Genomic DNA, 72,089 nt, shown 5'->3' on the forward strand with positions numbered 1-72,089 from the left:
TTGTGCATGCCAATTCGTTAATAAATGTTTTGGGTAGTTATTAAGAATAAATTTGTGATCTAAAATGTTTAATTCATTTTGCATTCACTCTGTTTTGTCGTTCTTGTATATATTTTCTTTAAGTCCATCATATACGTATTCTTTTTTATAGTATTTGGGATACATGAATAATAACTAATCGTTTTATTTACGTTAGATGGTTTTTTATATGTTTTAAATGAGAAATTCTCTTTTTCTATTATTATAAGTAAAATTACTCTTCACTCCGACACCGGGGATGAAATACTAAATACCGAACCTGTTACCGGTGTAATTTGCGTGAAAAAATCTTCTTTCCACAAACGTTTTCGAGCTTTCCAAACAGCTCTTCTTCAGGTAGAGAAAAAAGGTTCCGACGAAATACTTCGAAAAAAGACGAAAAAAGAACGTAGACATTTAAATAAAAACGGAATCTAAAAATAGAATGCAGATGTTTAAACAAAAATTACGGAACTCGCATATCAAACGAACATTAAGGTGGACATGCGCATTCGTGCGCCGATGTTGCTATTTATAGATCGTTGTTTATGAGGGCCTGCCACGCTATAGAAAGATTAATCTCATCCTTCCGATTTATACATGTGGTCCGATGGTTAGCCTTACAGATGGATATAGCTTCCCGCCATTTTAGTTGGTCCAGGTGGGGCGTAGTGTCGATGATGTCAGCTTTGTCGAACTCCGGTTCTATATCGGGATCAGATGCAAAGGTGGTTAGGGCCGTGGTGTACCGTCCGTGCCGAAGGTCCGCCTGATGTTCTTGCACTCTGGTATTTAAAGATCGCTTGGTTGAGCCGATATATACGAGCCCCAAAATGGGCCAACAATTACGTCCAATAGTCGATAAAATCAGAGCTCCCACAAGAAAATTGGAGAAAGCCATTCATAACCTACTTTCTCCCCACCTCAAGGACTACCCATACACCATCGATAACCCAGTTGAGCTCATCCACCTCCTTCGGGTTGTGCCTTCGACGCCGCAGTATATTACCGTGCTAGACTTTAAATCTATGTACCCGTCGGTGGAGCTCCCTCCAGCTTTTTGCTCCCTTAGGGACATTTTGCTTAATTTGACTCAAGATCAAGCATTACACCACCAAGTCATTGACTTAGCCCATCTGATCTGTTATAATTCTATCTTTGCGTTCGACGGAGAGGTCTACAAACAACAAAGAGGAGTCCCCATGGGTAGCCCAGTATCTGGGGACCTATGCGAAATGGTCGTTAGGCAACTGGAACAAAAAATACTTCCGCTGTTCCTCCCGAACATCTTACTCTATAGGAGGTATGTGGACGACATCCTCATCATGTGCAGGACAATACCTGACATCTCTAACTTCGTACAAACCGTTAACGATAATCCCTACGGCCTAACGCTGGAAATGGAACAATCTAGCAATACTGAGGTCCATTTTTTGGATATAAACATTAAAGTAGAAGGATCCGCCATCGTCACGTCGGTATACCGTAAACCTTATGCCGACCCTATATACATACCGGTAGGTTCATCTGACCCATTCACCTACAAGGCTGCAGCATTTAATACTTTGATTAAAAGGGCCTTTTCCCACTCGTCCACCACGCAAGCCCTCAACACCGAATTGAATTATATCAAGAGGATAGCAGCCAAGCACGGTTACCATGGTCTGACACACCGTCTAATTGAGCGACTTCAACGCTCACAATACGCACCCACTACGCGTACGAGGACCAACACTGACCAGGATGAACGTACACGCCTCCCAGTCACCTTTAACCCATATGTTAAAGCGATATACGCTGAGATCGCTGGAAAACAACAACTACAAATAGCCTATAGAAGAGGCCCGACAATCTACGACATCCTCAGAAATGAAAAAGGCAGTCCAGTCCGTGGCAGGCTTCCTGGCGTGTACTCTATCCCGCTGAAAGATAACAGATGTAACGAGAGCCTTGTATATATCGGCTCAACCAAGCGATCTTTAAATACCAGAGTGCAAGAACATCAGGCGGACCTTCGGCACGGGCGGTACACCACGGCCCTAACCACCTTTGCATCTGATCCCGATATAGAACCGGAGTTCGACAAAGCTGACATCATCGACACTACGCCCCACCTGGAGCAACTAAAATGGCGGGAAGCTATATCCATCTGTAAGGCTAACCATCGGACCACATGTATAAATCGGAAGGATGAGATTAATCTTTCTATAGCGTGGCAGGCCCTCATAAACAACGATCTATAAATAGCAACATCGGCGCACGAATGCGCATGTCCACCTTAATGTTCGTTTGATATGCGAGTTCCGTAATTTTTGTTTAAACATCTGCATTCTATTTTTAGATTCCGTTTTTATTTAAATGTCTACGTTCTTTTTTCGTCTTTTTTCGAAGTATTTCGTCGGAACCTTTTTTCTCTACCTGAAGAAGAGCTGTTTGGAAAGCTCGAAAACGTTTGTGGAAAGAAGATTTTTTCACGCAAATTACACCGGTAACAGGTTCGGTATCTATTATTATAGTTATGTCCATAAAATTAATTTTATTATATTTTCCTAATTCTATATCAAATTTTTTATATTGGTTTATATTATTTATTGTATCGAAAATTGTTTTTCGTTTGTTATCTGGTTGTTAAAAATTAATAGATAATCATCCACATATCTCATTACTCTTTTTACGCCGGGAATATTTTGTATTTTATTATCTATTGATATATCTTTCATTACCAATTCAGCTAGTTTGGTTTGTCTGTAAAAATCATTATAAACTTCAAAATTATTTTTTCTATAAGCAAATTCTATAAGAGTTACTAATTCGTGATTAATGGTTGTATTAACAAGGCCGTTTTTAATTAATTCCCATTTTATGTTCGGGTACATGTTTTTTACATCTAGATTAATTAGAGTATCTGTTTTTTCTATTTTTATTTTTTGAATTATATTAATCACTTCATCTGTATTTTTATACTGTTTTTTGAATTGTCAATACTTTTTAATTGTTGTTTGATGTAATTCTCTAAATTATACAGAATTGAATATCGAAAATCTACTATTGGTCTATATTTTTCACCTTCTTTATGTGTTTTTAAACGTATATTTAATTTTGGGGTTCTATTATTTTTTAAAATTCAGTATATTATTCTTATCTATTTCCTTAATCTTATTGTTCAAATACATATTTTTTATCATTTTCGTTAAATCTATTTTAATTTTATCGTATGGATTCTTACCTAATTTTATATATTGTTCGTTATTAATTTGTTCTTTTGCTTTATCTTCTAAATTCTTATTGTCTATTATTATAAGTTGTTTCGTTTTATCAGCCTTGATAATAGATAAATGATTAGTTTTTAAGAAACTTTTAGTTTTACTTAAATTTATTTTATTACATATATAAATTTTGTTTTATAGCACTGAAGAGGGGTCAGAAAAAATAATACTGATCCGAAATGCATTTGTAAAAAACAATAAAGGAGTTTGAACCTGTTAAGCTGTGAGACAGTCTACCTTCAATATATTTTTCGGATTAAAGAGACTATTACTAGATCAAGAATCAATCAGTCAATCAGTCAGGTCAAGTAATTTTATATATTTAGATTATTACATACTTTATTTGTTTCACATGACCAAAAAGTTTGTAAAGCACTGTTATATACCGGTAGTAATTTCTTGTCTCTGTTGTTTTACTTTATACTATTTTATATTGTGTTGATTTATTTTTTGTCTTTAATGTTTTTTAATTGAATTTCTTTGTTAAATTTCTTTCATTTTAATAAAATTTTTTAACTTGCATTCCTCTTGATTTTAACTTATTATCTGTAGGTTGTCAGAAAAACAAATTGCTGATTACCATATTGGCCTACATTATTGCATTGTGTTGATTACTATATCTTATCGTGTTGTACCGATTGCTTTGTTTTATAATTAATTAATGTATTTAACAAATTTGTATTTTTCTTCGAATAATGTAATACTTTTAGTATTAAATAGTATATAATTATGTTATAATATTAGTTATTAAACATTTCAAATCAACTTACATTTATTATGATAGAGAAAATAATCCTTTTTGATTACTAAACTTTAGAACTATCGATTTCCAGGAAAAATTATTCTTCTATCAATTTCTCGTAACTTCAATAAAGATAATTAGAATATACTCATAATTATATTTTTGAATCACTTAATCTGCATTTTTATACTGTTTTTTGAAGGAACTATTTTAACCCGGCGGCCTAGCAGCCTCAAAGGAAAGGTCCGGTCGTCAAAGGGTGTTCTGGAACACAGTTAAGAAATAAATGGTGAACCCAAAAATTACTTTTTGAACAGACTACGTCTTCTTGGATCGATTAAAAAATTATCTAAAGACGAAATTTAATAATCAATATACTCATATTTAAATTTTTTTTTATTTACGAAAAAATTAGCCTTAATTTTATTTTAATAATTTTTAACGAAACTCATTAAATAGTGATATTTTTGGGATTATAAATGTGTTTTTAATATTGTAAAATATCAATATTTAGAAGACAAAATTTATACATTAATAATGAAAAAGTTTTTATTTTAATCATATATATATAAACCTTCTAAGGGAAATATGCAGTATTATGCAGGAAAATATTGATTATTATTGTAAAATATGTTATTGTAGTCTGCAGATTATTATCAGCAGAGCACAAAAACCTATTTTCTTAGAATTTATGAATTTTAAATAAACATCAAAATACATTTACTTTACTTCCAAGGATAAAGTTAAATTTTATTTATATACCAGGTTAACGTGCCTGACGCCACCATTCTCTTACGTTCATGCAGAAACTCTAGTATTATTAGTAATTTTCGAAGTTATTTGTACACGAATAAAACGAAGAATTTCGTCGAAAATGAAATTCATGTAATTAAGAAAAATTGTAATAACGAATTTATCTCTTTGTAATTTTTATATCGAATGTTTGTTTATTTTCCATTAGAATTACATCTTTAACTGAATACCTGTAAACATATTTGCTTAAATACTAAAATCGTAATAACGTCACATTACTTTAAAAAATATTAGAATTTAAATTGACAACGAAATACAAAATAAATTGCTTTTCACTCAAGTATGTGTATAAGGAAATTTTCATGTTCAATTAATATTCACAATTAGTTACATCACGTCATTATGTTTCCATTGTACATTTTAGATTCCAGTCGATATGTAGAAGACAAAAACATTTATTATATGTACAGTACAAGGTTCGAAGTTAATCAGACAAACAGGCTTCAAATCACATAAGTATTCGAAATTCGTCTGAACAGTTGTATGGAAAAATTGAAACATAATGGCGATGGGTCAAATGGAGTTGAACTCTGTAGACCTAGACACGTGATGAAAAGCCAGAAAATTCCTTGCAACCGATGACAGAATCTGCAATTTTCGCTGTCGGTGATCTTATGCACTCGGTGTCTAGTGAGTTGATGTATCTTTCATTACAGTTAAAATTTAGTAAAACACAGTTCGAAAATAGGTCGAAATGTAGTTAAAAACACGAAAGTACAAATTACGAAGGAATAAAATAAATTCGTACTACAGTAAATTTTTCATTTACATGAATTTTATAAAAGCAACTGTTAATTTTGATGATAATAATTTTAGATTTTTTATAATCATACAAGAGTGGTGTCAGATTTATTTTCCTTGTTTATATGTAAAACTAAAATTTATCCTTGAGAATGAAATAAATTTATTTTGATCACACAATATCTCCACATGTTTATCTGAAAGTCACGATTTCCGGGAAAATAGGTATGCTGTCTGCAAGTAATTAATACAAACAACTTCCTTCTTATTGCAAACTTTCTCTAGAGATTTTAAAACTGTAATTTATATTTTAGATTTATTTATTTAAATTGTAAAAATTGCTTCATTCAAATTACTTTCAGTGTTTATCAAAGTATAATTTATGTTTGATAACCATCAAATAAAATTCGATAGTATTTATACGTTAAAATCCAGCGAAAGATTACGTTTTGTATTTATGTGTGATTTATGAGTTTGTTAGTATTCACGTCCCTGCATAAATCAACGAAATTCTATAGGTGCATTCAACCTTTCCAATAAATTTCTCTTTTTTGTGTGCAGTAAGACAGTCTTTCATCAAGCCTAGATTGGAGAGGCAGACAATTGTAAAATGGACTTATGCAACTCGGTCTACTTCCTAAATACTTCTAGTATTTTCGATTAAGGGGATTCGATTCTGGTCAACCATAGCAGAGCTGAAATTCTGCCAAATTATTTTAAATTCTTTTATATTTATAACGATAATTTATATAATATAAAATGTTGTTTAAGTAAAACTATCTTGAATACCACGAATACTATATATCTCTGCTATGAGTGACCCAGATAGAACAATTCTAGCTCAGAAAATATGAGAAACTTTTAGGGAGGGAATCGCATTGGATAGGTCCGTTTTACAGTACTTCTATCATTATGGGCTTGACGAAACACCCTCATAGTGAACACAGAACAGAAAAATTTTGAGGAAAGTTTCGATGCAACTATAGAATTTCATTAATTTATGCAGGGACGTGAATGCAGACAAGCTCATGAATAATACATCAACACACAACGCAATCCTCGATTGCGCACACCACTTTTCTTAATTAAAAACGAATCACACTGCGACAATTGACGGAAAGTGAAGCTCGTCGTTGGATCGAACAGACTCTCCTTGTAAGTTATACTGTACTAAAATATATTAAACATTACACTCTTTCGTACATTACTTTTTTTATTTTCATGTTTGTGCTCGTCTAAAAATATGTTTTATTCATTTATTTTAAATAGACATAATTTCTACGTAAATAACGATAGAACGCTATATATTGCAGCTCGATAGGTTAGTGCTCCTTCATCGTTTATCTATATAAAGAAAAATAATTTAAGTAAATGAGTAAGTATGTTAAATAGTGTGATTATTATGCCTGCTTGCTTGGAGGAACGATTGTTTGCTTCGTGTAGCATTTATAAACGCCTCACTCGAGTCTGAAAGTCTTCACTCTAACAGGGTTATCGACTACATTACAATTTTAAATGCGTAGAAGTAATCACAAAAAGTGTGTCTTCTTTGAAATCTTAACGTCTTTTCACACTCGGTTATTTCCCGAGTGTGAAAAGGATGTTAAGATTTAAAAGAAGACACATTTTTTTGTGATTACTTCTATGCATTTAATATTGTAATGTATGAATTTTGACCTGGCATGTTTTAATTATATTTTTAAGAGTTATCGACGTTTACTCTCGTGCAGATGGAACAAAACAGCTCTATTCCACTGTTCTAGTCTTTGACAGTTCATTTGAATTAGCCGAAATCGAGGTCGGTTCGTTCATTGCTATTGGTACCATTACTTACTCTCTAAGTCTGGAGGAAGGGAAAATTTTCCGTTCCTCCGTGCCTTTATTCGACGAACTCGAATTTTTGCAAAATGGTACGGTAATTTCTACATGGCTACTTCCGGTTTGCAAAGGGTCATTAATCCGGTTCTGCGTTTTTGATAATCATGTGCTTCTAACAGTATTTAGGAACCGTCCATAAATTTCGTAAGGTATTTTGGAGTGGGTGGGGGTTAAGGATTTCTTGCGATTCTTTACTCAGGGTTACGGGGTAATAGATCTCGTCTTATGTAATACTTTTATTTTTATTTTTTGATCTCGTTTAGTTGTGCAGTTTTGAATTTGGCTTCAATTTGGCAGTTTCTATTAAGAACGTGTGGTGCTTTCTCTCTCTCTCTCTCTTTCTCTCTTTTTATTAGAATAAGTGCACCACTCCTATGAGTATATAATTCTAAGAATACATAAACCAAAATACACTATACAAAATAAACATAAAATTAGTATTTAGCTTTTAGTGAAAACTAAAGTGCAAAACTAGAAATTAGAAATTATAAATAGTCTTTTCTTCCATATTTTTTAAACATAATTGGAAAAAGCATTAAACAGTGGCTTCTGAACAAGCTTATCGAGTGGACCACCTAAAACCAAGCATAAAGATTTCTAACTTCAGAATAAGTCTATCTTAATCGTAAATTGGACAATGATAAATCATATGGTCGACTGGGTCAAGGTTTTCTGTACAGCAAAAGCAAGAGGCAGTTTCTGTCCGGTTATTCATCGGCTTATAAAATTATTATGCTCAGTAAATAGTTGAGCAGTAGCAAACGTTAAATCTTTAAGTGGTGATGAGAACCTGCATTTAACACTTGGAAAATAAAGTCTTGTTATTCTAACAGTTTTACTGCTCAAACATTGTTGATTTCACTTTTGCATAGCGTTTTCATGAATATAATTTTTAAGGCGTCTACGTGAGAGAGGGATGTGAAGTCAGTGTCTTTTGCAGCTGACTTAGACTCAAAGTCGGCTTTTTCATTTCCTAGTATGCCAGTATGGCCAGGAACAAATATAAAAGTTATTTACAAGATTTTTAATATAGTGCTGGATATATGTGATTTTATTGCTATTGCCATTGGGGTTTAATAGAGCTTTCAGGACAGACTGAAAATCGCTGTAAATGGTAATAAACAGAGTTTTGTTTGGTAGTGAAGTGGCTCACTAAGCAGCTTGATAGACAGCATCTTCTTCAGCTTGATAGATGAAGGTATGTGAGTGGTATCTGTACCTTCTAACATATCTTTGGCAAAATAAGTTTGTTTGGAGAATGATACAGATACTTGAGCAGACATGAAGGGGGCTTTTGGACCCATCTGTGTAGATATTAATGTCTGCATGGTATCCATGGAGGAAGCAGATGACACCAAATGTACCCGGGGATAACCTTGTTTACAGAGTGATGATCAGAGATAGGGTAATTACAAATGAACAGCCGTAGATAAGAGTAAAGACCGTTGTTGAACCTTGATGTTTGTAGTTCTGATGTAGTAGTTTAGAAACTTTTCTACAATACATAGTGGCAAAGGAAGGAGCTCTTCTAGAATCAGAGAGGCATTAGTAGAAACAGTTCTGCAGCACTTTGAAATTCTGATGGCAAACTGTCTTTGAAGAGAGAGTAATTTACTTGCTACTGAATTTTTACTAGTTACATTACCCCAGCTAGAAGCCACGTAAGTAGCATTGGTTGTATTGCTCATTATATAGAGTTTTACAGCTTTATGATTTAGTCTCCAGGTGCACCTAGCACATTTTAGCATCGTGTAGTTTATTTTCTTGGCGTTAGCCAAGATGTAATCAAAATGGCAACTGAATGTGGTTTCTCTCTGTTCTCTCTTGTTTTATTTTGTATGACGTTTCTGTTTACACGTGCACTAGCTAGTCTCTCTCAAAGTATTTTGCGTCCTTTTGTGAAAATTAAAATTGATATAAAAATGAATATTATGACGTTGATTAATGATGATGATAATAATAATATTGTTAATAATTAAAAAATAAAGTTCTTAAAATAAATTGTTCCTTCGAATACATTAAATTTTTCTATTTTTAAATTTGTTCACATAAAGTCTTTTATAAATAATAGTACATATTAATTAACTGTATAATAATTATATATTTTGGATCTAAGCTTTTTATAGTTTCATAAAAAGTTTCTTTTTGTTACAATCTTTCTATAAAGTCATGCCTAAATATTACGTAAGATAGAGAAGGTGAGGGGAGATCGAAGAAAATATTTCGGTTTCTTACACAGGGGTGAGTGGGGGTCTAGAATGGCCGAAATCGCCTTTACGTAATTTATGGACAGCCCCTTACGGTCTCTTACAAGTCGATGTAGGCCTACAGATATTCAAATTAGTAATATGCAAATGCTTTCGTCAGAGGAAAATAGGCAGGAAAGTCATTAATGTGGTTATCGTCATACTCCTTGAACTATATTTTTAAGGCTATTATCGGATGGTGGTCATAAAAATTTCCTTCGGGTAAAAATATAATTCCTCTCGTTAATAACGATATTATCGTATGGAATTCATTGATAATAGATAAAATTATTACAAAAGAATGAAGCAATACTGGGGTCATCTTTGTGATCTGCAAAAGAGAGTTTGCATTATTAATAATTCTGAATTTCTAGTTTATTAACATACATATAAATAAATATAGTAAGAAGGTATATATTTTTTATTTTTTGGAGTTTCCAGAACGAATCAATCAAATTCCCATAAAAACCTATGGTAAATCGATAATCGGTTAACGAACAATTCGGATAGCGAACAAAGTTATGGAACGGATTATGTTCGTTAACCGATCACGCACTGTATTTTACTACAGAGGGTACAAGTTATAATTATTTCCGTCTTGGAGGTACGCGATCAAAAGAGTTTGGATATCACTAGTGAAGGCAGTGGCAAGTGGTAATGACGCTCCTGACCCTGATCATGAGGTAGTCTATGATGGTTTGTCGTCTTGTTCGCATACTCGAGGGAAGAATGCAAGAATAATTGTTTACTGGTATCGAAATTAGAATAATCTCGCCCCAAGTGTCAATTATTTCGGATGTCTGTTATTTTGTATGCATCGACATTTCTTCTTTGTGTTTCTTTTTGGTTTCAGCGTTTGAATAAAAGGAAATGTTAAACTTCATTCGCGCAATTGCTGGCTTTAAATGATTTGCACGCACATGTCCTCTTTTGCCTATGTACAGGTGTTTAACTAGAAAATTTACTGTTGTATTTTAGGCGAAGAGTGCTAAGAGGCCCATTTCTTCCCAGGTTCGATGATCCTTGTCTACATAATGGACTAGAATATGAATCAACGTTTTATTCGACCACTCTATAATTCCATTACATTCAGGGTGATATGCAGTGGTGAGAAGTCTTTTTATATGTAAAAGTTGGCATACTTCATTCATCATTTTTGAAGTGAAATTTGAACCTCTATCTGTCAATAATTGTTTTGCGACCGAATGACATAAGATAATTTGCCTAACAACTTTGCTTTAGCAACTGTTCTTGGTGTAACATCTGGTATAAGAATTGCAAATTTGGAATAATGATCTATAAATACTAGCAAATATCTATGTCCGTTACGCGCTGTAGAAAATGGACCTTAAATGCCCAGTCATTCGTTCGAATACTCTCGATATCTTAGGAAATTTCTGTAAGGATGCATGGTGTCCGCGTAAGTAACATTGCTGCATCACTTCTGCAACACTTCATCTTGCTGCATTGCTGCATTCTTGAGAACTCTGACAATTATTAGTTATACAGTAGAGCATCTTTATCCGACCCCGATTAACCGACTTATCGGTTAAGCGATCGCGTTCTAGTCGGCAAATTCAAATGTCCGCTAGTGATGTGGCGCTACAATATTTGGTTATGTCTTGCTACTTTAATATTATTTTTGCTAAATTTTTGCATGTTTTAGCTGGCAGCAGACCATAAAAGAGCTTAGCTTACCATGAAAGAGAGGCTAGTATTTAAACCATTCCTAATACACTATACTAATAATGTATTTTTTCATACTTTTCGGTTATCCGACTTTTCAGTTATCCGACCAACCCCAGTCCCCAATTAAGTCGGATAATCGATGCTCTACTGTATTTTTATTCATATTGGTCCAATAAAATTGCATCTGTAACTTTTTCCGCTTCTTGATTTTCTCTGATGAAGCATCTGATCTGCATAGAGGTAGAATTTGAATTGTCAATGCTTAGACTCAGTTCCTGCTTGGACGCGTTTTCTGCTAGGCGACGTCTAATTTCATTAAAGAAAGGATCTTTATGTTGTTGTTCTCTAATTTGGCTTTACTTCATATTGAATGGACTTTGTTAACTGAAGAAATCTGTATGCGACTTAAATCAGTTGCGTTAGTGTGTGCTTTTCCAGGTTTGTGAGATATTTCGAATCGATATAATTGTAGTGCCAAATTTAAAGGACTTAGTCTCGATATTCTGTTTTAAACGATAAAGAGCCATCTAAGACTTACATAGCGAACATTTTTGAGAAGTGGTCAAATTTTGTTTATTTATTTTGTTTTTTAGTACTAGTTCGTGGGTCACTAAGTCAGTGGTATCATTTTGAAAGGGGAAGAGGAGGATGGTTAAAAACTACTTTTTTTTGGTTCTCACTTTCAAAATCCTCTGAAAAGTTTACGTTTTTCTTTTGTTTTACAACTTTTACTTTTGCAAGTGAAGAGCAAAAAATAAAGGTCGACGTCAAAAAATTGATATCAATGGGGTGATACCACGAATTACCGCACCAGATGACACCATGCCCAGTCGGCAGTCGCATCTGCACTGAGTGTTTGAATAAACAAGGAATAAAGAAAATCACATATTCATTATGAAATACTGTATTTATTAATAGATATGGTTACAGGTAAGTGTATGTATAATAAAGTTGAAATATATTTAATGAGAAAACTGTTGTTTATTTTCAGAAAGTTTCTTAATATGACGGCCGGATGGCCGAGCGATCAAGATAACAGCCTACCGCTCTGGGGGACCCGGGATCGAATCCGAACGGGTCGAATAATTCCCAGGAATTTTTCGGGGGGTGGTCCGTTCGGATATGTCGAGCCCCGTCCCTCACCACCCGGTCGCCCCATTGTGGGCCTGGCCGAACCCATAATGGCCCTTCTAAAAGAGGCCCTCTTAGTGCCCACAGGGCGGAAAGAGTTAAAAAAAAGTTTCTTAATATTAGGTTCATAATCTGTATACATTAGTTTAACGCATTTCGCAGTCAATTCATTCCCAAGTTTATTTCTATTGGTAGATTTTAGAAAATCCATTTAATAAAACAATTTTTCACCCAAATATGTGGACCCAAACATCGTTAAAAAGCATCAGCAAGTTTTTTCATTGATAAAAAAAATTATTCGGTAAAGAATCCCATACGTTTAACATAATATTTTAAAATTTTAGTGTGGGATCATTATTATCTGCACTATTTTCAGAGATTTTTCCACCTACAGTACTTCGGAAATGAAGTTTTCAATTTATTTTTCCACACTGTGCTGCTTCGAAATTCAACTAATTTCATTTCTAAATCACGGATACCTAGCCGCATAAATTCGATTAACTCCATTGTTTCGAATTCAGTTTTGTATGGATATAAAATAAAGTGAAATGTATTTTCCAAACTTTTAAATTGATTACGGGTAAATCTCTCCTAAAAGCCTTGTTTTATTTCCTGATAACATTTAATGATATACAAACCTTTAATTAACATTTAATAATATACAAACGTTGTTTGTATATCATTAAATATTTTTAATTGCATTCTCTTGAATGTCAAGCGTATTTTCAAAAATTATTGTGTTTTTAAAATGTTTTTGTAATTGAGGAAAATATTTCATTATTTTCATTTCCAAATTCTTAGTAAAGATGTCAGGTTTTGTCACAAATATTTTAATATTTTCAAACATCATTAAAACAATTTGTCCATTTCTTTGAAGATTTTTATTCAGTTCATTAAAATGCCGAGTGATGTCGCAAAAGAAAATTAAATCATTTAACCAACCTGTTTGAAAATTCGTCGAAACTACTGTTTTTTTCATTCAAAAAGAGCTTAATTTCTTCTAATAAACCGGTAGTAAAAACTTGACCCCAACTAAGCCATCGAACATTGTTGTATGTCAAAATCCCTGAATACTGGCACTCAGTTTTTTCTAATGATTGTGCAAATTGTCGTTTATTAAGAGCTCTTGCGTTTATAAAGTTGATGACTCTTATTACAACTGGCATTACATTGGGAAACGTTTTTAAACCTTGCTTCGCAGATAGAACTTACTGGTATATTATACAATGAAATTCAATCGAGAATGTGTAATATTTTGCTAAAGATACTGAATGAAACCAATCTTTTTCCCCGCCATATTGGGTGCACCGTCTGTTGTTACAGAAATAATTTTCTGTAGGTCAATATCCATTTCTTTAAATGCAAAATCAAATTCTTTAAAAATATCAAGATCGGTACACTTCCCTTTCAACGTTATTAGTTTCATTAGTACTTTTTTCATTATATTCCCTAATATATATCGTGCAACAACTTGCTAATTGTGCATAACCATTTACATCATTACTCATCTAAAGCAATTGAATACATTTCTGCATAATTTAAGTCGTTATGTATTTGCGAAAAAAATATTTTTTTTCTAATTCTATTACTCGATCTTTAATTGTATTGCGACTTATTGGTAACTCATTTACACGCTTTATAATCAAGTCTTTTTCTTTTAACTCTGCAAACAAAGTAGCACTGCATTCTAAAAACGCCTCTTTTACAAACTCTCCTGAAAGAAATTTTCTGTGGCAAGCAATGCAATGGACAACTTCAAAATTAGCAGCTGTAATGTTATTTTTTGGAATCAAAAAAGTTTTTAAAACACTGTTTTGTGAATGATTCTCTTTCTTCTTTTCTAAAAAAATACGTTCTTCTTTATTTATCAGTTGAAAGGCCAAGATTAGAATGCAACTTTTCAAAATTTCTTTTTACATTGTATGTACTGTAAGTGATGTGACTTTTTCGTTACAAATTACACACAAAGTTGATTTATTCTTTTCAATCACACCATATTTATCAAACCATTCTGTTTGATATGGTCTGGAACTTGTATCGTTTGTTTTTATTTTCTTAACCGCCGACATAGTACAGGGCTACAACGAAAAATATTTATATTTAGTATACAATAATTTGAGAAAAAATTTCTTATTACCATACCTGATATACCTACATATGTAGATAAGAAACTTTAATAATAAAGAAATAATAATAATTTTGAATTACTAAACACTTCTAGACGCGTACGGCAAGGCTGACCATTTAATTCAGCACTGGTACATCTCCCCTTTCTACGGTGCAACAAATAGGTATGCGCGTCAAGTTTATGACTAACTGTCATGAATCGTACACAGATGCAGTGACACAATAGGAAATCAGCTAGCCAATGTCCACATGGAAATGTCCACTATATGAGCAGTTCTGTGACAGTATGCCAAAAACGGCCACTATGGACACCCCCAGCTATTATTTAAATTAACAATATAAATTCTTTTATATTTATATTTTTTCAGTATAATTCAGTACATTATTATTTTTATTTTGTAATAGGAATTTATTAATTTATGAATTTATTATTTATACCACGGAATGACATCGCGCGCATGCCCCGATGGGCCTTTAAAACGGGCAGTCTCTACGGCGTATCGAGCGCCAGCAAAGCATAGCGGCAAAGCTAGGAATTCCCAGAGACCGTGAGCATGCTCCGATGCCTGCATCAAGTCTTTAAACTGGTTTTTTTTTATAAATTCAACATTAGATATATATACTTTATTTTTTAAAATATTTTTGATTGTCAGTTCTCTCTTTTATGATATAAAAAATAAGCTTATAAAAGTCAACGCGTGGGTCATTTAAAAAGCCTGCGTGGGTCAGTGTCTGACTCGCAAATCATAGGTTCGGCACCACTGATCTAAGTTGTGGGTAATTTCTTATAACTTTAAATATTCTACCATATAAATACAGTGAGAAATACATTTTATGAAAATTTAAATTTATTTAAGTTAGTACATTTTTTTAAAGTTAATTTAAGTTAAATAAATAAATAAATATATATATATATTGTTAACTTAAATTCGTCCTGGCTAATTTTTATAAAATGTAATGTAACTGCAGTTGTCGACACTGAGACTGTCACTGAGAAGCAAAAAATGTACACGGCTTTTTTCTGCTTGCAATGTTATAGATGTCATTAATTTTTTAAACTATATCCGTAATGTTTGAAATAACAAATTAAAATGTCATTTCAAATTTGGTATTCGCTACTTATTAGAGAGGTTGAGGTCGAAGTTTTAAACGCGAAAACGTGTACGTCGGACGTTCAGCGACGCTTTCCTGTAAGCCTAGAAGTTTGACAATGGCGTTTGGAAAGTCAGTGGAATCATGCTCGACGTTCTGACGTACACGTTTTCACATTTTAAACTTCGACCTCAACCTCGCTATTGTGTTTTGTTTTGAGGGGGTTTCTTGTCAAGCGCCATCTAGCAGGAGATTTTCAACTAAATTTTGCTTTTGCAAATACTTTTTGCATTCATTGTATAGTCCGTATACAAATTTTGGTTTCAATCTACTTATTGCTTACAGCTACGGACTGTTCTGAATAAAGAAATGTTAATTATGGTCACGCTATATAACGATTCGAGTATTCAGTTTGCATAGTGCCATAGCGGATATGTTTGACACAATATTATGTTTCTAATAGGTTACATTTATTATTATACGTCAAAATATATATTTACCATAATGCTTTTAAAATGATTTAAATTCATAGTAATAAGAGTTTTTCATATGCGATACTCTTTCTTGTATCATAAGAAGATGTGAATAATCCATCATGAGTAGAAGTAATTCTTGTAAAATATTGTTGTGAGTTTAAAGTCGTTTATTTTAAAAAAAACCATTGCTTATTTAAAAAAATTGAATATATGCCTTGTTTCCGCAAACATTTTACTTAAGTTTTAATAAATTCTACAATAAGATTAAATATGTATTTACAATACAGAATAATTTATAGACGTGAAAAAAATTTACAAATGTAATTAAGATAAATGACTTCTCCTGGTAAATTTTATAATAAGTGATACAGTAAAATAGTCACAGAACGTACAGTTTTACCTATTACGAATCGAACGACACTTCAAACACCACTCTTTACTTGTATATGAAAAATATGGGCTGAAGCAACATATGTGTCCTAATTGTGTCAAGTACTAAACGATTCACACTAAATTTACTTCCATTTATAAATAAATGTTTACCAAATGAATTTAAATTTAATTTCCTTTTATGTTGTTATAGAAAAGGTGATCGTTACGAAATCATACAATTTAATTGAAGATGGCTATTGGCTGTGCAAGAAAATTAATTTCGGCCATTTTCAGAAAATTAGGAAGATTAATCGGACTTCATCCTTTTTACTTCATTATTTTTCCTATTTTAATTACCGCATCATTCTCAGTTTTCGTTGTTAATTTAAAAACTATGAGTCATGTTGTCGATCTGACTGTAGCTGACAGAGGAAAAGTTTTCAATACTAGAAAAGTCATTGAGCAGACTTTTCCTTTTAACACTTCTACATTTCTTGATCCATTAAGGTTTACGACAATACCAAAATTTGCCTTTGCAATGTTTACTAAAAAAGATGGCGGAGATATGCTGGAGAAGAACGTTTTCTTGGAAATTAAATCTGTGGATCAATTAATTAAAAATATTGCTGTTAGAGATAACGGCAGAGAAATAAAATACAACGACATTTGTGGACGTGTACATCAAAAGTGCTTCGAAAATCCTATCATTGAAATATTACCTGAGGTAGACGACATCATATCGAAGAAAAAGGTGTTAAAATATCCAGTGGATATAGATCCTTTGACGTTCTCTTATCAAATTTATTCTCTTAACTTTGGAGGTGTAACGACAAAGGACAACGATGTAATAAAAACAGTAGAAGCTATGAAACTTGTATACTTTGTTGACGAAAGTGACCAAAAAAAGCAATTACAGATAGAGAAATGGAAAACGAAAGTTTACAATACTTTACTGAAATATAATTTCAAACATATCAGATGTTCGATTGACTTTTTGTGGTCGATGGACGACGGAATCTTGTTGTTACATCAAAATTTAGAACCGATGATAGGAGCGGTGTTTGTATTTGTTACTGTATTTTCTGTTGTTACTTGTATGAGTAACAGTTGGGCAAAGAGCAAGCCACTTCTAGGTTTGGCTAGTGTGGTATCGGCAGGTCTGGCAGTTGTCACATCTTTCGGATTAATGTCGGTTCTCGGTATCCAGAATACAATATGGAACATTAGTATTCCATTTCTAGTCCTAGGTGAGTGTTTATGTACAATGTTTAGTTTTTTGTATTATGAATTTATAACTTGTAACTTTATTTTATGTACAGTTACCGAAATAGATGATGCTTTCGTATTGATAGCGTGTTGGAGGATCTCTAATCCGAAGCATAAAGTTTACAAGCGCATGGAAGAGACATTCGGTGAAGCGGGACTTTCTATAACATTAACCACTTTGACAAATTTCTTTTCTTACTGCATTGGCATGAAAGCGTCTTTCCCTCTGATAAGAATTTTCTGTTATTATTCGGCAACTTGCATAGTGTTTACGTTTTTATACCAAATAACCTTTTTTGGAGGATTTATGGCATTATCAGGATATAAAGAAGAAAATCATCGTAAATTATCAAGTCGCAATTTCGGTAAAATTATTTAGTGTTACGTAAAGTAATTTGATTTATAGATTTATATAGCTTTTGTCATTCTAATCGTAAATTTAGTTTAACTTTTAGTTGAGTTGGCAAGTAAAGTAGTACTCGTTATATAACAGACATGGGCAAATGCGGCTCTTGCTGAAGGTGTTAATTTCTGTTTTTTATTATTATTTTTACAATTTTATTTTTATAATGTTGTTAAAATATGTTCATTAAAAGAAATCAATATTTCTTTTATATTATATTTATATTATATAATAAAATCGCGCGCCTTATCATACTATCCGCCACGACAGTACAGAACTGTCGTGACATTCGACGACAGTACAGAAATGCGGCTCCCATGCATTTTGCAAAACCTACATTTCGGCTCCCACTATACTCTTGCTTGCCCATTCCTGTTATATAATGATATGTATTCCACAGTAGAAAGTTAAATTGTTTCAACATTTATCATAGAAAAATAGAACAATAAACAAGTGTTACATAAATATATAGACATGAAATTTCTTCCCTCTTGAAAGAAAAATTTTTAAATATAATGTATATATTTTCTATCGCAATGCTGTCTTTATTCTAGGCCTGATCCTATCCATTATAAACATAAAAGTGCATCAAAACAACAAGAATTAATGCCCATAGAAGAAAACATTATTTATAAATCATATATTACTTTTAATACGTTTCTTTTATAAGTCCTGTAAGTAGTGTATTTTTAGTGTACATAATACACATATATACATTATGTACTGTACACTTAAGTATAATAATACAATGAATATTATAAGACAATCAGATGGCCGAGTGGTCAAAATTGCAGCCTACCGCTCTCGGGTACCCCCGGTTCAAAACTAGACGAGTCGATACGTTTCCATGAACTTTTCGGGGATTGTATGTCTGGCTATGTTGGCCCCGTTCCTCATCACCCATTGTGCCCTTGGCCGAATCGGTAATGTGCTTGTTAATAGAAGTCTGCTTAGTGCCACAGGGTGGAAAGAGTTTAAAGAAAAAGTAAATAATATAAAACAAGTATTAGGAAAAATATATGATGATTTTTCTATGGGCATTAATTCTTGCCGTTTTCATGCACTTGTATGTTTATGATGTATACGAGCAGCCAAGGGCAGCTTCGCAATGAAGTATGTATGCAAGACATCAAAAACAAAATTGCATGATTAAAGACAACTTTCTGATATCTCTATCCGTAGCTTAAACTCAAAGAGTACACCGATTAACTTACCATCTCGTTATTTATTTATGTTAAAACCTGGTATTCAACTGAAGTGCGTATTTCATGGGGTCGTGAGATTGCCAGAAGAAAACTTTTGTATTATATAGCTGTATAGGCTATTATTTATTATATTATTCCAGCGTATCACTACTTCCAAATATATATAAATTTTCTAAATTTTGAGAAAAAATGATCTATCTACCTGTTTTCAGACCTTTCTTCGAATGAAAAATCGTTATAGGATTATAAGACGTCATAAAAGTTAGAAAAGTGAGAGAAAAATATCTCTGTTTAAGCATTCAACGACAAGGAAATGAAATTAAAAGAATAATCAAATATAATTACAATAATGTTATGAACTAAAATCATTCTTGGAGTTAAAAAAGTTTAGTTCAAATACCAAAATAATTTTGAGGAATTAAATTCAGATAAATATTTCTGTAATTTGAATGATGTAAATAGATTTTTCCCCTCTACTTCTACATGAACACCTTGACATTAATTAAATCTAGGTATTAGCTGTTAAGTAACAAGCCAATGGTATCGTGAGAATCTGGAGATATAAAACAAAAGTCTTTTTTTAGATTGGGAAGATTTATTTAGATTTTGTTTTTAATTATTTAATGAATTAAAATATTAATCAGTTATTGAAACGAAACATTCAATTTTACATTTACTTTCGAAATTGATAGAAAAAGAGAAATAAAACCTTTTAGTTTGTCAACTTTCCATGGCAAGATCATACTGAACATGTTGATGATACATCTGCTAGTTTGAGTCACCCCTAAAAACCTGTCACATGTGTAGCAAGTTAACATCCGATTGGAGAAGATTTAGGGATAAAAAAGGTAAACATCCCGTTTTCGAGGCTTTCCCCTCGAAGTTCTCTTCGTCTAGTCCGCCCTCTTCAGTTCTCGTTGACTCCAGTCTCTCCTGTTTCTCGTTTACAAGTTTTATCTTATGTGCACCCGCCAATAATTGTATCTTCTCCCAAGACTCCCGAATACATCGAAAAAACAGACTCCACATCAAGAGGTATTATACACACACACTCTCTCTCTCGGTCTATTAGAAGTGTAATTAGTTAGTTTATTGACAGAATTATACGTTAATCTTTTGTATTTAACTACATATTATTTTATTCATCAAACTTTTTCTATTAGTTAATCTGGCTTCAATTTAAATTTATTTTGATGTCGGTCACTTTATCGACGAATTCACGACACTCCCACTCTCCGGCAGATAGATTCTTTCACCTCAAATGTATTATAAGTAACGCGATTATAAACATCTGTAAATATTTGTAATTACGAGTTAGGGCGCGAACTCTAACTATCCAAACTGGTGTCAGGACCTGATGTCAAGAAAAAAAAAACAAATCTTTCAGACAAAAATAACCTAGAACTTTTTAGCGATCCACCGACAACGTAAGCAGGCCTAATTGTCCCGACCCGCAAATAGGTGAAAAAGCTTTATCGACTTCTGATAGCAAATTCTCGGTGTATACAGTGTTTCATATAAAAGTGACAATGCTATTGGCTTGCTTACTTAGTTGCTGAGTCATATGGATACATCTATAGTGTTTTTTTTTTTTAAGTTTAAGTTTAATAAATTCTTTTTCTTTATTGGTAAGAACAATTATAAGTATACTAATTAACTATAAACATATATTTATAACATATATTGAATTAATTTAATCAATGATTAAATTGATTTAAATTTGTTTAAATTAATTTAATAATAAGTAATTTTTTATTAAACATCGCAAATAAGAAATACCGTATATACTCGAATATAAGACGATCTCGCATATAGGACGAGGTGAGACTTTAAAAATCAAAATAAAAAAAATTAGATTTATTAAAACAATTCTAATTTTATTTCGTTTAATAACAAATCAAATATCAAATGAACGTAAATGCACACATTATCCTGTAAAAATTCCTGGCATTTCAAAGAAAAATCTTGTTAAATCGACAACATAATTTGATCATGTAAAGCTGGACAATCGGAACCTTTTTTGTCAATTCTTAACAGTCGAGTTCACTCTTCAGTTTCTTCGAATTCTGATTTTAAAATAATCATCTGTTTTCACGTAGGTATAAATTAAACTAATATCGGGTTTCCGTGTAATTTAGGAATTCACTTTAAAAACTTTGCCTGTCCTATTACTATTCATCTTTACTCCTGACAATATACAAGAAGATTCAAATGACTCAGATAAAATACTGTTGTTTTTAAACATCAAAGGGTAGCATGCAGTAAAACATGCGAATACACAGTTTACAAAAATTATAGAAAAACGAAAAAGATTCTTAGCTCGCGCGTATAGGACGACCTACGTTTTTGAAGCGGTGTAAAATGGATAAAAATCTCTTCTTATACGCGGGTAAATACGGTAATTATTAACTTTTACGTTATGTATATTTACAGAAAACATCGAAGACGCTTCAGAAGGAGATCGAAAATCAACAGATGAACCTATAATGGCATTTTTCAGAGATAAATTAGGCAATCTTCTTTCTCATACTTTAATGAAAATAACCGTTATTATCATTTTTGTTGTGAATCTATCCATCGGAGTTTGGGGAGCTTTAACTATTAATCAAGGGCTTGACTTTATAAAGTTATTTCCAGAAGGATCACCAGTGGCAGAAGGTACAAAAATGGTTTACAAATACTTTGGCCGTTATCCATACGGTTGTCAAATAATTATTAATACAACGTTAGATTATTCAGATGTAAATGTACAGAAATCGATAGAAAGGCTACAGAAAAAATTTGAAAGTCTTCCACACATCGCAGAATCACGATTTTCCATGTCTTGGTTAAAGTATTACAAAGAATTTCAAAATCAACCGATAGCAAAATATTCATTACGAGGTTACAACATGTCGATAAAACAGGATTTCATCGATGGACTTCGCAATGTTTTTCTCAGATTTAAAGCAGCCCAACAATTCACCTATGACATTGTGTTTAATGAAAACCAATCCGATATTCTGTGTAGCCGATTTTATGTAGCAGTAAGTGAGATATTAAATCGAGAAGCGGGAATGGAGTTATTAAATAATTTATGGAAAATAGCCGAAGAATCTGAATATCCTGTTCTAGTTCATTCACCAATGTCTGGTTTGGACGAACAAGGAATTATCATCGGACGTACAATCAAAGAGGTATTTTGGATCACTTCTCTTCTGATAATGTTTTTTTTTCTTCTGTTTATACCAAGTGTAGTGTCTGCCATCCTTGTTGCGATTTCGGTAGTTTCTACTATCGTAGAAACCTTAGGATACATGTCTCTATGGAGCGTAAACATGGATATTTTGTCTATGATGAGTCTAATATTATGTGTTGGTTTCTGTGTCAATTATCCAGCGCACATGTCTTCCGCCTTCGTGTCTTCGTCGTACGAAAGCCCAAGTGAAAAGCTAAAAGACGTTCTCTATCATATTGGTTATCCAATATGCCAAGGATCCCTGTCCACCATTTTAGGAATTCTGTTTATATACAGAGATATGTACGCCTACATAATATTTGTGAAAATTGTATTCTTAATTGCTATAGAAACTGCATTTCATGCATTATTTTTTATTCCTGTTACTCATTCATATATATCGTCAATATTTCAAAAGAATAATTTCATAATCTGAAATGAGATACAGAGTAATTACTATTACTATATAAAAAAAAAATTAAATATTCAAATTAAAGTATGTGTTAAAATGGATATTACTATTTACTCTATTTTTTATTTATTTCATACTGTTTTAATGTAATAATGGAGGTTACTATTTTTATATTTTATCTATGGATAATCCTTTAGTATATATTCTGTTTTCGTAAGGATATTTTAAATTTAACGAATAATTTAAAACGGAAAATTGTATCGGATTCTTTTAATTTTCCACCTTAATAATGTATAAAAGATTTAATAAATTTTGATTAGTTAAATATTTAAAGAGTATAATTATAAAATGAGACCAACTATTTAAATGTATTGTTTACTGGGTGGTAGATTGTTAAAATTCAAATTTTAAAACAGAAAAACGAGGTTTGTCGTTGTTACAATTTTATGGATTTTTTGCATCGAATGTACAGTACAGTTGTTGCTCTGGAAATTAAGTGAATAATTCTAATTGAACTGATTTCATATGTTTTCACTCTACTTGTCATCGTACCTTACGTTGACTGCATCACAACGACACAGTTCCTGGGCTGAAAAAATTTGCAACTTCAACAGAAACTTACCATCAAGTCAATCTTAGGCAGACTTATTAGTATAATTTTAATTTTTACTCGGATAATATTAGCGTGTGTCACTCCAAAACTTATTCAAATATATATATCAAACATGGGCAAATGCGGCTCTTGCTGAAAATGTTAATTTCTGCTTTTTATTTTTCTTTTTACTATTATATTTCCACAATTTTGTGAAAATATGTTTATTAAAAAACTCAATATTTGTTCTATACGTATTACATTTAGATTATACTGTATAATAAAATCGCGGTACAGAACTGCGGTACAGAATAAAAAAGTACAGAACTGCGGCTCTCGTGCATTTTGCAAAACCTACATTGCGGCTCCCACTGAACTCTTGCTTGCCTACCCCCGATATATATATGTATTAAGTGCTTATGAAAACACGTGTATATACTATAAAAGGACAAATACATTCTAATTGGTGACAAACTAAGGGAAGTTAAGAAAATTTTTAAAATATAGTTTCTGGCTGACTGTTTGAATGAAGTTGAAAAGTGGCAGGTTTAGCAGAAATAGCAATAATGCTCAGCAGTTGCGAGTGAATAAACCAGAATATACAAGTAATTGGTTATAAGTTCTAGTCTGATTAATGGGCTGTCCACCTGATATTTAACAGATTTCTTTCAGCTGTAGAATACTTTAGTAGGGACTGATTTCACATAGAAATCTTTACTGAAGGCCTGTCTCTTGGCAGATAGAAATGAGTGTTGTGTTGCATAACCTTATCCTATAACTCATTCAGTCTTTACTTTTAACGTTTGTTCTTTTTCCTCACTTTGTCATTTTATTATTTGGCTTACTGCCTTATTAACTGTAAGAATGCCATTTTTACATTTTCGGACTTACGACATCTTGGTACGTCGAGAAATGCAAAAATATTTCAGGATAGTTTCTGTATGTACGGATGTTAGTGTGTATAGAACAAGATTTTGTTCACCATGTTTCGAAGCTTAATAACTGCTGTTTTTTTTTTCTCGAACATTTCTAAAATTTTGCAGGAGGATTTGTTTATTAAATTGACCCTATTAAAGTTCGGTTGTTAATTAAAAGGTCGAGGAGATAGAGAGATAAGGAGTCACGTGTATCTCCAGTAGGGTCAGAATTAATGACGAATTTACTCGTTATTAACATTTATATATATAAATGTATATATATAAATATATATATACTAAAATGTATATATATATAATGTTTATATATATAATAAATAAATAAATAAATGTATATATATATATTGGAAAACTCATCCCTAATTTGAAAACTAAGCTTGTTGACATTTTATAACAGTAAAAATACTAAAAGTCTTTTTAATAAAATATGATAACAGATGGCGCCTCCAAAATTCTAAATGGTGCCAGAAAAGTTGAGCAACGCTTTGCTAGGTTTTTTTTATTACTATTGTGAAAGTTTGGGCTAGATTCGTAATTTTGTTCATATTGATATTGCGTGAACATAAACAATACTGGACTTATAGGTTTATTCGAATGAACCCAGTAGATTGTCTTTTCTTTAAATAACATATATTTAAAATTTTACCCAACACTATATAACTTTATATTCTTGAAGTGTTATCCAATAAAATTATGAGATAATTATTCATAAAGTAGTTGTGTAGACTTCTAAATTTTATAATCATTTTTAATTGCATCACATTTGTCTACATAAAATTTCAGTTGATTAGCCATAAGACTCAATGGCCGGATGGCCAAGTGGCTAAACTGGTAGCCTTCTGCTTTTCGTGCCCTGCATCAAATTACGATGTCTCTTAAAAAGATCCTTCTTCTGAGACCATAAAAAACACGACAATAAACACATTTTGTTGTTTATGGTTTCAGAAAGTGAGTAACTGCAATTCTCTAATGTATTGGTAACGCATACTTTAACACAGGAGCACAATCATCAAGCTACATTTGGTGGTTCGAGCGTAATTTAAAAAATAAAAAAAATTCGTCTTTCTGCTCCATAGATGGGTTCTGTATAGAAGAATTTATGACAGTTCTGCTAGAGTTGACTCTGCCGTACCCAATATGTCAACGCATTGTTTGATATTGCTTGAAAATGCATTATTCGAAATGCATCTCTACATGCTGAAAGCAATACACGAGATATAATCTGAAACTTTGCATATCAAAGGAAATATTCGACACGCTGCTCCGTACCAGTGCCATGTTCCTTTTTCTCACGTGAAGAAATTACGTCATGAAGCGTTCACATTTTACTGTGTTTATTATAGAATGTGATCTTAAAACAGCTAATGTGTTTATTATTATAGGACTTTCAAATTGTCTACACTCAAACAGATCATTCTCTACATTGTTCTCTGAACGCATCGTACATTTGTTTAACAACCCATTTCCAGAAATGAATCTAATTGAGAATAGTTACAAAAAATTCGGCAGGCTTTGTACCAGCACCATGATAGCTACTAAACCAATTGAATACTACTTACAAGAGTATTGAAGAAAACTGTTAACCACATATTTTATTTATTTCATATGCTTTTAAATGTTTCAATTTAATTCATATTTATGCAAAATTGTTTTCTTTTCCGTAAAAAATTTGCTTAGAATTTTTCTGTTGAAGGCATTTAATTTTTAATTTCGGAACATTTACATGTTTTTCGAAAATTCTATTGAAGGTAATTATTGTTTTTATAAATATAGATTTACCGTATTCTTCGAAAAAATTGTCATTACTGTAATTTGAATCCTTCACCAGTTTTCTTTATAGTTGTGATTATTTTAGAATATTTAAACAATTTTTCCATTGAGTAAGCGTTTTAAAGCTAAAGTTGATAATGTTAAATGAAAATAATATCTGTCTGAGAAATATCAGCTCAAAATCAATTGAACTAATTATAATTATTCTAATTTAAAGGGGGGGGAGTCTAGTAACACCCTTGTGTAAACAACGGTACTTACATTATTGAAAGAATTCAATTATAAGGTTTTCTTAGTTATAATACATATTTTAATAATTTCCGTATTCGTACTCTTTACTTATTTAAATTGTGGCAGTTCGAGAATAGCAACGGTGTTTTAATTAACAGGTTTTTTACTGTAATACCGGTAAAAAATTAATTACCTGTAAATTTACCGGGTATAATTTTTTTAATTTACAGGTATAACGGTAATCCAGTTACCGATAATGCAATCACTACCAGAGACAAGGTGCTTTCGTTCGGAGATATGACAACAGCCGTTTTTTGTCGGGTGTAGGCGACTTCCGCCTTTCGCTCTCTTCAACATCTTTCGGAAGCACCTGAATCACTAGAGTGGAGGTGGAAGAGGAGGAGGTGGAGAAAAACAAACGCCTTCCTCCTGTTTACCATCACCCAAAGTGTGCCACTTTCTTAACTCTTTCGAATTATTTATTCAGCATTTAATTTTTATTTTAATTTAATAATTACAAATCTTAAACAATTCGATTTATTTGGAGATTCCTCGAAAAATCATTGCCACTAATTGTGATATCCGGCTTAACAATGTTTGAAAATATATAAATTTAGAAAGTTCGTAGTATGATCTTACCAATAAAATCGCTCCAAATGATGATACACATAGAAAAACGCTTGAAATTATCACTTTTAATCGCACCATCTTAAGAATCAACAGCTAGCAACATATTTTCAGTTTTATCGTTGCGTCGCCACGAAATTTGATGTAAAACGCTTGGAGTTTTCACCGAATTTCGTTATTATTCCGCCTTCCCTATTGCTGAAAAGACAGATTTTTGCAAATCATTTCTTGTATTTACATTTATGTTAACAGCAATATGTATTCAAAAATCTAATATTCTCTTGTCTCGTGTCCGTATAAAGATGAATAAAATTTTCTATATTATGATGATCCTTTGAACCGAAAAAAAAAATAAACTTCAGAATTACAGTAACCCGTCTTTTATCTGCCTTGTAATTTACTTGAGGGACACTCTATAACCTATTAATAAAATTGAACTTTTTCAAGTAGGATGTTTTAATTTTATAAACTAGCAGGTGGGCCCGGCGTTGCTCGGGCAAAATTAACGATAGCGAAGATTAAGATTATTACATTATAGTCAACCTTACCCATTTTCACAGAATGCAAGAATTGGGATCCCCTGTTTCCAGACTAATTGGAGAATTTTTAGATGAGTCTAAAAATATGTTCAATTTTCCGCAAAAACGAAAAAATTGCATCTGCGTCTTGCACGTCGCTTTCTCTTAATAATTCCATTGTTACATAACACTTCCATCGTTACGTAACACTTTTATTGTCGACAATTTCATTGTTACGTAACACTTCCATTGTTGATGGAAGTGTTAAGCCTTATTCTTGTCCCCTCCCCCGTGGGGAGGAATTTCGAAAAATCCCTTCTTAGTGTGCGTTCTCGTGACGTACCTTAACTGTGTACCAAATTTCAACTTTCAACTCCTAACCGTTTGGGCTCTGCGCTGATTATTATTATTATTATTATGTTGGGTTAAGTGAGATATACTCGGTTAACACCGGTGGCTGTGTACTATGCCGGACCAGAGTCAAGGCATAGTAACCAAAACAGAAATTAAAGAAGTGTATCAGTGTGTGTGTCTGTATTCAGGAATTTTCTCACAATATGACATGTATTCAATATAGTGGCCTTCTGTAGTGTGATGTATGTGTTTCTATTCAATTCTAATGTGCCCAGGCTTTTGTGTAGTGTGTGTGGTATGACACCTGTAGAGGAGAGAACAACAGGTACAATAAGCACCTTATCCATCCTCCACAGATGCCTTATTTCCTGGGCGAGTTCTGTGTACTTGCTAATTTTTTCAGTGCATGCGTTTTGTATATTGTGAGTGTTTGGAATGGATATGTCTATAATGTATGTGATTTTATTGTGTTTGTCAATGAGTGTGATGTCTGGTCTGTTGTGGTAAATTGTTTTATCTGTGATTATGGCTCTGTCGTAGTACATTTTGTGCGTGTTGTTTTCCAATACTGTCTGTGGAATGTATTTGTAGTATGGTTCGTGGATGTCTACTAATTTGTGTTTCTTTGCAAGCTCTTGGTGTATTATATTTGCTACTTGATTATGTCTGTGTAAATAATCTGTCTGTGCCAAGAGCTTGCAACCAGAGGTGATGTGTTGTATAGTTTCTGGCATGACGTGACATTTTCTGCATGTGTCATTTGTGAGTGTTGCATCTTTGAGTATGTGTTTTCTGTAGTTTTTAGTATTTATGACCTGATCCTGTATGGCAATCATGAATCCTTCCGTCTCCCCAAAGAGGCATCCCCGAGCTAACCAGCTGTTTGACGCAGTTTTGTCAACAAAATCCTGGGCCAGATCGTAAGGATGCCTGCCATGGAGTGCCTTTCGAGCCCACGATTGCTTAATGGTGTCTATGCTTTTTATATGTTGTGTTGTGTCCATATTATGAGAGTGTAAGTTTAATGGTGTGTTATTCGAGTCTGCTAGAGTTACTGCTTTATGTAATTGTGATGTTTCTTGTTTTTTGTAGAAAAACTCTCGCAGTGACTGTATTTGTTTGTAGTGAAGGTTAACTATGTCAATCAGGCCACGTCCGCCATCTTTACGTGGAAGGGTTAACCCGTTTCGTCTCAGCTAGACAGGATCTATGAGTCGTTTTTTTTACCTCCAGGTCGTCGTCGTTCTCGTAGTTGATACTGTAAAATTGCATGAGGTATCCTACACGGCGACATTCGAAATAAGTGTTGAAGCCATTTTTCTCTATATGTGGGGAGCTTTTCTTCACATATATCTGTTTTTTTTTTTTTTGTTTTGTTAAAAAAAGGAATAATTCAAAATTCTGTACGCACTTCATATTAAGTAATTTGACTATTTTCCATTATAAAAACTTTAATTTATAAAAACTTTTCGATTTATAAAAATATTATAGATCGAACACAAATTGCTGGCCTAAACCAAAGCATCTAATTAATTTGAAATCTAAAATTTTTAAAGTGACACTCAATAGAATTATGTGCATTTATGAATAAACATTGTTTATAACCCTTGCTAATTTTTGGAACTCGTATTTTCAAACTCGTAAGGGCAAAAGCAATATTTACGATATAAAAGAAAAGTGTTGTGTCGTAAGAGAATTTTGACTGGTTAAAGTTGATTCTGGATACACTGAAACCAAACTTTGGCCGCAAAGCGATCGCAGCGCTCGAAGTCGCAGAACTATTTCTCCCACCACTTTTGTGACATTACAGCTATTGGTTGCTGAGTTAGAAGTATAAGTATTTATTGACTCTGATTCTATCGTTGATAGAAACTACTTTTACGTCCTCATTTTTTCATTATTGAATTCAAGATATCGTTAGGTATCGATTTACTTCCTTTCATATGATTTACTTTTTAACGGTCTTCCATACGCTTTACATTGTTATCAAGTTATCAGAAAATTTCGTTTCTAGAAATATTCATAAATTCTACTCCTATTAATTCACAGAGAACCTATAAAGGGAACAGTAATTGAAACATGACTTAATTGTCCATTAATTTAAATGGAATTTTTCAATAAATTTTCTGTTCTCTAACATGGAATTTTGAAAGGAGACGTGTTTAACTTTATAATGTATTATTGATTGATTTACACTGATTAACTTGAACCAGAGAAACTTTATCAATAACTGAAATTCTCCAATAAATTCTTTTTGTGGTTGACTGCACCTATGATACTATACTTATGGAACTTAAAATATGTTGTAAAATGTGTTGTGAAGAATGTCAATCGTGAAACTTTATGAAAGATCGAATTTAGCATTCAAACCAGTTTTTCATCCAATGGTCTGAATGAATCTAACATGGCTACAGGACTAGAGTATTCGACTTTAAAACTCAGAAACATGAGAAAGATATATATATAAATCATTGTTGGTTTGTTGGTTTATATGTTCGTTAGTTTGTCGAAGTCCTTTAAACAAATGTTTATTCTAAACTGATGTGGACCAAACTTCGTATGAGTATTATTTACTGGAATCAACACTAAGCTATATATTAGCCCAAAATATTAGGGTAATACATAGATTCTGCATTTTTACATGTAGCGCCTTCTGTTGGCAAAAACAGAAGTCCTTAAAAATCAATAATAATTAGCATTTATTTACCATAAATATTAATTGTTGTTGATTTTTTGGTGATACATTGTTGGTTTTTGTGTTGTTGATAATAGATTGGTAGTTTGTCTGCCAATAACTGCAAAATAGCTTAAATGCCTGCCTAAATTCGTAACTATAGAATCACTTGAACAGTTGCTTTTTAGATAAAGATTCGTATAGATGAGGGCCAATCTATTGGCAGACAGAGCTGGAAAGAATTTTACTAAACAACTTTTTCTTCTCTGTAATGGCAAATTCACTGAAGATCCAGATACTAATTTGATAACACTTACAATATAAACCATAAATAGATATATGAAAGCGCAATATTGGCGTCTCAAAATAACAATGCATTTGTTTTGAAATGCCAATATTGCTCTTGCATATGCCAAATGTAACCAGTGGAGTTTTTATCTCCTTGAAACCAGCTAGACAACCAACTGAAAAGATAGGTTGGAGCAATAGTAATGCAAAATTTGGATTACCAAAGTAATGCAATCTGACAAGAATGATCTTTTATCTTTGTCCTGCAAGTCCAAGAACTTTTTTTGTTTTTTTAGTTTTCTTACTATTAGTATAAATACTCAGGTCAATAAATACTTGTTTTACTTACTAGGACATTGTTCCTTCTATCATTTTAACACTCCCTCAAAACTCAAGCAATAGTGAGCACATGTTGCTAGAAGAAACTAACAGAGAGAAAAACGTTTTCTAGAAAAAGCTTCCACGTGTGTGCTTTGTTAATCATATAAACTATTAATTGCATTTCAAATTTTTAATGAATAGGAGATATAGAATGAGCCAAAGTCTAATACAAAATCTATTAAAATTTTAAATATTTATAAAAAATAAAAGAATTGTCATAATGAAATACAGTTTCCATTGTAAATATATGCACAGAGGTTTTTGTTCACAATGAAAAGAAATTAAGTCCCAAAATTACCGATAGGAGGCATTCATATACAAAAGACATGAAAGTGACTTTGAGTGTAATATCTGATTTTTTGTATTTTCTGATTGTAAAAGTATTTAAATTCCGAAATGTTTTAATCGACATTGTTAAAATTAAAAACTACTATATTGCTTTGAGGTGACATCCATCCATCAGGACATACTGCACTCTGCAGAACAGGGGCAGAGCTAGGATTTTCGGGGCCTAGGGCTTATTGAACTCCAATGAGGTCTCAATTTTGTTAATACAAATAATAATATAAATTGTTATTATTATTACATTATTAATATTAACTAGTTTTTACTATATGATAAATGCTCATTGTTAATGAAAAAGTATTAAAAATTTATGATAATAATTTAATTTTTGTGGGACCTTGACATTTGAAGGCCCAAGATTTAAGCTTAAATAGTCCCCATGTAGATCCGCCCCTTCTGCAGATGCAGGCATTTTTATTTAGTTAAACTGAGTTCAACCCTGTAGGGGAAGCCATGTCGAACACTTGACTGTTTTCTTGTTTCAATGGAAAAAAGATATATTTTCCATTTGCATGTATCAAGTTATTAATTTCGAATATCTTCGTTTCCAACAAACACGGCAACATAATGTTTGTGGCATGCAACACGAGATCTTTTTCAAAATCGAGTTATCATAAAATTTCAAAAACATCTGAAAAAAATTAAAGTTTTCCTAACGTTTAGAGTTTCTGAAATTTCAATATATGCTTTTTGCACTGTGCAACTAGCTTTTAAGCAAAAATATGCTGGCACTTCATATATTCAAAACAATTAACTCGGTAAGAAAAAATTGGAAGAGAGCATGTTGGTATGGTGTCACAGGTAATCAGCATGACTGGACATAATAGAAATGTAGAATAAATATATTTTTACGCAAATACTATTCATTATGTTATTTGATTTTCCTTAACCTTAGATTAAAATAAATCTTCGGACTTCTGGACTATCCATAACACTTCAGTTGCAAGGCTAATAATAAATTTGATGCTAGCATCTGTGAGATTCTAGGTTTTATTCTAAAATTGTAAAATTATTATCAGTGCATCAAAAACTACAATCACATGTTTAATATCTATTTGTTTAATTTCTAACAGTGTAAAATACTCGTGGATTTAAGGAATGAAATTTTTATGTTTATATTAATGTAATTTGATCAGAAAAAGCAAAATATAAACACATTATACTTCAACTGGCTACAAATTATTTCAAGTTACACCAATGGACATCCGGTTTGTAAGAAATTTAGAGAAAAATGCTACTTTAGAAGGTCAGAGTAGGAAGAGTAAAGTTGTTCGTTGGTGGATTTACAAAATCATACTTTTGTAACTTTCAATAAATACATCAAGCACTGTATTCATAAGTTGAAGACTATCGTTCGGACACACTAGTTTCACATATTTATTTTGGCATTATTGCAATTTTCAGATTTAAACAGATAATTGGTTTTCGATTTAAATCTCCTTGAAATGCCACAAGATAGAATAATGCCACTGATCACATTCTTGTTCCCATTATTCATTAAATTACCAGATAACTGCATTTTTAAGAAATTTTTCAAATTCTACTTTCATTAACTCAGAAAGAAACTATGCAATTGATAGTTGAGGCAGGATTTAATTTTCCATTAATTTTAATGGAATTTTTCAATAAATTTTCTGCTTTCTAATACGGAACTTGGAACAAAAATTACTAATGTATTATTGATTGTTTATGCTAATCAACTTCTCTCCATGATTGAATCAGAAATATTTTATTTTAGAAACATTTTGATTGTCACTAAAATTAGTTTAAATGGAGACTTGAATAAAATTATAATGTTTCTTTGCTGCTTTTATAATTTTAAATATGTATTTAGTCGTAACCCTAAATTATTAAATAAATTCTTCTTAAAAACATAACCATAAATTCTACAATTTATTTTTACATTTTATTAGAAAATCTAAACAACTTGCTGAATAATTATTAATTCATTGTAGCATAAACTACTTTTAACAATTGGATAATTTTGTGAAGATATTCTTGATACTAGACAAAAAACAATATTTTATTTATTGCTTATGGATACGTCTATAGTACTGTACATTTATGAAACAATATAAAATCTGCAATTTAAATTTGGAAATGTCCTTATTTTTGGTATATTAATAAACCAGCGAAGCGATCACAGAAAAAGTCCACGATCTATAGATATTCCCTAAATATTTCTCACTTTTATGAGAAATATTTTATCCTATTTTTTAAAAACTTTCTCTGCCGTGTGGGCACTAAAATAACCTATTTTAGCACGCCTATTACGGTTTCAGCAAAGACTACAAAGAGGTGGCCGGATTGTGAAGGACAGGGTTTGACATGTTTGGACAGTCCACCCCCAGAAAATACCTGGTGCTTTCACGACTCCTCTGGATTTTATCCCGGGTTCCCCAGAGCGGTAAGTTTCACCATGACTGCTCGGCAATGTGGCAATCTACTTCTTTTGGGAACCAATCAAACGATCCTACTGAAGAAATATCAGATTTGTTTTGACAGCACTTTTGTACTGATGCCAAAAGAAATTTTGATTCGTTCTATTAAATTCGAATGTTGGAATCTTGTGGCATTCACTATTTTCCAGCTGAAAAATTTCATAAGATGTTTTCAATGACTCGTGATGGAAAAATACTAAAAAATGGTATTGTTGTTTTAGATAATGAATTTAAAAAATGCAACATATTGTTTTCATTTCCAATCAGAATACTTTTTAACTGTTTTTTCTGGGTACGAAAAGAGTTTCTTTTTAGTAAACTATTGAGGGTTCAGCTGGGTCTACAATGCAGCTACCAGGAGTTAAGGGCTAAGAATAGATTTGTCCATATAGACTACCATCCGAAATATTCTTGGAGTATTTTAAACAATCCGGTTAAAATTTCGGGTTCCATATAGCTGTAGGCTGCCATCTTAATTGGTCTGTCAGTTGGATATGCACACAAACAATTGTGGATGTAAATTTTTTTAAATAATGTATTTACTAACGTTTAATTACGTTTTGAATTAATCTTAACGTAGGACTTATTCATTGTAGCGCCTTCATCCTGATTAATGTCTATGAATACACTAATTGCAAGCATGCATTAGTGTACGCTGTTACATAATGCACAGCAATATCTTCAAAGTTCAAATTACATATAACTAATTAATTTTCACGAAAAACTCAAAATTCATAGATGCCGGTTAAAAGAAATTAACACTGTAATGACTTACAATTGGTTAGCATTCCAATGTACTAACTGACATGAACATTACAGTGCAAATATTCTTAAGTTTTGCAACTGGACACAAGATATGTAGTGGAAGATTTTAATTCTACATTGGGAAATCTATATTTGTGCAGTATTTAACTTTCCGTTTCCAGGTTTTATAAGTATCTCTTTTGTATGATTTTGTTAAAGTTAAAATATTTACCTAAATTATACATTGTATACATCAGGCATGGGCGAATGCGGCTCTTTTTGAGTTATATGCGGCTCTTGCTGAAAGTGTTAATTTCTGTTTATTATTATTTTTATTTTTACAATTTTGTTTTTATAATTTTGTGAAAATATTTGTTTAAAAAAGTTCAATACAGTAGAGCATCGATTATCCGGCCCCCGATCAACCGTCACATCGGTTAACTGACCGCGTTCTAGTCAGCAAATTCAAATGTCTGCTAGTGATGTGGCGCTACAATATTTGACTATGTCTTGGCTACTTTAATATTATTTTTGTTAAATTTTTGCGTATTTTAGCTGGAAACACTGGCTCGACCATGAAAAGGAGGCCAGTATTTAAACTAGGCTTAATTTTCTAATTTTTTTTCTTTATTTTTGTATTTATTTTTTGCAAATAAAGAAATAATTTAACGATGATTATTATTTTTTTAAAAATTTTGTTAGGCTTAACATCGATGAAAATTGAACGCGAAGTAGGTTAATAGCGATATATTAATATGCTTATTACATGGGATATACTAATATACTAATACACTATATTAATAATGTATTTTTTCATACTTTTCGGTTATCCGTTTTTTCAGTTATCCGACCAACCCAGTCCCCAATTGAGTCGGATAATCGATGCTCTACTGTATTTGTTTTATATTATATTTATATTACATAAAAAATCGCGCGCCTTACCGTACTACCTGCCACGACAGTACAGAACTGTGAGTCCCATGCATTTCGCGAAACCTAAATTTCGGCTCCCACTAAACTCTTGCTTGCCCACACCTGGTATATATTATTCGGCACATTAAAAAAAGCTACATAGTCCACATTTGAAAACCATTCGAAAATTAAAAATTTACATAGTGAGTCATGTAAAACATAAACATATTATCTCGAACATAGAAAATATGAATAAATAATTAAGAAGAATAATGTTAAATAGAAAACATAATAATTAAATAAATACGACAATATATAAGATATTATTAGTAAAAACATCATAAATATAGCAAAATGGTAATAAACAAAACTATAAAACATCGAATAATGCTCTCCAATGTCATACTACTACAGATTTTTCAAGTTAATTGCGATCCCTTTCTTACTAGCGTTATAAATTTTCAGACTTTCCAAAGATTTAAGAGGTATAGCCGATGCGCAATGTAATAGATCTGCTCCATCCAAAGAAACATCTACGTTTCTGTCACAGGTAAAGACCGGCAAGACAGTTGAACACAGTCATTAATGGTATCTTGACATTTTTTATGCAGCCTTAACATCTGTAATATCAATTAAAACGCTAATTTACAACCACAGTGTCCTTATCGTGAGGTAAATTATATCAAATGCATGTTCACAATGAGCATTGCGATGTCTAAAGATTAAGATTGAACAAGGATTAAAATTAATAAATAATTATACAGATATCAGATTTAAATTATAGTTTTTATTTTCAATTTATATCTTTTAAAACAGCTTATTAACGATAGTATTAGACAGTGTTAGACAAAACAAATTCGATATTTCTTCAGTAGGATTGTTTGATTGGGTCCCAAACGAAGTAGATTGCCACATTGCCGAGCGGTCAAGGTGGAACCTACCGCTCAGGAAAACCCGGGATAAAATCAAGACGAGTTGTAACAGCTCCAGGTATTTCCTGGTGATGGACAGTACAAATATGCCAGATCCCGTCCTTCACGATTCGGCCACCCGTTTGTGGGTTTTGCTGAAACAGTAATAGGCATGCTAAAATACGCCCTTTTATTGCCTACAGGGTGGAGAAAGTTTTAAGAAAATAGGATAAAATACAAAACATTAAAGGCTAAACATTTATTTTCGAAACAACACGATAATAAAGGCAACATGATTGAAATGCTTTATTGTGATATACATTCACAAACAACGATTACTTAAAACAGGTATTTCAGAAATTTGCATGAAATATTTTACATTCATGTTTATTTTATAATTTACCCACTAAAATAATAATAATAAAAATAATAACAGAACCTACAATAGTAAATGGCAGCAAACTAAAATCTCTTTTAGATAAATAAATACAATTTATTACATGAAATTAATTAGTTTATCATTATTATTTCATCATGCTTTATTACATGAAATTAATTATAACGCTACTTTTGCTACGTCGTATTTATTTCACGTGACTTTATTGCTTTAAGCTCATAATCATAAATATGTCATTGAGGCTAATGATGTTTATTTTCCATCGAATATTCTTAGCAAACTGCCTCAAACTAATTACATAATTAACAAACAACACTATTAAAGACCGAAAACAATTTTAAAAGCTTATCCATAATACTCAGGAATATTTTATACGGCATTTTCTCCACTGCTTATGAAACATCTAGCAACACGATACCCACTTCAAACAATACGATGATGGCCAATTCAATTGTGGAAATTGTTCAAGCTTATCTTAATATTTTGAGCCTTTTTGGCATCTATATACCCAAAAGAAACGATTATTTATGGGTTCGAATACTCGTGATTCAAGGCCATCTTCTGTCGATTGTACTAATGTTTTTCCTTGTACCAAAAGAATTTTCGGCTCGTTTCATAAAACTCGAATGGATAGAATCTTGTGGCATTCCCCAATTTTGGATAATGGTCGGACAATACGCACGAATTATAGTATTAGTTTTAATTGCGCTTTCATTAATATGTTCGTATTTTTGCAACAAAAATGCCACTGAGTTATTCAATATATTAAATTTCGCTGACAAACGAATAAAATGTGCAAGTAGAATTTATGCAAAATTGGAACTTTATCAAGATTTCATCATGCTTTATTTCAGCTTTTTCGCTATGTCTTGGTGTATCATTTTATGTACAATTTACATTCTTTATCACGAACATTATCAGACGTTCGCTCAAGCAATATTCTGTAATTTTCACATTGTGTTCAGCTTTTATGTTTTTAGTAGTATTGCTTGTTATGGAATAGGATTCGCCTGGATCCTAACATTTATAACCGTTCATTTACTACAAACATTCATTCAGTATATAAATGAAAAGATTGATGAAGAAGGTTTAAAGAATAAAGCAACATTATTCGAGTTGTCCTCTATTGTTTATTTTATTAAGGTCGTTGATAAATTTTGTAAAACGGCTCACGCATTAGTAATTACGGTACTCGTTCCAATTGGATGCATTGCATGTATTTATGTATTGCTTCACGTGAGATTTAACTTCGAATCTTTCATTTTCCTATTTTCCTTTGTACTTCTTGTAATAGCTATTTTAACTTATTTTTTATACATGGCAAGAATACCTTCTAACGTAAGTTTTATGTTTTCAAACAGTACATTAATTTCAATGCACTAAATTTTATGTTAACACAATACGTAACGACTGTTTAATAACGAATAATTTTACGATTTAGATGCGACGATCTGTTTCCTGTATCATGGATGTATACTTACAGAATAAACATGATGAAAAAACTGTGAATATTACTTTACAACCTCCTAGAGTTTGAACTAGTTTTTTACTAAAATATAAACTATATTTCGTTTTCCTTAATGGTGAATTATATAAACTTAAAACTATATTCATTATTTTTATTTATTAGGTACTAGTGTTGTTATATGTAGCAAAGGCAAAAGTGGGTTTCAGAAGTAACAATTTTTTCTTCTTTACCAAGGAAGCAGTTTTGAAAGTAAGTGAATTTTTTGTATTCCTTATTTCTGTGATTTACATCACTAAGAATTCATTGTAATTTCAGTATACCTTTGACTTCATTACTCAGCTGATTACATTTTTAATGATAAGAAATTCTATAGATGCAGATTACTGAAGATGCAGCCACCCTTCAACAGAGAATTTGGTATACAAATCGATGTTTGCAAATCACATGACTTGTATGAGGAAAAAATTTGCATCAAACCACAGGATCAGAGTTTATATCATTTTTTTCGATCAGGTATATTTATTTCTTTAATATGGAAAATTTTGTAATAATTTGTATGGCCTATATTATTTTTTCTAATAATTTAATAGAAAATGCTTCGCAATATCACGTTTAAAAAAGAAAAGTGAACTATGTTTAATATGTCATAAAATTGCTTGTTGAGATGCATAACAGCTGTGCAAACGGTCTCGTTGAAACTCAGATTTACACAGATATTTGTCATTGTTTGTCAATGTATCGGATATTTCGGTTGTTGCTGTTTTTTAAAATTTTCTGAAGGCCGAAGCTTTACTTCTAGAGAGCAAGTTTAAAATTGGGATTTTCTATGCTACTTTACACATGGTCATATCACAGTTTGCGAATCGATTCGATAGTGTGATTGTTCTCATGGACTAATTAGTGTTATTCTTTTCTTAATCGTGGTCTGAAATAAAAGCAATAAATACGATGTATGCATTTGTTACTTTTAGTTCGTTAGAAACTCGCCCGTTACGAAGGTGATTTATCACTATTGATTTCAACGCAACTTCTTATATTTAAATTTTGCATAGAGAATGGCATTTCTAAAGTGACACAGAGAAAAAATTTCGAATTTTCCTTAGAAAAACTATGTGCTTGCCTGATGCGTGCATGACTTTTCTTTACTTTGTGACAATATCTCTTACTACTGCTTCTTCCAAACATTTATTTTCTAAGCAAAAAGTTTCAAAAAATGTTTTGAATAGTTCATTGACAGAGATGTAAATTAGTAGCAATAAAAAGTTTAAAACGGAAAAGATTGGACTTGTGAATTTACTTACTTCAAGCTTCAAGTAATTCTAAAAGTTATACTTTAAGAGACTGCAGAGGAATGCAGACGTATGTTGCCACAGTAACATAACAGTACATGTATATATAATATTATAATTAAGAGTTAAACGAATACTCGAAAATCTGTTAAACTGTATTTTTTTTATTCAAAATTTTTACTGACCGTAGTTTCTACCACATTATAATAATGTTACATGTTATATACGATTTGAATTGAATATTACTACGAGTTTTACGACCGAAACATTAGGCAACTCTTCAAAGTCAAAAGCTTAAAAAAAAGAAACCAGCTTCTTTTCTTTGCAATAAATAATTTTTTAATGTTTATAATAAATGATATTCCTTGCTATCAATGATTATATAAACTGTGGCGGCTACGAGTCTTGTACACTTAAAAAGTATAGACACTACATACGACTTGCTTACGTATTCTGTAATATTTGGAACGTATTAAATAACACATAAATTTTACAAAGTATCTTTATTATTATTAATAGATCTCAGTTTCAGTTAACATAAAAAAACAAGCATTTTATTAAGAATTGATGACCATCAAGTACAATGATGTACAGTACTCTTTCCGAATATCCGTACAAAAAAGAGTTCAAAAACTAATAGAAAGTACACTAATTTAACAGGTTTAATTATAAAAAAAATTAAGAATACATTTTATGTTAATAATTCAAACTGAATAACAAAGATTATATGCTATTTGTAAAGGTTCGCTTTTAACGGAGTAGGGGTAAACGCGACACGACCTTCTAAATTGTTCCCACCTGGCGTTGTGTTTGTAAACAGTCAGGGAAACAAAGGCAGTAGCGCCTCTGTTTATGGGACTTGTGTGAGGGCGGCAATGTGTTTACCACATGTTAGCCTACTAGAAAAAAAATGTAAACAAGGGGCGGCCGTTTCGGTAAGCTGTTTCGTCGGGAGAAGGGCCGACGTTTTTGGAAGCTACCGGTGGAAAAAGAAATCCGAATTGGTCGGAAGTTGTCGTCCAGAAGCTCGTTAAATAGGAAGACGGGCGAGAGAAAAGGGGAGAAGGGCAAGAGACTGAGACTACCGTATGAACCTATGAAGTCTCATAAATTTTTTTGAAGAAATATTTAAAGAATTGATTTTTAAAGCAATATAAAGAAAACCGCACCATTGATATAATGCATATCTATTCTTTAATTTTCCTGCAAAAGCTTGACGACCCAAACAATTCACTTGACTCTCATCACGATTATTTTTAAATAGAATCAAATAATGAGTATTTAAATTTATATCCCTCATAATCTTACTTTTCGGAAACAAATTCTGTATTATTAAATTACACTTACATTACCCTGATGAGATTCTGTCGTAAAAAATGTTGTTTTCAAAGACTGTTCGTGCATCAGAACATCAATTATTATAAATCCCATCCTTGCGCCGAGTCTGACAAACCGTACATAAATGAGATGGGTTTTTTTTTTCCTTTTGAAAAACGGTAGATAAAGAGAGTAACACCACAAAATCTTTTTCAACAAAATTTTAAAAAATCGTCTTAAGATAATTTTTCTTGCCAATATGGTTTTTCCAGATTGTAAAGGTTTCATAATCCGACAAGTACTTGAATATTTAAAATTCATATCAATCAATCTTATCAATTTTAGGAAATTTTGAAAATTTGTCTCCTGCCGCAAGTAGTTAAAATGGTTTAACGTTAAGTCAGTTCCGTTCATATTTCATACCTTAAGCTGGCTTAAAATGCACAGTGTGAATAGGGTATTACGCTACAATACAGATCTCTAAATAGCGTAAGGGGCAAAAATCCTAATTTCTATCTAATTAATTTGTGTGAGATAAACAGAGTGGCTAAACTTTCCCGACCATTAACACTGCACTGGTTGGCGGAACCCGATCTCGATCTCGCTTCGGATGGCTAGGAAGCAAACACGAGTGGGGAGTGCGTTGGTAAGTGTCCTTAAATTTACAGAAGATAATCAATAAATGTTTTATTTGTTAACCTAACTAGATTAACCAACAAAGTTGGTTACAAGTCTATTCTACTATATGCTACTAGATTAGATGCTGTTAACATAGGATTAATGCAAGGTTTTACAAGTTCACATTGGGACGGCTATGAGCTAAGCCTAATGCCGTTACTAGGGAGAGAGAGTTCAGAGAGTTCTAACAAAATACCTCTGGATGTGAGATGGGATAACAGGAGTATGGCGATCGCCGACGGTATGGAAGTTGCCGTTGAATGTCTTCTCCGACGGGATTCAAGTCCGAAGCATGAAGGTTGACTGGCACAAGTATAGGAATAAATTCCGTGTGCTGACGCGCGCCAAGCTTCCGGGCGGGCGGGCTTTTATAGCGTTAGCATGGGAAAGCAGTCTGTTGTTGACGGTGACTTGCAGTTCTTGACAGATAAATGTAAACTTTCCCACCTAACTGTTGATAATTGAAGGAGGATGTTTACAATAATTTCCGTATGAAAAAATAAGTTTCCATTCATTTACAAGATTTTTCCGCTAAAATCCGCGGTCTCACAATTGTATTATTTGAACTTAATAAACAACACTATTAAAAATATGGCTATATATTTGAAGTATAGACTCTAAAAACGTTTTTCCGTTAATTATGAAACAAATATGTTATTAATGGACTATTATTCTTATAATAAATACATAGAAAATCATGGGAAGACATAACCTTTTAGGATGTCAGAAAATTGTGAATTAATATATAGCATTAAACGGAGAGACTATCCGATTCTTTTTTTGAATAAGTGCTTAAACTGTTTTTTTCCTTTCTCTAGAAGAGACATTTGCATGTGTGGTGCGGCTGACTCACCATTGGATGCGTTTCATATTATCGCTGTTTGTACTTTTCTGTCAAAATTACGTGAGGAGACTTTTGGGGTCCCCTGTTTTTCATTTAATCAGTTTTAAAAAAATTATTTTTGATTCGGATTTATTTTTCAAGGCTTAAAGCGAAAGCTCGGGTTATTTTATGTAAATTACGTTAATCTTCTGTAAATTTAAGGACACTTACCACGCCTACTGTTTAACCTATGGTTGCTTAGACTGCTTGGGAGACTAAGCACTTATTCAAAAAAAAAAAATCGGATAAACTGTTTTTTCCTTTTCTCTAGGTAAGTTTAGTTTATAATTATGTCCCAAGCTCAAAAGAGGAAGACCTTTTCTCCAATCGTTCCTGAAAGATCAACAGCTAGGTTTAAGGGTGAGACTTTTTCTGGTGAAGAGGATATTGCGAACTTATTACAGGACTCAAATTTTGGTGTGTCAGAAGGTGTTAGGCTACTCTTGCGATTGCATGTTTCGTTGTATGGTAAGGTTGATGAATTTATCAGAAGATTGGATCATCTGACCGAGTGGCTCCGGAATGTAGATGAGTCGTTGATTGATTTTGAGGTGAGGTTGGGGGAGGTCGAGTCAAAGGTTGGGGAGGATGTAATTGGTGTCGGGCATTTGCTGGATATGGATAAAATTTTTACAAAATTTTCCTTTTTTGAGAGAGAACTGGATGCTATGGATAATCAGAGAAGGATGAACAATGTTGTTATCCACGGATTGGAAGAGAGGAAAGAGGAGGCGTCTTTGGAAATATTTGACACTGTTAATTCTTTTGTAGTTAATACCTTGAATTTATCCTCGTTGCATATTGTAAACGCGTATCGGGTTGGAAAGAGAGTTGGAGATAAACCTAAACCAGCAATTTGTCAATTTGGGTCCTTTAGTGATAAATTAAGGTTTAATAAGGCTGTATTTGAGAATCGGAATCTTAATGTTGCTGCGTATGACAATTTTTTTAAACGTTTACGGGATATTAGATATAACCTAAGGATATTTGGGAAGAATAAAAGAGAAGAAGGAGCGAGAAGTGTTCTGTTAAGTTATGATAAGTTATGGGTAGATGGTGTTCGGTATAAATTCGATGAAGTATCAGCCAAGGTGGTTCCGATCTCATAGCAACCATTAATGACTTCTATGTTTTCTATTATGGCGTGGAATTGTGCTTGAATTAGTAATAAACCGCGGTCCTTTTGGAATTATTTATTGGAGTATGATGTGTTTTTTTTTTAATCGGAAACATGGTTTGTTACGGGTGAGAGTAAATGTTTTTGAGAGGAGTTAAGAGAATATCATTGTATTGTTGGTGATGCTGTGAGAGTTCACAGTAGTGGTAGACCTATGGCTGGTTAGTTGCTTTGCATTAAATCTTTTCTGAAATTTAATATTATTTGTAGAGATAGTTATATTGTATAAATTAATATTCTGCTACCATTAGGAGAGTTTAATATTGGTTTTGTTTATATGCTGGAACAAAGGTGGCAAGAAATTTTTGATGTATTGTCCAGGTTTGAGGTCGACGAATTAGATTTGGTTGGGTGATTTTAATGCACGGACCGGTAACCATAATGTGATTTCGACGAATATGTGATAACAGTGATATTTCTGTCAGTAAGAGATGTAGAGCCTCTAAAAACGTAAATATGAATTTGAGAGGATGGAAAGTTCTTGAGTATTGTGCGGATAATGATCTAATAATCCTAAATGGTTGTGCTTCTGGTGATGAAGCGGGAGAGTTTACTTTTGTTTCCAATCGAGGTTCTTCAGTGATTGATTTGGGAATAGTTACTCCTTCTGTGTGAAATTGTATTCAATGTTTTAAAATAGAGAGTTGCTTATGGTCTGATCACTGCCCGATAGTACTCTATTTGGAAGATTGTGCTACAGATTTTTTGGGTGGTTCTGGCATTTGTTATCAGAGGATTTTTTGGGACAGTGATCAGTTGGAGTCGTTGTCCGCTGACTTGAGGCGCTGCTTGGAGCAGATCGGCTACTTTATCTCTGTTGGAGCTCAGTAAGAAGATATTGGATTCTGCCAAAGTAAGGGGATTGAGTGGAAAACGGGGCCCCCTGTTTTTCACTTAATCAGTTTTAAAAAATTTATTTTTGATTCGGATTTATTTTTCAAGGTACTTACTTTTATAAAGAAGGTTAAATTGTTCATTTCATAAAGTTTATGGTATATTTGTTCTTGATGTTTTGTTTTATTGTTTTTAGGCTTAAAGCGAAAGCTCTGGTTTATTTTATGTAAATTACGTCTGGAGGCGTGGTCGCCTACTATTTAACCTGTGGTTGCTTAGACTGCTTGGGAGACTATCCGATTCTTCTTTTGAATAAGTGCTTAAACTGATTTTTTTCCTTTTTTCTAGGTAAGTTTTAATCCTAGTTGATCCTTAATTTATTTCGATAGTTCTCCCAAGTAGTTCCTTAAGTTTTGTCTTTTGATTGAATTTAGTTTAGAACGGTTGATATATTAATAAATTATGAACTTTGTTAATACAATTGGTGAATAATCCATAGTTGTTTTACAAAAGTTATTTATTGTCTTTTGTTCTATTATACTATTTTCTTATGTAAAACGCGAACAAACAATATTTCAATGATGTATTAATATATATTTGTTAAAACTATTCATTTAACAATTAATTATCATCGAAGAATACATGTTACACTTAATGATTATCAAATTTCAAACTAATTTTCACTATGGTAATTAGTTTCTCAATTTGATGTTTGTTTTTATTTTTATGATATACATCTTATGAACACATAAGAGACGCAGAATTACGTTATATTAATAAATTGCAATTGATGTAAAAAAAATCTAGCAAAGAATTGCTTAACTCTGTGCATCATTTATTGGCGAAAATGTTTGTTTTTATTTATTAAAAATTCTCAAGAAGCTTAATTTTGAAAAAAGGAGTGAGTTTCATGAAAACTTGTAAATAATGACAATTTCACTCCTTATTAAGTTCGACCCTACTAGAGATATACACGATCAACTTTATCTTCCTCAACTTTCTTGACCTTTAATTAATCTCCTCCAAAATTTTGCTACAACGATCCCCTAATAATCAAATCTTCCTGGAAAATTTCAGAGATGTTCCAGAAAGAGCACAGCAGTTAAGCTTCAAAGAGGGTGAAAAACATTGTTATTTCTACACACACCTGCATATATATACTCATACATTAACATCCATACCTACAGAAATTACTCCCCAATTGTTTTCATTTTTTGACGTTTTTGAAGATTCCCTGAGCCCAAAAAAGTAAAAATTTACGGTGGGGAATTTTGTACATGATCGCCACTCTTTCTGTCTGCTGTTTACAAATATCAGAAAAGTAACATATACATTACTCAAAAGTCCTTTCGCGCACATAATTAATCACGTAATACAGGAAAGCATTCTTCCTGAAGAGTTATAAAACTTTTATATAAATCTCATCTTTACAGCATTAGAATGTTCAAATTTTAAAATTATATTCTAGAACTAAAAATATTTTGAAATTTTATTTTCATAATAATAACGTGAATTACTTTATGTTTAATTTTAATACTCAGCATCAAAGTCTTATGAGATAAAAACATTAAAGTCTACATTTATATTTTGACCTTCGAATTGAATATTTTCAATTCGAAGGTCAAAATATAAATGTAGACCCTCGAACTGTATATTTTCTACATTTTTCACACAAATTAAACCTTTTGAATATTGTAATTATCTTGTACAATACATTTAGTACCGTAGATGTGACCGTATATTAATGTTTGAATAATTAAAAATCCATACATCTACGGTCTTGTTTAAATTGTTTAAACTAAATCATAATAATATCAATAGTAAATCACGAGTAACTAAATACTTATCACGAATCACGTTATTAATTTATTCAATCAGTCTTTGAGCAATTATTTACTTTATATATTTCTTATCTTTCCTAAGATTAATATAATATTAAGTATTTTTTCATTTCAATGTCTAAAATTAACCAAAATATCCTGTGTATATGAAAATCAAACAGGAAGTCATAAATACTTGTTTATACAAACCAGATGTACAAGTTTTACCTGGAAATTGCCTACAGACAACATAAATAACGTTTTTGTCATATTAAAATAATTGTTTTAAAGCAGAATTGCGTCGTTTAGATTCCGTATAAAGGAAGCAACTTACAACAGAATACACTTGCAACTGATAACAGGTAAATAGTTCTGCTTAATTTTATGTTCCACGGTCTTTGTAAACTGAACTTTATAAATAAACTTTTATCGCTAATTTAAGTTAATTGAATTTAATAAAATAAAATGTTTTTATTTTAAGTAGGGCAAATCATTTTTGGTTTTTCCACAAATCGTAATTAAGTAATGGATATTGATTGTGTACGAAAAACAATATCGGTCATTTTTCGAAAATTAGGAAGGTTCATCGGTTTTCATCCGTACTACTTTATCCTTTCGCCGGTTTTAATAACAGCAATATTCTCAGCTTTCATCTTTAACATAAACACTATCGAAAATATAACTAAATTGTCTTTTGCAGATTCGGGAAAAGTCTTTAATACTAAGAAATTTATTGACAAAACATTTCCTTTTAATACATCCAAATTTTTTGATCCGACAAGCTTTTCAACCATCCCAAAATTCGTGCTTGTGATGTTTACAAGAAAAGATGGTAGAAACATGCTACAAAAAGATGTGTTGCTAGAAATTAGTCGGGTGGATGAATTAATTAAGAATATAACAATCAATGAGGCAGGAAGGGAAATTGGATATTCGGATCTCTGTGGACGTGTGGGCCAGAAATGCTTTGAAAATCCCCTCATCGAAATCTTTCCGGAAATTGATAATATAGTGCAGAGGAAGAAGAGATTGAGGTATCCGTTCGATATAGATCCGTTGACTTACTCGTATAAGATTTACTCGCTCAACTTTGGAGGTGTCACCGAAGATAAGAACGATTTGGTTGAAACAGTAAATGCTATCAGATTAGTGTATTTTACCGACGAAAGCGACGAGAATAAACTTAATCTCGTAGAGAAATGGCAAACGGCAGTCTACAATCGTATAAGAAATCATCGTTTTGAACACGTTCTGTGTTTCGTCGAGTATAATTGGTTGTTTAAAGAGCAAAATTTGCAATTACTTCAAAATATAACACCCATGATCGGTGCATTGGTGACTTTTGTTTGTGCGTTTACTATTATAACGTATATGAGCAACAATTGGGCAAAAAGCAAGCCAGTTCTTGGTGTGGCAAGTGTGGTATCTGCTGGACTGGCCGTAGTCACTTCTTTCGGTTTCACGTCTGTTCTAGGCACAGAAAATTCTATTTGGAACATCAGCATTCCTTTTTTAGTTTTGGGTAAGTCGTTATTCATTATTTTACTTCTATTCGCTGGTGTGTTATGATTCTCTATTTCGTGAAAATTCTGTTGTTGCAGTGACCGAAATTGACGATGCTTTCGTATTGTTGGCGTGTTGGAGAACATCGAACCCCAAGCACGGAGTACCGAAACGCATGGAAGAAACGTTTGCCGAAGCCGGAGTTTCTATAACATTAACATCGTTAACCAATCTCTTTTCCTACTGTATTGGAATGAGGACATCTATTCCTCTTGTGAGAATGTTCTGTTATTATTCCGCAACGTGCATAGTGTTTACATTTTTGTATCAGCTGACGTTCTTCGGTGGATGCATGGCGTTATCGGGATACAGAGAAGAGAAACAACAACAGTCACTTCGTCTTAATTTCGGCAAGTTCATTCATTTTTCTTGTTTTGAGTATTGTCAGTTCGAAATTCGGTCTAAATATTACACATATGCCTAATATTTAGGCCGAATTTCTTACACAATTCATATTTAGTGAAACATTGTATTACGGAGTATTTTCTGAATACACAACTATACACGGTTGATTTTTAATTATTATAAATATTATAGAAGTATTATTTATGGTGGGTTCGAGTTATTTACTGTAAATTGTAACTTTTCAAATTTCTACCAAATTTTATAAGGAACGAATCGTATTTATGGAAATAAAATTTTATGTAAAATATTTGCATGTATTTCTATCAATTTTTTTAGACAGGCGATATGGTAAGTATTAATTTAAACAGCACCGTATTTGTTAGTAGTTTTAAATAATACCTTTTTTAAAATTATTTTGAATGCATTTTTATTTTAAACACTGCATGACCTTAATATCTGTAAATAAGTTTATTTTACAATATCATTTTTGTTTAAGATTTTTTAATTTTTCTATCATTGTATCTAAAATAGGAGAAATTTTTGCAATTTAGTGGAGTAATAAAATTCAGGAATTAGTGGCAATATATCCTCGATCTAGTTTCTTATTTTTTTAAATGTTTCAAACTTCCCAAAAATTGTGCTATGGTGTAAGGAGAGATATAACGATACTTTTATAAAATCTACAATTGTAGCTTTTCACAATATCATATCGTAATTCTTATAAATATATCGATAAATTATAAGTAAATAGGAGAAAGTAAGGCAAGATGAGGACTTTAAGGTTTGAAAAGTCATACGATGGCAACCGCTTTGATGAGAGCGATAATTTTTTATTCTCGGCAACTACAACATTTGATAATATATATGTGAGGAGCTAACCGGGGGTACACAGTTGGTTAAACTCCTATATCACTTAATCGTCAACTAATCGTCGAGATCAGCCCGCGAATGTCCAAAAGGATGGCTTCCTTAGATTAAGTGAGACCAAGGGTCTGTAAGGATCCCATGTAAGTTGTTTTTCTTGACAATAGTTAGTCAATTGAGCGGACTAACACGCTAACAATTTTACGGAGGAATTTCGAGTGGGAGAGTCGTGAGTAAGTGGACAAGACATAGGTCTGGAAATGAGACAAAGATGAGTCCATATTAACTAATAACAAAAATATTTAATAAAAACGTAAATAAAATGACATTACAATGAACACAAAATGAATTACAAAAGTTATCTTATAAACTAAGACCTATCTCGCCGGGATAGAGTTACAATAATTCCGTACTGACATACTATCTTAACAAGTTCAGATGATATGCAGAAGTTCTTGAGGTCTTGTTCGGCGATTTCTAACTAACGTTCATGCAGAATTTATATCTTCAATGATGAATGGAGTCGGCAACTTCATGTAGATCGGCGTCGAACTCAGGATACGACTTCTAAGGATGTATATGTGGACTCTGGAGTGCGTGTTGTTCTCTCGAAGAATTTCTGCCAAACTCCTTTAATGATGTCGGAAACACTGGATTCTGTTCTGTTCCTTCTTTCGAAGGAAGACAGCCGCAGACTTCTAGTTCAGAAGGCGCGAAAATCAGTAATATTCTCGGATTTTGACCAATCAAAATGAGAGATTCCCTTCACGTGAAAGGGATGTACAGTACGGGGGCAATCTCTAGGGGATGAATCTTCGTATGACGTTAAAACTTGGTGATAAGAGTTCAGTAGAAAGGAAGTCAGCTTCCTCTTTAACGAAAAAGGGGTCAACTTCTTCCCTTCACTCTTCCAAAAATGGGAGACCTTTTTGTATTCTTTTCTAATTATTTCTTACATTAGTTGAGTTATATAATAATTTCACATAAAGAGGAATATCTAAATTACAACATTGTTCCGTCTACAGAATATAACAAAAGTTGATTTAAAAGGAGGTGAAAAAACGAAAGGTCGGTGTACTACCGTTTTTGTTGACAAGGAAGTTCCAAACGGAAACGTCTTTTTGATATACCACAAAATCTGGTAAAATGTTAGCAAAATTATAATGTAATAAAATATATTTGACTTTGTATGTGAAAATCGCCCCTAATTTCTTTCAAATTTAACACAAAACTTAATTTTTGAAAAAAGTTTTTAAAAACAAGAAAATTTTTAATATTTTTAAAATTATATTTAAATGCAACATCTTGCCCCACCCATAGGGTAAGATGGTGATATTTTTATATACAAGAAGGACAAATTAAAATGGTTAAACTGCCGTTTTCTTTAATATTGGCACAAGAACAGTGTGCCCATTTATCACAATGGCTACATTTAGCCCAACTCTCTGTAAATGCAGAGTATAATCCTCCATAATAGAGGCATTGTGTGTCATTTGTCTTTTGTTTCTTGTTAGGCCTACCCTTTCAGATGCCTGTAACTTTTGATTTTATGCAATTTCTTTCGGTAAACAAGGCCCGTTTTCCTGGGGGTGCCGAAAGTGCTGTTGATTGTTTTTGTTGTTCCATCTGCTGCTGCTTGTACGAGGTATCTGTTAGGATTGCTGTTTTTCCTCTCCTGCTATTTTCAATTTTTGTCTTGGTTCCAACATGTGGAATTGGCATTATTTCTATGTTAGAGACTTGAGTGAAAACTGAATGAGTAGGCCTACTTGTAGCGGTGTAATCAGTGACCGTTTCTGCACCAAGATTAGGCATACATCCACCTTCACGGTTTTGGTTGTACCAAAACGAACATCCTGGTGTGTCCTGCTGCTGAAGGGGCTTATCTGTCGTCTCTGCAGCAATAAACTTTGCCTCCAAAAATTGTTCTGGATTCATTGGCCATATTCATGGTCAACCTGTGCACTTTGCATACTGACGTACAGGAGGGTCTAATGATGTGTTCACTTGTTTATAATCGATCAGCGCCGCCGTAACTTATCCGTTACAATTCCCAGACACGCACCTGTTATCAAAGAGTTGACCGTTACGATTTGACCGTTACGAGATTGACGGTTGCGATTTGCGCTGATCGATTATAAACAAGTGAACACATCATTAGACCCTCATGTACATTTTTCATACTGACTGTAAACACAATCAAACTTTATTTTAAAACTAAACAATTACAGTCTTAAAGGTTACTTCGAATACCGTAATATCTTCATTTAAAAATAAATGTTAAAGTTCACAATGGTTGTTTCTTTGTAGAAACTTTGTAGGTGGCAGAAAATTAGATGAAGTATTGCTGAGACATGGAAAACGTTCTTACTTCCAAACAAAGACAGCGATTGGACGTTCTATCGTCCCATGAGGTTGACATTTAGTTCCCCAAATAACAGCTAGATGAAGACACGTTAACCACGAATAAACTGACGTCCCTTTCTTACCCCATGGCCCCATCTTGCACCACCCTCCCTTAATCTATAAATAAAACTTTGCAGAATGAAATATAATCTTTTGACAACAGCTATTTTTGTATTAGAATGAATTGAATAATGATTCATTTTAAAATTTTTAAAAAAAGACTTTTTACTAATCTATTGAAAATTTCTTTTCCTTTATCAGTTTGTAAATTTTTCGGAACGTTTCTTTCATTAAAAATAATTTGAAAAGCTTTAAAAACAGTGAGGTATTTTATCTTCTATTGGTACCACATAGAAATTCATAGTAAATACATCGATTGCAATTTGTAAATATTTTACTCCATTATTAACCTCTTAACAGTGAAGGACGAGAATAGTCGTCCAAGACGATCGAGTGGCAGTGGTGAAGGACGACTATAGTCGTTAAAAAATTCTTATAAAATACCTGGACCATTTCGTGAAGTCGTAGAATTTTCACGAGTAGTTGGGTTCTCCAACTTTGTTTTGGAATATCCTTTAGTTCTCGAGAAATTACAATAAAAGAAAGAAAATTAAAATAAATATGAAATTTTAGACGGCCATCTATCGACATAAATCGAATTTAAATCTCCCGCCGTCATCTGATTGGTTAAAAAAATTAATATTCCTAATTGGCTCGCGTCAGAAAAAAGTAGGTGTGACTTCTGTAAATGACGCTATCGGGAGTGCACCGATGCAACCGGAAAAAGTAAACAGCCTACGTCATTAGTCTAACGGTCCTTGTCTGACCTACTTTTCGTAGAATCAACATTGGAGTAAGCTGTAGTAAAACGTAGTAGTTTATAGTAAAACGGTCTTCTCTAATATTCATAGTAATTTGTAATGCTCGGATTTCAATTTAATAAGTATTATTTAGTTCAGAAACATTATAAATACATCATTAAGTAGGAGAATAACGAAAAACTTTATTTTTTAGTATAATACAATTTACAAAATCGAAAGTTCGTATATCGTAATATTATAAAAAAACTACATCGAAACATACAAAGTCACCTAATTTACTTAAATTCAGTTCATTATACAACTGTAGATACTCTTGCCTTCCTCAGTTTCCTCAAAACAAAATTCGAAAACTTCAATTAATTCTATAAATATTTAAGCGCCATTACTATTCGAATTAACTGTAATTACAAATATAACTGAAAAATATTTTCGACATAAACCCTAGGCAATAATTATCAAAACGAAATTCTTCAAGTATAAATTTTTCTGATCGAGTAATATGTAATAATAGTTTTATCTATTACTCTTGCCATATTCAACTTTCTATGTTCACATCCATTTAGTTTCATCTAATTACACTTTAAATGTAAAAAAATCTACCAACAAATAAGTTTTCTAATAAAGATACTACTTGCTAATTAAAGTTTGTATTCTTCTTTGACGTAGTTCTACGTTTTAGCACTAAATTGGTAGACATGTCTAAATAACACGCTTATAAACACTAAATGCCATAAATGTTTCGAAATTAGAACTAGATAATTATATGCACAAATAAATTTACATGCCTTCATTTACATCCAAACAAAGATCAGTTCTCCCAAATTGTCGAAAAATAAATTATTTTCAACTTTTCTTTTTGTAAAGTAGCATATTCTGAAAAACAAGTTCTATATTCAGCGTAAAATTTCCACCTTTTATCCGTTAAAAACAACGCAAAATGTATGGATCCACGTAATAAAAAATTATCGCAGTGAACTTCGAAAAAACGAGAAAAACAGAATTATTAAACCGCACTTTACGAAATCTGGCGCGAACTGTCGTATACAATAAACAAAACGAAAATGCTCTTGTCCAATGTCATCGGGTGACAAAAAGTTTCTAAATAAACGCTAAAAGTTTTAAAGAATTCTTTCACAAAAACCGATGAATTTAATTAATACACAATAACTAAATCTGTTTAATAAAGGTTAATAATTTTCCATTATAATTATGCAAATTAGATATAAAAAAGATCATCGCGCAAATTCTCCCGCGAACCATGGATGACTCTTACGTCATCTGGATTGAAGTTTCCTGCAAAATACTGAAAATTTTTATATAATTCTTTTACTAATCCAGTCAAATTTAAATAATATAAAATGTCTAGATCTGTTTAATAAAGATTATCACAAATATTATTACAAATATGCAAATTAGATATGAGATAGATCACTAGGAAATCTTCCGCCAAGATAAAAATAGCTTTAGGTCACGTGTTCACCAAGAAATATGTTTAAAATTTAATTTTTCAGCTTACATAAACCGTACAATAAATGAGTATTTCTTCGAAAGAAGTCGATATACACGAATAAATAATAATTATACAATAATGCTTTTATCCATTTTAAATTGATATTGTAAAAATTAAGCCATTTAATCTGTGTGGCTTTTATAATTTAGAGTTTCCGAGTATTTTACTGTGAAATTCAATTTAGTAAACAGAAACAAAGTTAGGCTATTAAGTATAAACAGCACAATACAAGAATTTATACGTAAGTTGAGTGTAAATACAGAAAAAAATCGAATTATATCAAAGATGGGAGAAACAAGCTTACATCCCCAGAACAGAGCTTATAATTCGTTGTTATTTTCAGCCTGTTTCTACTTCGACTGTTTTTTGTTGGTAAAAAGTTAATGTTTTAAGATGTTCTTAGTAAAGAAACATAAAAGTATCGAAATATAATATTCACACACACAAAAATATTCATGTATGTCGACATTAGAAATTTGAAATCAATTGTAGAATGTCCTGGATAAAGATATCGTGTGATTGTCTGTTTCTTCTGTCTTATTTTGTTTTTCTACGTGAAAATAAGATATCTTTTATAACTATTGATAATATAAACATTTTGTTTCTTTATATATTACTTCAATTACAGCTGCAAACTTTAACACATGGAGCATGTGAGAAAGTATTATTGTATAGATTATTACATTTTTATGAATACACCTGAGACTCGTGACAATATAGGCCTATATTAACCTACTTTAAGTGTCAATATTTTATTTAGAATCATTTTAAACGTTATTATTACATCAAATTATGAAATGGAATGTTCCAAGTATAGGAGTAAGAGGGAGGGGAAAGAAGCCATGCGTGGGGAAAAAATGAGTTTTTATCTAAATTATAATAAAATTTACTTATATTTACGATAAATATCGATAATTTTCTTTTGGAGAAATGTATCTTGATAAAATTAATTATCTATATGAATGAAACTTTCAATAATACATTAGTTACAATGACTGACGTTTCTTTCTTACCCTTTCTGTAGTATGTCTTATTATTAAACATAGTTTCCTAGATTATAGCATAATAATGTGTAAAAAAAAGGAAAATTCTGTTAATTTGTAAACGCAGATACTATCACATAACAAGCATACTGTATCCTCTGTATATTTATAGTCAGTTATTCGCGATTGAATTTTTCTAGATAAGCCTGTTTAATCCGTAATTTATTTGACAGAAAGAAATTGTTTATGGCCGTATTTCATTTATATAATGTTTTTCTCGTGATATTATTTCTAATATCGGAAAAAAATATACATTTCTAATATGGACATACATCAATATTTTTAATTCTGAATATTATATTTCGATACTTTTATCTTTCTTCACTAACAACAAAGTACTTTTATTTTAAAAAAATAAGTTTTTACCAACAGAAAACAGTCAAAGTAGGAACAGGCTGAAATTGACAACAAATTATAAGCTCTGTTCTGGGGATGTAAGCTTGTTTGTCCCCATCTTTGATATAATTCGTTTTTTTCTGTATTTTCACTCAATTTACGTAAAAATTATTCTATTGTCCTGTTTATAACTAATAGCTTGTCTTTGTTTCTGTTTACTAAATGGAATTTCACAGTAAAATATTCGGAAACTAAATTATAAAAGCCAAACAAATTAAATAGCTTAATTTTTACAATATCCACTTAAAATGGATAAAAGCATTATTGTATATTTATTATTTATTCGTGCATATCGACGTCTTTCGAAGAAATAATCATTTATTGTAGAGTTTTTATAAGCTGAAAATTATTCTGTTGTCTTTGATGAAATTTGTTACAATTTACTAATTTTTACAGAAACATTAAATTTTAAACGATGACATTAGTTAAAATGTATTAATTTGTACACAAACATTAAATTTAAGGCGTATTTCTTGGTGATCACGTGACCGAAAGCTATTTTTATCTTGGCGGGAATTTTTCCACAGTGATCTTTGTCATATCTAATTTGCATATTAATGATAGTACATTACTAATCTTTATTAAACAGATCTAGACATTTTATATTATTTAAATTTGACTGGATTAGTAAAATAATTATATAAAAATTTTCAGTATTTTGCAGGAAACTTCAATCCAGATGACGTAAGAGTCATCCATGGTTCGCGGGAGAATTTGCGCGATGATCTTTTTTATATCTAATTTGCATAATTATAATGGAAAATTATTAACCTTTATTAAACAGATTTAGTTATTGTGTATTAATTAAATTCATCGGTTTTTGTGAAAGAATTCTTTAAAACTTTTAGCGTTTATTTAGAAACTTTTTGTCACCTGATGACATTGGACAAGAGCATTTTCGTTTTGTTTATTGTATACGACAGTTCGCGCCAGATTTCGTAAAGTGCGGTTTAATAATTCTGTGTTTCTCGTTTTTTCGAAGTTCACTGCGATAATTTTTTATTACGTGGATCCATACATTTTGCGTTGTTTTTAACGGATAAAAGGTGGAAATTTTACGCTGAATATAGAACTTGTTTTTCAGAATATGCTACTTTACAAAAAGAAAAGTTGAAAATAATTTATTTTTCGACAATTTGGGAGAACTGACTTTTGGATATAACATATGGATATAAATGAAAGTATGTATTATTGAGCTACTAATTTATTTGTGTTTATGTGTATTGTTGTACTGCAACTTACTTTGTTTTACTACGTTAGAGAAAGTATGTCACACATTGGATTTCTGACATAAAACTGTCGGCTTTTTCAGAGTGAAGCGGACCCTCTCAGTGAACTGTATTTTAGGGAAGTTATGCACTTTTTTTCTGATGCATGCCAATTGTGAAAATTGTTTTTAAAATTAAATATCGCTCAATGACGATAACATATGTTCTAAATGTGAAGATGAATATAAAAATATTTCTACATTTTTTTATTGTTTTGTTGTTTCTTAAAGATTAATTTATTTAAATTTATTATATGTCAAGTAAGTTTATTTACAAAATGCTAATATTTTAATTCGCTTTAATATTTCGGTGTAAATTTGAACAAGGAATTTTAAAATTTTAAATAAACGATATACTGAAATTTTCTTTTATTTACAATGATTACGTCACTTCTACAGAAAGTAGAACACGAGACGACCTTCACCCACATTTCAGTCTGGGGGGAAAGGCCGCCAGTTGTAGTCATAACAACCTTTACGTCTTCTATTGTTGTGGATGAAATTCGTTAACTGTCAATTACATTTTCTTGAATTTGATTCGCAGGTTGGAAAAAATCGTCATTACTTAAATGCCTAAAACTTTAAAAAATTATATAAAATTGAAAATAAATTAAAAACTTTTGAAAAAATCGTATCGGATAGAAAATCAAAAAAGAATTTAATATAAATTTGAAAAAAAAAATTTTAGCAAAAAATTACCGCGAAAAAAATTCATATATAAAAAAATTATGTGACAATAAAGAACGATTTTTTCTTTACAAGACGTAACTGTTTAAAAATTTTTTTTCCTAAACGGAAACGAGAAAAACGCGTGGGAAAATTCTTAAAAAAATTCCCACGGTTTATCTCCACAACTAACTGGTAGAGCCGAGTCCGACTGTTCCACTGTTAAGAGGTTAAATATAAAAATTGTTTCAATACAATTAAATCAGCCTGCCAGAAGTCATTAAAATGAAAACTTCTAGTTTTTCTTCGCGAATATTTAATTCTTACAGATTTATGAAGCGTATGAGTTAGTTGAGAAGATAGTCAAATTTTAACAACAGATCGCAATAAATTAGATTCTTTAAGTAATTTACTCACAGCACCAAAAGACGTCCGAGATTTAGGATTATAGTATATCGATATCTTTTTCTTACTGCGTAATAAAGAAAAAACAATTTTTTTTCTATATATCTTTCTGACATGCTGGTGTGAAAGTTCGAACCCACCGGAATTAAGCCGGTAATGATACATCCTTTTCCGCGCGTGTAGAAGGAAAAGGGATATGAGTCGAAGGAAAAGAAAATATGAATCAGGAGGAACAAGAGTCGAAAAACGCGGGTTGGTGAAACTGGAACTTGTGACCGAGAGAATAAAAAGGCGACAACAGAGAAAAGGGGGGTCGGTTACGTTTGTCTTTTAACTGTGCGTGTGCGGACAAAATCGAGGGGAACCGCCTGAAATCAACGGAGTATTGTCGACTACGAGGACCGACCCGGATCACGAGGTATGACCCGAAGTTATGTAAACTCTCCCTCAGCGAACCCAGAAATAGGCGACCTTCGCGCGCCCCTTTTGTAATTATCTTGTTAGCTTAAATAAATTCTTGTTGTTGTTATTATCCGTTGGCTATGTCTTTTATTCGGATATCGTCTCCGCCGCTCTATCGTCGTACCCATTCACCTCCTCCACTCGCGTAACGCGTAACTCATCCGAACCGCCATCTTGACGTGGGCAGGTCTCACGGACCTGTTAGCCGACAAAAAGGAGGAACGAGACTTTGGCCGCCTCCCGGCACCCACACTTCCAACAAATGCCTTAAATATTATCACTCACATTTCCTTTGTTTATCTCATTTACTTATGTCTAATTTAACATTTTATTATCATTATAGCGTTAAATATGAAAAAAATTTATAAAATGAATTAAGATTATATGAAGTGAATTTTCTCAAAAATAATTTTTAACATTTATAGTATGATATAAAGTGAACGTTTATTTTCAGAAAATAACGAAGAAGTTTCCGGAGATAGGAATTCTTCTGATGAACCAACAATGAGATATTTCAGAGATAACCTAGGAAAAATTTTATCTTTAAATGTAATAAAGATAATAGTTATTATAATTTACTTTCTAAATTTATCATTCGGAATATGGGGAGTTTTAACTTTAAATTATGGTATAGACCTCGCATCCTTGTATCCTGAAGAATCGCCGATAACGAAGAGTGCTAAAATCTATTATAATAGTTTCAGCCGTTATTCCTTACCTTACCAAGTAGTTATTAATACTACATTAGATTATTCAGACGTAAATGTGCAACAAACCGTAGTCAAACTATTAAACAAATTTGAACGTCTCCCATATATTGCAGATTCCCGATTTACTGTATCATGGTTAAAATATTACAAAGAATTCCAGAATCATCCTATTGCAAAATATTCATTACGTGGTAACAACATGTCGGTCAAAGAAGATTTCTTGGATGGACTTTGCAATGTTTTCCTTAAATTTAAAGCGGCACAGCAATTCTCTAATCATATTGCCTTCAATCAGAATAAAACCGATATTTTGAGTAGCAGATTCGTTATTTTTGTGAATGATACGTTAAGTTCAGCAGCCGAAGTAGAAATTTTAAGCAATTTGTGGAAAATTGCTGACGAATTGGACTTACCTGTTGTGATTCACTCGGCTTTGTCTCCTATATACGAACAAGGAATCATCATTAAACACACAATTCGAGATTTATTATGGATCACGTCTGTTTTAATAATGTTGTTGTTTTTGCTGTTTATACCGAACATTGTTTCTGCCGTTCTTGTTGCAATATCGGTAGCATCCACTATTGTAGAAACTCTAGGTTATATGACACTGTGGGGTGTCAACGTGGACATTTTGTCTATGATGAGTCTGATATTGTGTGTTGGTTTCTGCGTAAATTATCCGGCTCATATTTGTTATGCTTATGTTCGTTCTACGTTCGAAACTCCGAGTGAAAAGATGAAAGACAGTCTCTATCGTATTGGCTATCCGATATGTCAAGGATCTTTGTCTACCATTTTAGGGATTTTGTTTGTATATAGAAATATGTACGCGTGCATTACATTTGTGAAAATTGTATTTCTTATTGCTATGGAAACTGCATTTCATGCTCTAATTTTCATTCCAGTGGTTCTTTCACTGGTATTCTCTGTTTTCTCTAAATTTAATGTTAAACAACAAGGTCAAGTGGAAAACAGAATTTTCTTGTGAAAAATGAAGTTCACTACTGTAAGTTTAGTTTGTAATCAGAGTTATACAACTTCAGTGATAAGAAAATTATACGAAAGAGTTATATAAAAATTAAGCTCTGCAATTTATAGTAATTATAAATATAAAACATTGTAACACCTGTTGCTACACACGCAGGTTTGTGTTTCCAGGAAAGTTAAACGAATGTTTGCTAGATTGTCATTTTTTTGTGACAGTTATTTCATATTTACTGCATTTTATGTCAATGTTTATTAATATAATTTGTTTTTGTCCACTGTCACTTTTAAACACTTAAAAAATTATTTTTGTAAGTTTGCGTTTAGATACTAATTACAGTATAGTTACATAATTACAATGATCTGCACCGTATTTATTCGGAATTATCTATAGAAATACTAATATTTGCTATATAATTATTTTATGTAGCTAAAAACTGAAAAATGTTTGTGTGATATTACCAATAGTTTGAAAAATTTTGAATTGTATAATTTTTGGGAATAATGCGAGAAAAAGTAAAAATAATTTTTATTTCAATAAAAAAAATTGTTTTTCAACAGGAAATTTAAAAAGCCCGCAATTCAGCGGCAATATTTTATTTTTATTTCAACGAATGTTAACGGCCATACGCAGTGTCTATCTGACAGAAAAAAGAAAAAGACGGGAAAAGAAAAAAGAAGTGAGGAGAAAGGAAAAAATTCTTCTTTCTCTTCTATCTATGCGGTGTACGGAAGGTTACTACTCCATCTACGATAAATGTTTTCATGCAGTTTTTCTGATGCCAAGCCTGGGGTAACAGAAAACTGAAATGTAGCATACAACAATAAGTATTGCAGATACATAAAAGCTAGAAAAAGTAAAGCATCATGCTTTAATCTAAACTAGTACTAAAATAATACGGGAAGTAAGCTAAGAAGCCCTGAACAAGCAGAATAACCTAAGTGAAATAACTAGGAGAAACAGTGAATATACTAGTAAGATTAAATTAACTTCTATCTATGTTAAATCTAAGTTATTACTAAACAACAGCACTGAAAAGGACAACAACCAGACAGTCTAGTGCTTGCAATGACAAAATCTCGAAAGAGGCTAATTTCGTTTTTATTATATACAAGTAGACAAAAAGAACATAAAGAGCAATGAGAGACAAACAAAACAGAACCCAATTACTACAAAGAAACAAAAGACAACACATAAGAACTAGCTGTACAATTAAACTTAACTAAAACTGTACAAGCGAACGAGAAAAAATACGGGTTGTTTGTGCCGATTAGGGAGAACACAAGAGTTTTGCTTTGGAATATCAATAAAAGTAAATGATGTACATTTTGCTTGTCTGGATGTGCTGCTGGATTGTGCAAGACCAGTTGTGTCCCTGAAAATTTCCACTTTCATTAAGCTATTCCTAATCTTGTAGCTACCAAAATGAGAAAATTAAGTGGATAGTTGTTTTTTCCTTGTCAAGTCCTCAGTCGTAGTGCGGGTTGTCCCAAAATTTGAATTTATGCAAATAGTATTTGAAATTGGCGGAGCCTGTAAGAAGCCTGAATAATGTAAAGCAAAAGGTAAAGTGTGGAATGGTCGCAATAGTGAAAACCCTGGGGATAAAAGTGTAGCAGAGTCAAACGGTATTGTGGTCCCAACTGTTTTGCCGGAAAATGATAATTTTTATTTTGACGTGCATGTCAATATAAGAAGATATATTATAAATATACGTGCTAGTGACTCTAGACTTGGCAAGACAATAGACGGCTTCGTTTCTGAGGACCCTGGCTTGACCCGGGATCCATTGAATATCTACTTTAACATTAATAATTACGTGCCTGAAAATGTGATATATGAGATGCACGAGTCTAACGCGGCTATCAGACCTGAATATTTTGTGTAAAATTACTCTGTGATTCAAGCATATGCATTAATGTACAATGCATCTTTTGTCTTGTCTACATGTGATGTGGATCAAGCTGATTTAAATATCCAATGTTTTTGCCTGAGGAATTGAACACTGTGGACGTAATTTGAAAAATGCACGAGTAAGCGCTTGGAAAAATCAGAGTGAATTATGAATGCAGCACCCACTTCTCTACTATTTTGGAGCAATACTATTGTGAGATCTGAAATTTTTATTGATTTTTCCCTAATTATTTCTATTCCTAATGCCTATAGAATTCGGAAAAAAAGGGAAACAACATCGCTGAGAAATTTATGACCTCCTTTTCGAATGTAAACATTCACCCATCCAGGCACTTATTCTCATACCGCAAGACTTAAAGTTTACAGTTAACGTCCAATGTCGTCACTTTCTTTTGGTCCCGGGAACACCTTTAATCTCCACACGTGCTTCAATAACCTTTACCTCCTACAACAGTCGATCACATGACATATTCCCACCACGATGCTATAAAAGCCACTTCTCCCCCCTTCAGGAAAGTCTCTCATCAAAGGTTAGTCCAACGACATTCAAGAACTTCCAGGGGAATCTACAAACCGCCGCATCTCCGAGCCTCATATTATTACTAACAGCGATCCGTGTCTCGGTCGCGGTTTTTATACTTTTGTGCAAACTTTGGATACATTTGTGCCATTAAACAGGGACAAATTCGAATGTCCGTAGAATCTTCAGAGAGGTATGATAACCATTAATGTAAACACTCTCTTGGCCCCCCTACGTGTATTAGAAAGCTAGAAAACCTGTCGAAAAAATTCTCGATGTTAGAGTTTGTAATTATCAATTTAGTTACTTAATAAATTCTTGTTTCATTGTTAATGGTGTCGTTTACTTGTATATATCGCCGACGCCTTACTGACGACCCCTCTCTTCTCTCTCCACTCGACCTGACAAAAGAATCCCGACCCGTCGAGATCATAAAACGTAAACCAGCCATCCTCTGACAAGTGGGCAGGTTTCACCGACCTTTTGCCGACAAAAAGAGGTACGACCTTATTTTACCTCCCGGGCTACCCGCACTATAAATTTTAAGCAATAAACGATCCTTTGGATCATCAAAGTAAATGTCTGAGCAAGCTGATTAGAGTGATGATAGTCGTATTAAGAGTTCTTTTATCTTCTTTTTTATCTTATGTTGTCAAGTGATAGGTAGACCAAAGAGAATCTTGTCTCCCACAACAATTTTAGCGAAATCTGAGACGCTATTGTCTCACCAAAATATGTGAGCGAATTTCTTTTAAATAATTTTATTAATTTCTAAATCAGCATGGTTCAAACCTATCGTTATGATCAACGCACTAGTGGATGCAGTTATGCACGCTTTGCAGATGCGTAGAGTAGCAATTTTTTAGCCACCGTTTTACCCTTCGTTTTCCATTTATTTGATGTGGGGTGTGAAGTTAAGCTTCTCGTCAACAATAACACCTAAACGTTTAATTTCCTTTGTTTGCATTAATTAAACGCATTGTCAGTTTCCTGCTAAGAAGATTGTCTGTAGCAACAATCATGCTTGTGCATTTGTCTGTATCTGTGCATCTAGCTGTTTATGTGCAATGCACTGGTGAATTGTTTGAAAATGTTGTCGCGTGTGTTTTGTAAGTGATCACTGTTGCTGTGAAAAGCTAAAATAATGGTGTGGTCTTCACAGCCCGAAATCGGCAACTAGGAGGCAGGGTATCGTTAAGGTTAAGGGCAGTGATGATCGTGTAAGGTATGCAAGGTAAAAGGCCACCAGGAGTGATCGAAGGCGCCTCTAGTATTAATTGTGATTACCGCAATGTGTTCGTTGTTTTGGATAGCCTGGTGGATGTAATCAGTAATTTCTTTAATGGCATCTACTGGGCATTTGTTTTTGGTAAAACCGAAATGATTCTAATGCAGCGCCCTGTGCTTGTGTAGATGCCAATTGATCCTATTAATCATGAGACTATCTGTCACTTTTCCTAAAGTAAGAAGTAAGATTGTTCTGTTGTTGTATGTGTTCTCACCGGTAAGGATTGTGAAAAGTTTGGCACTGAGTAGAAAAAAGGCCAATATTTAGGCAGAAGTTGAGAGGAATAACAAAACCTGTTGGAATGACTTTGAATGCGTGTTTTATCATCTTGTGGAGCATATGCTTTTTGTTTTATATGGTTGAGAAAAGCATCAGAGCTTGAGGCAACAAAGCTTGAGAAAAGCACAGTTTTGTTTTGCTAAGTTCCAGAAGAAAGATTTTAACTTGAAAGAGGATGAGCCAATCGGTTGAATCTGGTTGAAGCTAATCAAAGAACTGCAACAAGAGAATTGGTTACAAAATTAAATATAAGCCAAAAATCGTGTATGAAACCATGTTAAAAGGCTTGTTAACCAGTTCCCAAGTTAGATGTGTTGGTTTTCCATAAGTTAACAAAAACTGATCTCACACAATGATTGACTACTGCTGAATTATTCAATCATCAAAAGAAAAATCCATTTTTAGGTCTAATGCGATCACGTGATACAGATCGTGTCTCTCGCGTGTTTTAGTTGGCAGAAAGTATACAAGTAGGATAGAATCGCATTTACTGTAAGTATTAAATTGCTCACAAAACGGCAAAATGGAAGAGTGCATGCTGTGCATTTTTGCTGTACGACCTCTGAAAATTGTATCTTGATACTTTCCTTTGTTTGCATTAATTAAACGCATTGTCAGTTTCCTGCTAAGAAGATTGTCTGTAGCAACAATCATGCTTGTGCTTTTTTCATCTCAGTTTATCGGATATTTTTAATACAAAAAAAGTTTTGACAGAAACAATTACATCTGATAACTCTCGTAGTATCACAAATTTTGTGCGTGTGTTCAAACTTTTCCCTTGTCCGATTTGTAAGAATACAGGGTGATTATAATGTCTCGATTCATTTCGTGTAAATGATATGAAAGTCAAGTGTTTGCAATTCCTGTGAAGCATCAAGATCCAGCAAAAAACAATCTCTGTAGTTTGCGCATGTTTGAGTTAATTAACATAAACGAAAGAACCATTAAATCCTTTTGTTCCATTACCTTCCAGAAATCGTAATACATTGCTTGGCAGGTGGCGTAGTTCTCTTTTTCCCCTCCGGCTTGTGAAATTCGTGCACTCGCTGCGCATGTTTTATGAGTTGGTATTGATTTCTCACAGTCAGTTGTGGGAAAAGACCTATGTATAACGGTCATCGGTATAACGGTCACAACGGAAATTGGGCGTTGCTGCTTCAAACTTTAGATTTAATTCTCATTGATGAACCCCAATACCTGCTAAATGTATGTATACTGTTGTTATCTACACGCGACTTACTGTGTAGTAACTTTAGACCAGGTCTGGGCTAGAATAAGTTTGTTTTAAGCCTATCCTTTTCCCCTCTGCCCTGTCGAGTGATAGCTCGGCAGCGCAGAGCCTCTGGAACAGAGGTTTCCTCTTTACACACCCACTACTTCAGCTTTGGGTTAGGTACTCACATCCTTGGGGACAGTTTCTCTGGTGCGTAATCCTGTTTATCCACACCATGTCCGCACAAATTATTGAGGATTTTCTGAAAAAATCAAAACAGGCCCTGAAAGAAATTAAAGCATATGCTACTAAAAACCCGAAGGCTTATCTAAGCACTACTCGGCACATTGACTTTATTACAGAACAATTCCTCACAGTCGTTAGAACGGCAGAGGATTCGATGAAAACGTACTTTCTCCCGATGGCAGATAAACTTACCAGTACGCGACAAGAGATTGCGGAGAAATTGAGCAACTTAGAGAACAAAGTATCGCAATGGACACCCCAAGCACCTTTGTACGGCGCAGTGGTTAGTACAGGAAGACATGTTAACGTCAATAGAAAGGTTAAAGAACCCGCCACACCGAATGAGGTCCTGCTAATCTATAGTAAGGATAAAGACAATCAAAACAGCGATACTGTACGCAGGCTTATGCAGTCAAAGATCAATCCATCAGAACTGAAGATTACAGTAGAGAAGGTTCGGACGATCGGAAGAGGGGGCATTGCGGTGGAGCTTGGGGGCAATGGTGATGCCACAACCCTGGAAAGGAGTATTGGGGAAAAGGTCCCTGAGGTTGCGGCTTTTAGGCCCAAAAAAAGATGGCCCCACGTCGTCGTCTTTTCGGTACATACGGAAATTACCAAGGAGGAGTTGTCGATACTTACACATTCCCAAAACCAAGTGGTACACGATAACCTTACTGAAGAGGAGTTCCAGGGACAATTCCACCCGAAATTTCAGATGGGAAGGAGGGATGCAACCTACAGGAACTGGGTGGTAGAGGTGTCCCCCCGGGTCAGAAAAATCCTAGTGGAACAGGGCAAAGTCAACCTAAACTGGTCGCGCTGCAGGGTCGTGGATTTCTTCCCGGTCCTGCAGTGCTTTAAGTGTTGCCAGTTCAACCATGCAGCCAAGGATTGCACTCAAGTATACATGCAGTCAATGCTCGGGGGATCATCCTTACCGGGCATGCCCGAATCGAGGAGTGGAGCCCACCTGCTGTAACTGTAGACTAGATAAAACAAAAAATTGCAAGCATAATGCAAGAGATTCTAAATGTCCAGTGTACCAGCGCGCCAAATCGATAATTACCGATAGAACCGACTATGGCCAGTAACCATACTAATCTTCGTATTTTACAGAACAATACACAGAGAAGCATCTCTGCTACATCTCTTATTTCTGAGCAGCTTAATAGCTATGATCTCGTATTTATCCAAGAGCCATACTGTCGTGCTGGCACACCCTCTTGCCTTCCCACGTTCTGTCCTGTCCTTAGTGGCACGGATAAGAACCCGTGGGCCATAACCCTTGTGCCCAATACCAATATGTCGATCCAGCATCATCCAACTTACAGCAGCGAATATATTGTGACCATTGAAGTTCAGTTAAAAGAAACTAGAATAATTATTCTTAACATATACTTCCCCAAAGGTGCAGACAATGATAATTTTATTGAGGAACTTCAAAAAATTATAGATGCCTTTCAGGGCATGCATATTCTTGTCTTGGGAGACACTAATGCTCACTCCCCCACTTGGGGAGGAGTTAATCTGGATGGTCGGGGTAGGCTCCTCGAGGAATTCATGCATCGCAATGCTCTTCTCTTGCTTAACAATCCTATGTCTCCCCCTACTTACTGCTCTGCACGCGGGTATTCCTGGATCGACTTATCGATTTGCAGTGCTGGCATGTATACTAGCATCTCCAACTGGAATGTCTCGCCTAATGAGACTCTGAGTGACCATGCTCATATAACCTTTGAAATTATCTGCAAGGAAGACGAACATAGCGCTCCGAGCAGCGTCTACGTCCCCAAAAGAGCCAACTGGAATCGAATTAAAGAGTACTTAGAAAACAATCTTCATAATCATCCACTTACCAACCGTAATGAGGCGATAGTCCAAATTGACGCGAATATTGACACAATCCGCAAGGCCTGCGAAACGCTTATCCCCAGAGGCACTTCCTCAAGGAGAAGAACTCCCTGGTGGACTCCCAGGCTGAATGAGTTACGTAGGGAAACCAACAAGCTTCGGCGCATCTTTCAAAGACACAGGAATGACAGAAATAGTGCCCACCATAAAGAAGCTTACCTCAGTAGCCTCAGAGACTACAAAAACATTATTAAAACAGAAAAGTTGCGCAAGTGGCGCGAGTTTTGTACGACCACCTCGAAGGATCCGTGGGGCTTCGTTACAAAGATGTGTATGAATAGATTACGCAAGGCCCAAATTTTGACAGATACAAGCGCTAGTGACCACCCACTGACCATAATTCAGACTTTGACTAACCAGCTTAACAAATTTTGCCCTGAAGACAATCCCATGACCGACAACGACTGGAAGCGTAAAATCCGCACTGAGAAAGATAATCTAGTGGACAGCGAGAACATACCGCTTTTCACTCAGGAGGAGATACGTATGGCATTTTATACACTAGGAAAACGCAATGCCCCTGGCATGGATGGGATTAACGCAGAGATTGCGACCAATCTGTGGGAAATAATTCCAATGCACCTCACCAATCTATATAATAACTGCCTAAGTCATGCCATATTCCCAAAAGCCTGGAACAAGGCCAGAGTAGTTCCCGTGCCCAAACCGGGTCCTAGCAAAGTTGTCAGACCCATTTCCCTGCTCCCTATATTAGGGAAAATATTGGAGAAACTAATTAAAACTAGATTGGAATGGCATGTGGAACACTACCGTCAACTAAACGACAATCAGTTCGGCTTCCGTCACCAAAAGTCAGCGGAGGAAGCCATAAACCACACAGTTAACAACATAAATAGCCTCCTGCAAGTCAATAAATACGTCCTGGGGGTCAGCCTTGACATTTCCAAGGCATTTGACAGTGCCTGGTGGCCCCTAGTGACATTTCAGCTGCGTAATATCAGGTGCCCACGCAACTTACTGATCCTGCTTCAGGATTATTTTCGGGACCGGATAGCCATCCTGCAGTACGGGCAACACGAGGTGCAAAAACAGATAACTAGAGGCTGCCCGCAAGGGTCCGTGTGCGGGCCCTTGCTCTGGAATATCACCTTCAACGCCTTCTTGGGTGAACATTTTGGGCAAGAATCCTGTACCGCTTATGCGGACGATGTCTTTCTGTTGGTGGGCGGCAGATCGAGAGCAGATCTCGAATTGAAAGGAAACCACCTCCTCCAACTAGTTAGCACCTGGGGTACCAACCATAAACTAGACTTCAACCCGGCCAAAACAAAGGCAATTATTTTCAACAAACCGAGGGGAGGCAATCTCTACCTCAGGCCCCCATCCTGAGGATGAATGGCAACTCCATTAAGGTGGAGAAACACCTCAGGTACTTAGGCATCACTCTGGATTTCAAACTTTCTTGGGCTCCACATATTGAGCATATCTCTAGCCGCACGGGCCTTATTTTTCAGGCGTTTGCTCAGGTGGCCAGGAAAGACTGGGGCCTCTCTCCTGAGACCCTCTCGACTATATATGACGGTATCTTTATCCCAATCGCTACCTATGGGTGTGGCACATGGGGTAGCGCCATCTCAAAGGTTCACATCAGAAGAAAACTGGTTTCCGCACAGAGGCGAGCTCTTCTGTTATTAACTAAGGCCTATCGCACCACTAGTAATGTTAGCCTACAAGCGATCGCACGGAAATTACCCATAGACATTGAGATCTCTATGAAAACGAAGATGCAACAAGCCAAATGGGGAACGAATATTCAGATAGGCGACATCACAATTAAATCTGCAGATATTGAAAGGCCTCACCCATTCGGTGATACCATTACCCCCACTTACAACTTCTCAAGTAGCTGGAATAACCTTAACAATGCCAGTATCCAAATATACACCGATGGCTCAGGTATTGACGGTGGTGTAGGTTGCGCTTATGTTGTTTATGACAACAGTGAGGAAATTCACAACCAAAAATTCAGACTACATCCGCAATGCAATGTATTCCAAGCGGAGCTTCTGGCAATCAGCAAGGCCACAAACTGGATTAACAACACCTACTCGAATTTCAAGATCGACATCTACACTGACTCGTTATCTGCCCTTAACATGATCTACAGCATCAAGCTCCATCCACTTGCAGTGGAGATACGGAACAACATCTGCGTATCCAATAATAACATTCAAATATTCTGGGTCAGATCACATCGGGGTATGGAGGGGAATGAGCGGGCAGACGCCCTTGCAAAAGAAGCTGCCCTCGACCCAAACATCTCTTACGACTACGGCAAAATCAGCCAAGGGACTCTTAAACGGCTTCTGCAGGAGGAGGCCATAGATGCATGGCAATCTCACTGGAACGAACTTGGGCACCACATCATTAAGCAATTCATTCCTGACCTCCGGCAACACAACAAAATAAAGTGGTTTACCCCTGACCACTATACTACTCAGTTTTTGATTAACCACGGGAAATTTGCTCACTACTTGGCGAGGTTTGTCAATAGAATGTCTGACGAGTGCCCCATCTGTGGGGTTAGAGATGGAGCTAACCATTACCTATATGACTGTACTATAACTGCCAAAGAGAGAACTGAAATGAGTCTTCTCCTGAATGAAATTAACATAGACTGGCCCTGCGACCTTACTGACATTTGGAAAAGTCAAGAGATCTTCCACGCCTTCAAAAGGCTCGCAAAAAAGACGATTCTTATTAACAATCAGCTGCTCCAAGATGGGGCAGTTGGGGGACCAAATAGCTCCTGAGGGGCTGCGCTTTCGGGTTTTCCTATCCCCTGCTGGGCGGCAATGCCACCCTTCTCTTTAGGTACAGGGGATGTCATCTTGTTCTTTCTCCACGCGATACAAGCTGTAACGCGGTGATTCGTGAAACTGTTTTATTTTATTGTTTTATCCACTCTATATTTTCATCTTGTCTCTTCAATGTAGCATTCTGTAGCGCCAATTATATTGTTTCCTACGCCCTGGTTGTGCCACTGGCAGGTACAGAGCATGTAAAATAAATCTTTACGTCAATAAACCAACAATACAAATACAAAATACAGTCAGTTGTGGCACACTCAGCGCCCAGCATGTCTTACGGTCGATGACGTAAATGATGTTCTTTCAATTTCTACACTTTGAACTGTTTTGCCCGGTATAATGGATATCTCGGAACGTTGTGTAGTGTACGCCTGAAACTGGTAACCAATAGTCTGATGGCGGCCCCGATAGAAGCAAGCTTCACGGATTTCTGTGTGAAGTTCATCTGTACTTCCGTGCACGTTAATTGAATAAAACATAAGCGAAAATAGCGTTTCTTTCTTCTTGAATCGGTATAATTTGACTTGCACACAAATGATTTTTGCAAACAATTTTACGAAAATAGGTTGAGACTTTATAATTGTCATATATTTTACTAGAGAAAAATCGATATTATGGCACATGCTAATATACAATTCATATTTTTCATTCGATGTTTTATTTATATACATAAGTTTTATGACAAAATTTAGCATGTATAATTCTTTTGTAACATGTTTTACTCATTTACTGTTGTTTTTATTGCATTTTGTAACTCTGAATGAATATGAATAAAATTACGGTAATAAAAATTTTTAATGTCATCCAGTTAATAAAGAAAGTTTTTATAGTCAATGTTACATTGAACTAATGGAAAATAATAACGGTTATTTTCCATATTTATTCTCATTTAAATAATTGCGATGACAGAAGGTATTAGTTTTCTGTTCTATGAAACACATCGAATTTACCGTCAACAGAAAGCCATATAATGAAGCAAATTATCTTCGTAATCGACCTAAATTTCATAAAAATACATTTACAGCAGTTTAAAAGTAATTACTTTACTACATTAAAATATTTATCTAATTAATATATAGAATTACGATTGCCTGAAATCTGCAATTTTATCTTCCTGAGATTTTTCATTACTTGTCCAACTGTTTCAGAAAATTACTTCGGGAAATTGCACTGGTCAGTCCAATTTTCATTCCCTCTGAATTTCTACAGTTTTCCGGATTCTCACTTTTCAAAAGTCGAGTAATGTATAAAACCTACAAAATTCTGTATGAGTGTTTGTTTAGGTAGATACACGCAAAAGCACTTATTAGCACATACGTTATAAAACAATAGGAATATCTTTTAATAAGTACTATGTAGTATATTAAATAAACTCTTGCCTCCTCAATACTTTTTATTCGTCAGAATGTAATTTGTCATGGTGGTTTGTATTTTAGGATATTAATGCTATAAAATTTAGGCGGTTATGTATGGAGGGTGTGAAAAAACAGGAATGTCACGTGTTCTATCTCCGCAGTTGCACTTAATGAAGATTTTAATCGTTATTGATATTTACCATTTTCCTTTTATAAAATTCGTGACTTTGCCCTCAAATGGCAAAAAACTTAAGATTTTTGCCATTTCATAATAATATGAAAAAACCAAACGACCGTCTTAAAGAATCGAGCGATAACTCGCTGATTTAATGTTTAATACTAACAAGTAAGAAATCAGCTACTAAGAAGGAGACATTAGGTGCCATCTCGTAACTAAATTAAT

The 72,089-nt window shown here is 33.3% G+C and overlaps 1 protein-coding gene across 1 annotated transcript; it reads left to right on the top strand.

The window, feature by feature from the left end:
• Positions 1–16,985: 16,985 nt before the first annotated feature.
• On the top strand, positions 16,986–60,129 carry LOC136970893 (uncharacterized). Its single transcript, XM_067265396.1, has 9 exons — positions 16,986–17,838; positions 17,911–18,222; positions 21,899–23,013; positions 38,656–38,745; positions 38,845–38,931; positions 39,045–39,195; positions 47,381–48,202; positions 48,282–48,593; positions 58,883–60,129. Exons 1-9 carry the CDS (start codon positions 16,986–16,988, stop codon positions 60,127–60,129), a joined length of 4,989 nt encoding a protein of 1,662 aa, XP_067121497.1.
• Positions 60,130–72,089: the final 11,960 nt, after the last annotated feature.

The sequence above is a fragment of the Centruroides vittatus genome, unplaced genomic scaffold (assembly GCF_030686945.1).
Source record: "Centruroides vittatus isolate TY-2023 unplaced genomic scaffold, ASM3068694v2 contig_221, whole genome shotgun sequence".
NCBI lineage: Eukaryota > Metazoa > Arthropoda > Arachnida > Scorpiones > Buthidae > Centruroides > Centruroides vittatus.

What these genes read in the sequence shown, in the direction of transcription:
- LOC136970893 (XM_067265396.1), top strand. Translation starts at nt 16,986, where the DNA reads ATGAGTCATGTTGTCGATCTGACTGTAGCTGACAGAGGAAAAGTTTTC. An exon ending in CCAAGGAAGCAGTTTTGAAA is followed by an intron (nt 38,932 to 39,044) that starts GTAAGTGAATTT and finishes TTTAATGATAAG; the next exon opens with AAATTCTATAGATGCAGATT. An exon ending in ATATCATTTTTTTCGATCAG is followed by an intron (nt 39,196 to 47,380) that starts GTATATTTATTT and finishes TGTCTTTTGCAG; the next exon opens with ATTCGGGAAAAGTCTTTAAT.